The sequence below is a fragment of the Notechis scutatus genome, chromosome 3 (assembly GCF_049901735.1).
Source record: "Notechis scutatus isolate UNSWTSFEM ecotype Mainland chromosome 3, rNotScu1.2, whole genome shotgun sequence".
Taxonomy (NCBI): Eukaryota; Metazoa; Chordata; class Lepidosauria; order Squamata; family Elapidae; genus Notechis; species Notechis scutatus.
Genome location: NC_142011.1, coordinates 119,327,418 through 119,399,506, shown reverse-complemented (window position 1 = coordinate 119,399,506; position 72,089 = coordinate 119,327,418). Strand labels below are relative to the sequence as shown.

The following is a 72,089-nucleotide window of genomic DNA, read 5'->3' as shown; positions in this document are numbered from 1 at the left end:
CAAACTATTGCAGAAGATGAGATCGAGGCAGTTGTTTAGTCTAGTGTTGTTGGTTACTAGTTGTTCCAGTCCCAGATTTGTAACAGCATTGTAGAAGGTTGCGTGTATGGGTTCAGTTGTACATTCATTTAGGTTCCAGTCAATATGAGGTAGATTGACGTCACCAAGAAAGATAAAAGGGTATGGGCAGGATGCAGCCCATGTTAGTAATGTATTTAGCTTGTTTACATGTTCGATGTCATAATCAGGTGCTCTGTAACATAGTAAGAATAGAAATGTGATATTTAAGGATAGTTCACAGATGATGGTCTCAGGAAGAGCAAGCTCCTGGGTAACTTGGATATTTTTTAGATGTAAGGACTTTTTATAGAAGATAGCAACACCACCTCCTCTACGAATTTCACGATCTGATCGGTAAACATGATAGTCTCTTACTGTGGTAATGGAGTCAGGGAGAGATGCATTGAGCCATGTTTCACAGACAAATATGATGTCGAATTTAGCCATACTTAGTAAATTTTTGCTTCTTTGGAGAATCAATCTTGGCTTCTAACAAGTCCATACAGTTTTCAGGAGTGATTTGAATTGCTTTCTTCCACAGTCTGGAAGAATGACTGGCCCCAAATCCCCGTTTGGGTTTTGTGCTTAAGGTAGCACCACAACTCAGGTCTTTCTGTTTCTAATCCAGTCCTTAACCATTTGTTCAATGTAACAGCTTATAAGAAACTACATATCTGACCAAATTTCAAGTCTCAAGCCACATGTGAGCAAAAAGCATTGTATAGAGGCCAGCTGCTGTTTGTATGATTTATTGAGGGGTATGGGAGTGGCTACACTAGCCACACTTTCATGTCTGAAGCAGTTCCAATTGTTCTGCTTTTGTGAATTCTGATGAAGACAGATACTCCCATAAGAGCAGGTGTTTTTAATGCCATTAGAACCTGGATGGGCCAATAGCCTCATAGTGGCCCTATGCAATTCTCTAGGCATTTGCCCAAAGCCCAATCAGGAACTCAACGAGGCTTGAATTTCATCATCTGGGGTGAATTTATAGTTACCCTGGAAAAATTCCAGTGACTTCTCACCTCGGAGTGTCATTTCTCCATGAAATATAATTATGATTGATTCCTCTCCTACCATTACTGCCATTATTGTAAATAACACCATAGCATAGACAGGCAATCTGGCCCCCTCCAGAGGACTGGACTAGAATTCCCATCATCCACCCGGTGATCACAGGCTCCTTTTCAAAATTAAATGTACATTAAAAATTTAGAGCAAGTTGATCACTATTGGAAAGCCACAAAATGGTATATTTGCTCCTGGCATGTATAAAATATGCTTTAACCACATGAACAGTGTTTTGGAGTACACTTGGAATTTTACACCCATAATTTTGCAAGAAATGTTCATCAAATTTAGACAACTAGAGACTTGATTTCACTTGAAACATTACAGATACTTTTCAATATTCTATAATTTATATCTACAGTGTTTCTTTGCATCCTCGATTGATTGCAGATGCAAAATTTAAGGCCAAGATGAGGCCACTAGAAAATAGTTCACTGTTTCCATTTAATTTGTTTATATAAATCTGCATTCACTGTGATTTGTCTCTGCTGATATAATCATGCCTATTTTAAATGACTTTTTTCTATTTTTCATCGGCATTTTAAAGTGTATGTAAATAAATATCATCAAAGAGAAATTATCTATTCAGCAAAATCATCCGACTTTTCTTTGGGGAATGCTTGAAAATCTGCTTTCAAACTGCAACACTGAAAACGTGTCCTTTATGAACAAATGCTAATTTAGACACACAGGCAACTTAATAAAATAGGTTCTGTTAAAACTGTTCTGATTTTTCCAAGATATCAGCTTTTCAAACGGAAAAAAAAATGTTCCAAACAAACTATAAACTACTAAAGAAAGTTACACCTATAAATCCTATGATCCTGACCCACAAATCACCATGCACAGGAGACATTTGCGTGCCCAAAGATTTCTCCCCTCTTTCCGTCTTAAGATTCTACACTAGGCTCTCTGAGATGGTGATATTTTTTTTAGAAAGAAAAGATGCATTCATATCCTTACAGAGAGAGAGCAATATACTGCAATAATTAGAATGCTGGAGAGGGATTAGAAAGACCTAGATTTAGATAACCACTCGAACCACGGAGCTCACTAGGTGACATTGGGACAATCGCTTTCAACACACACCTCTCTCTGTTGTAGGGCTCTTGTTGAAAGAAAGATGAGATGGAGATCTAACATATAAAAAATTATTTAGGACGTGCTTATTCCACATTATTTTCACATACATTTGGTGTAACGGTTAAGGTATCAGAATAGAAATCAGGAGATTGTGAGTTGTAGTCCTGCATTAGGCACAAAGCCAGGTGGGTGACCTTGGGCCAGTCACTCTCTTGTTCCTAGGAAGGAAACAATGGCAAACCACTTCTAAAATCTTGCCAAGAAAATTTCATGAACTTCTCCAAGCAGTCTCCAGGAGTCAAAACACTCGTGCACTTATATGTCATATTGCTGATCCCTCCCTTCTTTTTTTCTTTAACTTGTTGGAACATCATACCCATATCAGGGAAACAAAAGTAACAGAAGTTCCAAAGGGTGGGAAAATGGAAGGAAAATAAGTGGTGTGGGGGAGAAAGTCCCAGATACCTTAAAGGAAGTTGAGGTCTGGCCATGATCACTCCAGATGAAAACTACCTTGAACCTGGATGTTCTAAAAAAACTCTTCTGTTTTTAGACAAGACACTTGGACTAGTGAATATGCCTGATTTGTCTTTAAAACTTTAAACCACCCATCACTAGATTCTACAGCAGCACATTTCAGTCTGATTATATAAAAGAGAAAATACTTTTATCTGTCCCAAATTCAATTTCATTGAGAAACTTATTTTAGATGTTTCAGCTAAAAGGGGGGAAAAAATCTCTGTATCTACTTTCTGCCCCCTTTCTCTTTGCAGAATCTGTTTAACTGTGCTGCAATTGAGCTGCATTCTGCACTGACCTGTGAGAGGTATTACAATATCAACAATTTTATTGTTGATGTCTTTTATAATAATCCTCATCATGAACATTCAAGTACAGTACCTGCAAACTAACTTTACCAAAGAATTCTTGTCCATCTCTGCTAGCTCAGACCCCGTTAGTATAAGTGAGAAGCTAAGATTCTTTTATGCATTTTATGCTGGTTTATGGTAAGCTCTGGTTACCATTTAAGGTCCATTCCCTCCATTGGGAGAGCCTTTGTCAGAACTCTTTATTTACCTATTTATTTAACTATCATCAATAATTTGTGGTTGTCAGAGAGTTTTACCATGATATAGTTATAGTTGTCTGTGATATATCTTGACCCTGAATTTGTCTGAATCTACAGGTGGTACTACCAAATGCTTCAACATTTCTAAAAACAGGCTTCAGTACTCCAAAAAGGTAAAAATATTGTGGTGGTAGTTGTCATATCCTTGGAAAGAACAACATTGAATTATTCAACATTCATTATTGGAATATTGAAATGTCCCAATAAATCAGAAGAACTACCTTTTCGGCCACTTGCTTTCCTGAAATAAAAAGGGCTTCCATTACATACAGTGGCAAGGAATATATTCAAACTAGCTTGGAAAGGCAACAAAATGTTCCGTGCATTTGAAGCTGTGGCAGAGGGCAGGAAGTCCAAGGGAATTCTTTGGAAACCTTTCCTTTCTGAACTTGCTCTGCATTGGATCCTTATCCTCTTTCACCTTTGAGACTCAATGATGATGATGATGATGGAGAACAGGAGGAGAATGGGAAATAGACTAATCACAAAAATAATAATAGCCACAAACGTCAGGTGAATTGTAGCCAGGACATCTGTTTGACGTATTATAGAAGGTTATTTAAAAAGTCACTCCACAAAAACAAATAAAGTCTTCCACATTCCCAAGGAGAGAAACCATTTAATCGAGTTGAACGGTTCTTTCAAAGAATATAACATTTTGGCAGGAGATGGATGTCAGGGCAAAGAGAGTTGGGGAGATTTATAAGGGCTAATTTATATCTCTAGCAGTTACGAGGTGTTTCTGAGTAGCCTTGCTCACCGTGGGTAGTATTTTCCTTCCTGCACATTTGTATTGTTTCAGTTTATTAGAGCAGCATGCCTTGCAAGTTCATTTATTGCCTAGCATGAAGGTACAGCTTCCCCATTTATTACAGGTTGATATCAACACCTAGCCTGAGGTGACTTGCTGCCCTCTGGATGTGCATATTATGGGTGATGAAATCATCTATTTATCTACACCTTATTAGATGTGTTTGATTGACCAGGGATCCATTTTTTTGTTCAACCAACTGTGCAGGTACCGGTGAGGAAGTTTCTGGGTTGTACCACTGCGATGTTTCAAAACAGCAGTTAAAATAATTATCATAATATAGGGCCACTGGGCAGGCCCATAACATATGTTTGCAACCCTCTGAAGATGATGGTAGGAACCAAAAATATAAAACATATGGAAAACTCATACAGCTCTGAAGAAAATCAAAACCCTGCTGTCGTTTCTTTATAAATTGGGAACTGTACAGTAAATGTTTGGGATAGCCCAGGCCACCAGTAGGTCTTTCCTGCCATCAGTGAACTTGTGACCTTATTTCCTCAGAGGGCTGTTAAAATGAAGTCAGAGGGCAGTGAAGTTATTTGCTAGCACCGGGTTCACTTGTGTGGTCTCAAAAGTTAACAGATTTTTTTTTTTTTTTTTGGGAAAAGACTACACAGGGAAAGGGAAAGAGGCAAGATATTAGTTCATCATTAGAAATATTGTTCAAATCCTATGTATAATATTTTTTTTATAATTGGTCTTTTGCAAGAAATGCTGGTAAAGAATTACTTGAGGATTAGAAGTGAATCTTTGTTTACTTCAAAATGAATTTATGGACTTCCAGACTGGCATCACTGGTCATGGTGCATGGATTCATTGTTGTATCTTCCCTGAGAAAAATAATTGTGTATGTTTTTACAGGTTTCCAAGGGAAAGAAATGGCATAGAGCAGATTTCCAAAAGGAAACACAGGGAGGGAAAGCAAGGATACAATGCAAAAATTGCTCTATTTTTCTGGAAGTCTTACTATTCTATTACTAATTATGGCAACAGCATACTTCGAAGAAAGGAAAGCAATCGTGTTATTTGCACAAATATTAGCATAATAACAAATGACAGGGACAGAGAAGCTGTTGGAATGCTGCACATATTTGACATGTTGAAAGCCAGGTGTGGACATTTGCACAAAATGAGTGGCAAGGTATAAAATATCCATTTACCAAAATGCAAACAGTTCAGATTACTCGTCATCCTCCAGGTTTCCCTAAATATTCGCTATCAGTCCTGCTCACCATTTTCTTCTAAGCCTAGACATGCTATGTTTATTACATTATAATTGGGAAGAAAATGTGAAGACACTCAGCCTGGCAGAGTTCTGTTAAACATGTGAGCTTAAACCCACACAATTTGGCTCGCCAGCAGCAGGTTTCTTTTGAATTCCCAGGGCAGCAGAACTGCTGCAGAAAACTTGGGATTTCCCTGAGTCCACCAGCCACTCTACCCATGGTGATCTCACTTCTTCCTATAATAGAAATCATGGATAGAGGAAGGTCTGAGCTCCCACTGTTTCCTGTGGTTAGAAAGTACCAGTTCACACCACCCAATTTTTCACTGTTTGAATTGTCATGCTAATTTCTACCTTCTGCTTTCTAAATTACATTTCACTAAAATGAGTAAATCAATATGTGCTGAGTATGTACTTAATTAACACCCTTTCTATCTACAATGTATTGTATGATTTCTTTAGAACTTGGTTTGCTCTGGCACATGGAAATACCATTTGTATATAGATGTAGCTACCAATGTCTTTTAGATAGCCTATAGATTTGTGGGATTTTCTTTGTAACTTCTTTCAGGATATTTGATATAGAAATCTACTAAAAAAATATAGCTCTTCTATAGACCATGACTTAAGGTCCAGATTCATGCCTAATAGATTACCTTATTTCACATTCAGCTAACTATGGTTATTTTAGGAAATATAAGGGAGAACTTTATATGACTGAACTATTAACTGTTGTAACAGCTTGGTTCCACTACATGTGCTTTATATAGATCAAATACATTCTTAAGTCTAGATGACTGGTCTATAAGTTAACCTTTATTGTACGTAGATCTGTATATCTTCTGATCAATCTGGATTTGTTGCTCAAATGAAATACTGTTGATTCAATTAACACTTCAAAATGCCACTTTCCTTGGTATTTTCTTTAAAGTATTTGGCCTAATGGAATGCGGTTATCTTAGAAATACTGTATATTGTATAAAACAGGAATCAAACATTACCTCATTTATGTAAATAGTTAGCTAGATTTTGCAAAACAAAAGGCTCAATATCAACATTTTTTAAAAAATAAAGGCACTAAAGGAGAATGCCTTTTCTTGTCTGTTCTGTTTGACCTTATTACTGATATTTTATTGCGTAAGACTGAGGAAAGCAAATATAAATACAAATATTTTAAAAAGGAGAGAAAAGAAGATCATTTAATAACATGCAGAGATGAGGTAGAGATGGTATATTTATTTTTCTTGAAAAAAAAAACTAGTAAAGGTAAAAGTAAAGTAAAGGTAAAAATGGAACTGAAACTTGAATTAAAAAGTTTTTTTAATTAATTCTGATAAATGTTCAAGTATGTTAATCAACATTGCTAAAGAAAAGTCAGATTAATCATTTCAAGAAGCTACTAGAGCACATTTATCCAACGGTTTAGAATAAATTATTAGAATTGGCAGCCACTGAAGAATTTGAATGATGACACTCTTCTATAACAATTGCAATTAATTGTTAATTCTTCTGAAATTCTTGTTTTAAATCCTTCTAGTCCTATTGCCAATTAGATAGATAAACTAACCAATGAAAAAAAAAACAAATATGTCAATGAGCATTTAAGGATCAATTGCAACCTCAAAATTCATAAGCATCATATTTTATTTAATACAATTGCCTTATCTTCTTGCAGCATCCACTGACCCATTTCTACTTCTCATCCTATGAAGAGGACAGAATGACACCTACTTGGCCCAATCAGATGAAAGGAAGGAAGGAAGAGACACTGAAGTGATCAGGTCCAATATTGCATCTGCCAGTTTTCAGCCTGGCAGAGAGGAGGGATGAAGCATAGGGCTAGTCTAGAATCACTCTGCAACTGTAAAAGAGCCAGAACTGACCTTTCCTGAATTCCTTAGAACCTTATCTAATTGTTCCCAGGGGAGAGCTGCCAGACTGGGGAGATTTCTGTATTATAGGCAGAATATAATAACGTAGTTAGCTCAAACTGTGCATGTGTGAGTTTGCTTCTTCACACCTGACAACTATGCATAAATCTAAGAACAATCTCTCTTGAGCACTTCACTACTGCAGATGAAAAATGGCAGATATCTTTGTGATAAAATTAATTTCTATTAAGTTTTTTTGTGATAAGGAGATCTGCCATTTCTCTTCCACAGTAATAAATTATTCTACAGTATATTAATATATATTATTCCATTAAGAAACAAAATCAGTAACAAAAATCAGCAATATAAGGCAGACTCACATCTGGATATAGCCTAAACCTTATCAAGAGTTTGCAACTGTGTTTAGTTAGACACAAGTGTTCTTTCACCACTCCACAGCTGCCTTTTCATTTCTGTTCCCCAGGCAAAAGGGGATATGTAAGAGCAGCCATGTCAATCATCTTGACAATAATTCATTTTAGAAGTTGTCCACTGGTTTGAGTAAGCCTCCTGTCATGGCAAAAAAAATGTTGTTGCAAGGAATCAAAAACTGCATCTTTTACACTCAGTAGGTGGGGCCATGTTATTATGTCCTACTGGAAAAAAAAATCATACTTGAGAGATAAAAGACAGAAGAGATAGTGTAAATAGTATTTTAAGGACTGCATGTTTTAGCTTTTGGACAATAGTCTGTTTTTTTGGAAAGGTGAATATTCATGCACTGTACATATTAAATAATCTTCATTCATTACTCAAGCATCCATCAGCAAAATTGCTCAGTGTCGTGCAAACCTACTATAAACTTTGCATTGAAAAACTATTAATGATTAGCCTTATTATAATATTCATACTGTAATTCCTGTTTCTGGTCCTCATTTGCAAAACAGAAATTAATCACAGATAGAAACAGTGGGCCAGTATATTTCTGAAACAAATTGACATTTAATCTACAATTGCCCAAAGTTGTTAGGAAGTGGTGGTTGCTCCTTCTCCTTCACCACCTCCCCTCCCCCCACACCTCCTGCTGCTGTTAGAACTATGGTGGGTTTGTAACTTATAATCCTTCCATCATTTTAGGCAATGTTAGTTTCTCCCAGTTGAGGTGGGGAAAAAAAGACTTCTTAAACGTTTGTTAATTGGGTCAAAAATTTTCAGTGACAAATATATGAACTTCTCTTTATTCATCTTATAGTGATCAGGGAAATGACTATGAATAGTGAAATTTAGGACAAAAAGGAATTCTGGCACCTGTTTCATATTCTCTGCCATAAAAGAGCCAGGATTGATCCTTTTCTAAAATAATGTTGGAATACTGATAAATGAAACTTTCTCCGAAAGACAGTGTTCAAAAACTTGTTCAGCCTTTCAAATGAACTTTTTGTTTGGGAATAGCAATAGTTAAAAATCCAGGGAATGTTTTAAAAATTGTACAGCTTCTATTTCTTAAAAGACCTTTTCGTTTTAACCAAATGAAGGCCAATCAAATACCCTATTGAGTGAGCTTTGATGACCTTTGAAATTTTTTAAATAAGCAGATTCCCCCCTTCTCCCCCAGAGTATATGAAAATATAAACTAACTTCAGATGGCAACTTTAACCTCTGGTGCACTCCAAAATGAAAAACATCAAATCTTTTTATCTAAACTCTAATAAAATCATGTCTTGCAGTTTCAGGGACTGCTCAGAGCTCTGTTTAAAAAATGAGATTCTGCAAATTCAGCTTACCTGGATGGCAAGGACAACTATACTTTTTTCATAGTGCAACTGGTATATTAACTTCATATTATATCCAACCTGGAGTTTGGCATGCTCACTCCATTGGTTTCAAGGCATTTAAGCATGTCTGTCTCCATGTGTTGAACTGCAGCCAGCAACTGTTGTTTTGTATTAAACAATCAAACTTCATGGTTTTGTTTTATATTCTCATAATTATGCACATGCACACAGACATTACACAGAGTACATTATATATCACACACCACTTTTTTAAATCTTACAAATACTTCCAAAGAAAAATATGTTATGAAACTAACTTTAAAAATCCTTGTTTTACATAAAATAAATAAGCTTTAATTTAATGAACCCCCAAATAATTTATAAGCAGCATCCAAAGTTTACTTCCCCAGTAAAAATAAATCAATCATAAAAACTGGGTTGACCATCATTAGTAACATCATTCTTGAAACATCATTAGTAACTTCATTCTTGGGCAATATTTATGAAGCCAGTTCTGTGATATTCTTAATATTCCACTGTTATTCAGTCAAATTGTGATTACCGTACATTGTGATCAAGAGGCTGAGCAATAACTGCTCTGTGCACTCAGGGCTGTCCTTGATGATTATGGGGACTTTTAGGACCAAGAACAAATTTAGACCAGAGCAAAGCATAGCAAAAGGTTTAAGTTCTGATTTTCAGCCGAAAAATGGTCCTCCTTTCAATTATTTTTGGGTAAATGCTTCAAAAGCCAGCAGCTACTCAGGAAGCATTGCTCACCCTCCACCAAATTGATTTCATTTGCTTTCTGCAGTGGCATTGGCACATTGCCAGATCTGATTCCTAAAAAAGCATAACAAGTCATCATATTCAATATACAGTTCTTGATTGGCTGGGATCACTAATTAGGGTAATGCAGGAAGGAAGGGGGAAAAAGTTAACCATGGAAACAAATAATATCCAAATATTAAATACAACATATGGGTACTGAAGCCTCACAGGAAAAAGTGAATGCTTCAACAGTTAAGTGGAATTTGCCACTGTCTGCTTCATTACTTCTTTTTCATAAATATCAACATATAGAGCCTGTTCACATCAAACACAGTTTACCAGTCAATGAAAGAAGTTTGAATTATTTACATCAAATATCTTAAAATGTAGAATAATCTTCTGCAAAACAATAATAAATTCTAACACAATCTTCATTTTATTATTTATTGAAAATAATTTAAACCAAAAGGAAATAAAAATCTCTCTACATAGATTGTGGAATAAATTATTAGGCAATTAGTAAACCCCAGAATAAAAACTATTAATTTAGTTGCCATCTCCATAAATTCATTTGAATATGAAGTACAATAGTTATTTTATTAATATTATTAGTGCTTCTCCAAATATTTCTTTTTTTCTGAATTATGAACAGGACAATGGAGGTAAAATAATAAGCTTTCTTCTATTTTCATAATTCCACATTTATGCAGATGTTACTCTCTTGTAAATCACCACTAAAAAAATAATATTTAAAAATCTAACAACATAGTGAACATTGTTCAAAGCTTTAAGGCAGGGGTGTCCAACCTTGGCAACTTTAAGACTTGTGGACTTCAACTCCCAGGAATTCCTCAGCCAGCAAAGCTGGCTGAGGAATTCTGGGAGTTGAAGTCCACAAGTCTTAAAGTTGCCAAGGTTGGACACCCCTGCTTTAAGGCATAATATAAAAATAGCAGCCAAGGACATTTGTTCACACACAAACTGCCCATGAAATGAGCTCACCCATGCCATCAGGGTCCCAGGCTCAATGGCAATGCCAGGTTTCTAGCGCCTTGCAAAAGGCAAACAAGGCCAGGGCAAGTTTAACAGGCCAAGAGGTTCCAGAGGCCAGGCACCGTGGCAGAAATGGCCTTCCTCCGGAGTCCCAATAGGTGACATCATTCTCTTACAAACGGGACTCAAAGCATACTTCCCTTGCCGGATCTAACTGGATGGGTAGAAACCACTGAGAAGAGAAGTTCCAAAATATCCCCCCTCCTTTTCCCCCTTACATAAGCAAGTTGATTGATTATGCGTCGTCAGATCACTGTCAACTTTTAGTGACGTCATTGAATTCCCCCCATTAACGTAAGAAAATGATACAATTAATTCCTATTAAGGCAAAACGTGTTTCACAAGAGGAAGACTAGAATTCTTCATCACCCAAGTTGAAGATCTATTAACACTTATTGCTATTTTCCTGTAAATTACGTTTCAATCTGTTGGCATAAATAATGGAAAAATATCCAGACTCAGCTGAGCTCCTTGAGGTTGATAGGAGAAGATTCTCAAGATTTCTTTATTGGCACCTTAGGGTTTCTTTGTTTTAATAGCTGTCTGTGTCAAAATTGCTAGCAATGAGATTTTTTTTCTTTTTTACATCAAGTTTTTAACTATGATTTTAACTATTATTTTACACCTTTAAGAATGTTCAGGATAGGGTGATTTTCACCCCACCCTCAAAATTTTTATTCTATGGCTTAGGAATTTATGGCAGAAACGAAGTTAACATTCCCACTTATTGAGGGCTTCTTATTGTCAGAATGTCATATATGATGCATTTCAACTTTACGGTAATTTCTTTCAGTTAAGTGGCATTTAATAAAACTTCTTACATTTCCTGAAAGAAGATTTAATAAATGAATTCTATTAATAACCTTGATTTTCATCACTGCATCAGCAGATTTCTAGAGATCCCAAACTAATATACAAGTGTTAGCAAGTATTAGTTATATAGTACAGATTGGGCATAGATTGTGCTGGAACAGCATGGACTCAACCTTAAGTTCAAAAAGCAAGAGAACAAGTAGGAGGGAATAGCTTGAGGGTTGCATCTAGCATTTAAAGATGCAATCCCAAGGATCCAGAAATTGTACCTGCCACAATTATCATGCAGAACTAATTGTCAGCACTCACAGGTTTTATATTTCCTGATTCCTTAATATGATATTAATGTAGGGTATTTGTAAGAATTATAATAACCATTGTACACTTCATGTAAAAAATAACATGGAGCAGTATTTCTTAAAGGGAGCTCCTAGAAGTAAGCGATCTGGAGTAGCCTTGTGGTCCCTATTTGAATTAGCATTGTGTCAGAATTTTACTCTACTTTGTATTATATCTTTATTCAATTGGCTGAAAAATAAAAATTTCCATTTTTTCTGTAGGAAAAATGAGTGAGCTATGTCAGAGTGTCATTTTTTTTTTACATAATCTAGATGTTGTCAATCACTTGTTTTCCATACTTAAAATTTAACTAAGTTAAGATTTACCTAATTTACTTAAATTAGAGTTATCCAATGCAAGCTGCAAAAATCCAGACAGCCATTAGTTGATAGCAGAAATAAATAGGGATTTAATATCCATCCATCCACCCACCCACCCATCCCTCATATTTTTGCTACCCAGTTATGAAATCTTAGTTAAATCCCCAAAGAAGATGCTACTGGAAACTAGGTTCTAGATCAGAAAGTAGAGGAAACGTAGGAGGCTCACAGAGTGATAAAAAAGATGAAGAGTAACTGGGCAAACATCCCAGCAATCCATCAAGCTGCAATCTTCATTGAGTCCCACTGATATTCCCATAATGTCAAGATTATTCATTCATTATTCATTCATTCATTCATTCATTCATTCATTCAATTTTTATAGCTGCCCAACTCAACCAAGTGACTCTAGACAGCTTATAATTCTAAATAATGATGCTAGAAGACAGCAATTTGTTTGGCAGTATGGTAGCTTTCCATTTAATGGTTTTAAGCAAAGAGCCTGGCAGTAGTAAGGATTGCTCAGAAACATCACAGTTACCCTCTCCTGCTTTAGGCAGTTGTGGCCAGGAATTAGCCCATATGAAAGAAACCAATAGATCATCCTACCATTAGGAAGCAATAAACTTGAGGTTTTGTTGACCAGGAACTGTTAACAATATTATCATGGTAACTCATAAATTGCACTTCTACAGCCCAGGAACATTGACCACTGAGGCTACAGAATAATAAGAACAATACAGGTGGTCCTTGATTGACTATCATAACTGACCCAGAAATTACAGTTGTAAGTTGTTGCAGTCATTAAGTAGCTCACCATGACCATTCCCAATTTTAGGGCTTTTTTGTTGTGGTTGTTAAGCAAATGTTGTAGTTGCTAAGTGATCACAGCAGTCATTAAACAAATCCATTATACCCAATAGGTGTTTTTTTTTTAAAAAAAATCAGAGACTGGATATAAATCTTGGAAAAAATGTCAAAAACTGTGGTCATATGACAAAGGGATGCTGCAAGTACCTGTAGATGCAAGCCAGTTGCAAAACACCCAAAATGTGATCACATGACTGGGGGGGGCGCAACTATTAGAACTTTGACAAAGAATTCTAAGTAGCTCTGGAGGGTCCTTCATAACTTCAAATAGTCACTAACCAACTGACTGTTAAGCAAGGACTACCTGTACAGAATTTAACTATTATAAACAGGGTCACCCTTCTGCAGTATCTAAGAGTACTGTGATGCTATTCACAAAAAATCCAATTTAATCACCTGCCCACCAAAATTTGGTGATGAATCTGAGATTGTAACAGTGTTGTACAATTTGAAGTGGATTAAAATACAGATCATTACTGTAGGAACCAAAAACTGCTCTACTTTGGTCAGCACTGTTTCAGATTATTTTCCTTTGACAAGTAAGTCTTTTTACTGTATATCCTACATCAGAAACTGATTTTGAAACTTAAAAGCTGTTTGTCATCCAGCCCAAGAAACTACATTTAGGGAGAAAAGGCTAAACTTCTCAGGGAAACTAGTTATTAATTTATTTTTAAATGGTTACTCTGTTTTGCTTCTTCCAGGAACTCCTACAACAATAAGAGTGCTCCTGAAGTTTGTCCTATCTTCTCAGGGGACTAGCAAGAACACACAAAGCTTACAGAATTTGTAACTTAAGTGCTCTCCAGATTCTCCCACCATTCTGCTTCTTCTTGTCAGCTTCTTTCTCTTCTCTAGAAGGAGATCTGGATGCAATTTTATTATCCTTATCAGAGACCTTTCCATTGTAACGGTTTCCATATGTGCCATTCTTTTTCAACCTGAATTCCTTACTTACACTGAGTTTTCTAATTTTATGAGCGATTTCCTAATAATAAGGCCAATTAGAATGCAGAGCAGCTCTTTTGGAGAAGTAATGAGTAGATTGTCAGAAAGATGATTCATATTTAGCCCAGATAAAACTAAGGGAACAATCGCTGCAGCACAATTCTGGCTGGGCAACTCAACATGGGTTGGAAGCTTTAATAGCATGCAGATCTTTTCCACTATTAGATTTCTTCGTTCTAGTGATATCAGCTGCAAATGTCTTGCCAGCAGTATTAGGGATAGGAATGTATGTATTTAGACCATAAAGTATAAATACGAGAACGGCCTTTTCTGCCTTCTGTGCAAAATTATGCCTAGTTGGAGGAATTGTGGAATGTATGAATTGAGTACTGCTTAGCATATTTTATATTCTATATCAACATGTTTCCTTTAAAATAGAAACAAAAGTAATCCTCTGTCCTGTAGTAAATGTATTCAACTCAGACAAAGCCCAACCTGCAATTGTTTGCTCACCCACTCGTAAGAAAGTTCCAGTCAATTCTTAAGAGTTGCTTCTGTGTAGACATGTATATAATTATACTAATAGATGACTGAAGGATTTTGAATATATTATACCCAGTCCTAAGTACATAGGATAAAAAAAAATAGCCTTACTGGCTTTAAGAAAAATATTTTCAAAGCATCTACATTAGGATAATATCTTTTTAAGGCCAACTCAAAGGTCACCAAAAATATATGAATTGATGAGATCTCCAGATAGCTTTAGAAAGCAAGGTATTACAAGCAGGAAGATGGATTTGCTACAGATGTCATGAAATCTATGCAAAGAAGGTCCTGAGTGGGGAGATCATATACCATCTCCTTAAGAGACTACCCCTAGGACTACAGGGATAATCTCTGGGTTGGCCTAAGAAAAGTACTGTTAAATCTTGGCATTGGGGTTTTTTTTTCCTGTGGGCTAGTATGATAATCTTTAATTTATGGGCAACTTGCAGTATATCCAATTAAGAGGACAAACAGCATTGCAGGAAAAAAAATTTCATTTATAGCTTTTAATTTATCTCTAAAATTCATTGTTTCTAACTTGAAACCTGTAATTCATCTAAGGCTAGAATATAGTTTTTAATTTATATAATCACTTGTTAAATTTATATTTTGCTTTTTCTCCAAATGCTCCAGGTGGTTTACATAGGAATCTCCTTTATTCTTATTTTTTAAATGTATACGCTGCCTGGCTCCCAGCAAATCTCTTGCCCCATAATCATATTGGGAAGTGGGGTATGAACTGGACCAAAGACATGTCATGGCTGAGAGTAGGCTAGAACCTAGATTAGTGCAGCCTTATTCTATCACCCTAACCACTACACAATTTTTTTAACCTGGAAAGTGGCAGAGCAACATTTAGTTACTTGCTTGTTTATTTATTCCAGCAATCTGAAATACTATACAAAATCAGTACAGCTTGATGTGGAATCTAAGTTAAATATGTACATATTTAGGTTTTATATTTTACATTAGAACTTTGATAGACAGACTTCATGACTTTAGTATGAAGTAGCTTTTTCTCTGGTAATATCACACTACTAACTAGAGCATACAAAACATTTGCTAGACCAATACTTGAATACAGCTCATCAGTCTGGAACCCGCATTACGTATCTGATATTAGCACAGTTGAGAAAGTCCAGAAATATTTCACAAGAAGAGTTCTCCACTCCTCTACTCATTGCAAAATACCTTATGCCACCAGACTTGAAATTCTAGACCTAGAAAACCTAGAACTATGCCGCCTTCGGTCTGATCTAAGTATAGTACATAAAATCATACATTGCAATGTCCTACCTGTCAATGAATACTTCAGCTTCAACCATAACAATACAAGAGCACACAATAGATACAAACTCAAGGTAAACCGCACCAAACTTGATTGCAGGAAATACGACTTCAGCAACAGAGTGGTCAATGTCTGGAATACTCTACCTGACTCTGTGGTTTCTTCCCCAAACCCCAAAAACTTTAACCTTAAACTGTCTACTATTGACCTCACCCCTTTCCTAAGAGGTCTGTAGGGGGCGTGCATAAGTGCACCAATTCCTACATAAAGATGAATTAAAGACTACCAATAGCTCAGAAAAGATAGGTGCTTTTGTATAACATAAGGTTTAGCAGTCTCGTGAGATATTAGCCATATGCAGTTCTTCCATGGATGCCATTTAAGGATGTGGAACATATGTGCATTGTCAATTCATGTTACAACAATTTTTCTGATCAAAAGACATTAAAATACTCACAACTTACACAAACTATGACCTTATATTGGCATTTACAGATTCTAAATGTTGATGGTCCTCAACACTAGGGATGTGCTTCAATGTTGTTTTTTCACAAATAATCCATTATATTTCCAGGACATATGCTACCAAGGTTTCAATATATTGGAGAATTTTTTGAGAAATATTGCAGGACCTATAATATAAAATAAAGTATCTCATCTGATCCCCTCTTTCCCAGCATAATTCATTCATTAACAGGCTCTGGTCATTTTTTTCTCTTCTATTTCGATAACACAGAGGAAAACAAAAATTTAAAATTTAAATAACTATCCTTCATTTGGAAACACCATTATCAATGTGATTAGGTCAGAAGTGGTATTCAGCAGGTTCTGACCAGTTCTGGAGAACCGGTAGCGGAAATTTTGAGTAGTTCGGAGAACCGGCAAATGTCACCTATGACTAGAGATTTTACAGTATCCTTCCCCTGCCATGCTCATCACTGGTTTATGTTATAGTTTAGATAAATGGAAAAGGCATCCAGCTATAAACATTTTCTCTGAAGATTTTTTGAATTGGAAATTTCAGTTCTTTTCACCTGCATTTGCAGGTGAAAATTAGTATGATCTTATCTAATCCATTTTTCTTCTTGGAAGATGTTTTATAGCAGGTCTATGCACTTTCTCCTGTGATCTTAGACTTTTAGCAGGTAGATTATATGGTGGGGTGAAATTTATGATATAGCCCAAGCAAGTAATCCTGCTTGTAGATAATGAGTTGTCCAAATGTGTCCATACCATTGTTAATAATATTAATTCATAGTGATGAAGTTTTTTCTCAGTGTAATGTAAATTGGTCAGAATGAAAAAGAAACCTTGGGGAACTACTGACTTATCAAAATACCTTTTGTTTGGACAGTTGAAATAATGTCCCAAAGCAACCATATAGAAAATGCCTATACAAATATATCCCACGTCCTGAATTTAAAAATTATAAATAGCAATGGATTTAGATTGACAGGCTTCATCTAAATTAAGTATCTGTATTGCTTTCAAAATAAATGTTTTGCCACCAACAATTTATACCACCGATGACATTCTTGTATCTATTCCTAAAAGTTATTTTCAGAAAAGTTATGTATCATTTTTCAGGTTTCACTTGGGAAATTTTCTTTGGTTTTTATTCAGGAAACGCCAATTGTCAGAACAGATTTTTATTTTTAAATCCATAATAACTCATATTTTATTTCTCAAGGTATCAGCAAGTTAAAAATGCAAGAACTGGAAATTTATCCTCATGATCATCACAAAATCTGCACAGCTTTGGGGAATACACCTCTAAGACATCATTTAGCTGAAAAAAGAAAAAGAAAAAACCCACTTTATTTTTTTTTAAAAAAACCTCTATACTTGGGTGTTGTTCTCCTTTCCTACAGATACAATACATATTTACACCACTATGTAAAGTTACCAGTGCAAATTTGGAAATAGCGAGGTGATCCTTGGATTAAAGTATCTGGGCAAAGCATTGATCGTTTCTCTTGGATTAGTAGAACCGGATGATGAGATTTTTTTAAAAATGTGATGAGTGGCAATATAAGTTTAATGTTCCAAAATGTGCAAAATGGCAACATTTCTGATTAAAGCAGCGATAAATAGATAGATAGATAGATAGATAGATAGATAGATAGATAGATAGATAGATAGATAGGGCTGGCAGCCCTAATTGCCTCAAGATCTCCTTTAGTGCTAGAAGATTTAGCATATTTTTTATCAAAGCAATAAACTCATAATACGTATTTATGAACTCTTCTTCTTCTTCTTCTTCTTCTTCTTCTTCTTCTTCTTCTTCTTCTTCTTCTTCTCCTCCTCCTCCTCCTCCTCCTCCTCCTCCTCCTTCTTCTTCTTCTTTTTCATTTTAGCCAGTGTCTATCACTGCAGAATGATGGCCTCTTCCTCATGTTTCTAACCAATACGATCCTGAACTTTCCTTTATCAATTGGGCCCACAATATTTGCTGATCAATGAACAGGCCTTATAATACATAGTTAGACACAGAAGGAGAAATGAAATAAGAAATTGGCTTATATAGTACATGAATTTCCACAACTATTTTGCTACCTACATACTGCCATTCTATTGATTTTAAATTATAATTGAAATATTGTTTTATGTGAATTGTATATGTATTTTAAATGGAAAACTGGTAGCTTTAATTAATGTTGAATGTGGAGTACTCATACTGAAACATTTGTTCTTGTATTATAATGATTCCTTATCTATGTGGTTGCTAGGAGTTGAAAACAACTTGATGGTACATAATCAATCAATCAATTTGAACAAATGCTATTTCATGTAATTATTTTGTTCTTAGAGATTAATTAATTTATTAATTGTAAATTCTCATGTTCTCTTGTATTGAATCATTTCCTGGGAAAGTAGCAGTAGAACAATCTAAATGATATGCTTTTATATGTTTTATGTGTTTATAGTCACAAAAAAAGAATGGTATTAAGTTAAAAAGGACATTTTTTTAATTATGAAATTGTATTTGAACAGTTTATCATCAGTAGTCCCATATGGAAGATTTTTTAGAAATCTGGACAACATATACTTAAAGTTTACATTTAATTTCTCATGTTTTCTTTTTCTTAAATTAATTGATTTAAATGTTAATTTAATTGAATAATATCATTAATGTATATATTGGGCTAGTTTTGCTTACTTACTAAGATTTTTTTACTTTTCCATTTCTTCTTTTCTATTTTTTGTTTTTGCATATATATGCAATATATAAAATTAATTTCATTAATGAATCAGCCTCATTTTTCAAATTTAGATAAAAGCAACAAAATCTGTTGTAAAGGATAATAGTGACCATAGAAATTGAGAGCAGTAGCAAATAAAGAGGGTTTTTTTTTCTTTTCTCGATAAAGAGAGCTTTTTAAAACCAATTAAGTGCACTTCTGACTAAATAAGTTTTAGGATTTTCTCCCCAGAGCCATGCAGATTTTCTTTCCAATCCAATAGCCAGTTTACTCTGTTTCCGCCCACTCACACTACCCCATGCCCTGCTCAGAAACATTTGTTGACTTTTTTACTGGCATGCCATGGCCTCCTGAGATGTCCTTGCAACTTTAAAATAGCAATAGCAATAGCACTTAGACTTACATACTGCTTCACATCTCTCTCGAAGTGAGTTATAGAGTCAGCCTCTTTCCCCCAACAATCTGGGTCCTCATTTTACCAACCTCAGAAGGATGGAAGGCTGAGTCAACCTTGAGCCCATCAGGATCAAACTCCAGACTGTAAGAGTTAGCCTGAAATACTTCATTCTAATCCCTGCACCACCAGAGCTCCTAAAAGGAAAATTGTATGGGCAACCAACAAAAAAAAGAAAAGGTATTGCTTGTTTCCTTCATGCAGAGGCCACTCTGACCTAACACATGGAAGCTAACAAGTGTTACTGCCTCCAAATCTCATCCCGCAAGACATTGGTCTACAAAAATCTAGATGAGAAGTATGGAAGCAAAGACCTACCAAACATTGTCCTGATGTCTGGTGAACATCAGCCCAGATGTAAAACTAATGGTGGCCCTACAAAGGAAGAAACTGAAGGAAAGCAAACAAAAAAATTGCACCAAAAGTACATTTGCCGGAGAGCAGAGGAAAATGAAGGGCAAATTTTAAAAAATCTGGACTATCTGGTGTAATTCACAATGTCTGCCTACTCTACCTATACTGTTCTTAACCTCACTTTAATTCACATCAGATTTTGCAAGATTTCATTTAAAAAAATCAGTAGAAATTAACCACTTTAGGATAACCTGACTGCTACAAAAAATATTTGAAAGCGACGTAATGTGCAAGTGATTATATATGGTCAAATCATACCCAGTACTATAGAGTTCTTTGCTCGAATTGGAAGTCTTCCAATTAAATCCAATTGCAATTTATTACACATTTATTAACAATATATCATTATAAGAATTAATTTTCTAACCAATGATTTTTAAAAATTCTTAGCCAGTTAATTAAAACCATTATGCTTGCAACCAGATAATATTTTAGAAGCTGGTTCATAAACAATGAACAATGCCTTCTTATTCAAATTCTTATAGGTTTTAATTTAATCAAAAATGTTTGGATTATCTGCAGCCAATCTGTTCATTCTCCTTTGTTTAATTCATCACACTTTCTTTCCCAAGTCAGTGTACATATATGGATCTAATATGATATATACAGTAAGGGCAATGCCTAATTGTCCCTATAAAGTAATCCAACCGAATAAATATAGTACATAAAATGAAATGAGATTGTTCAGATTTATCAAAAGCATTTTTATTTTGTGTACTGCATTGAAAACAGAGGGGATACTAATAGTGGGGACAAAGTGCACAATGGCTTTTTAAATCCTTTTTCAAAAGAATGCAAGACATATGGATCAAAAGACGAAAGATCTAGTCAACAAGTAGAAGAAAGTTTAACCAGAACTGAGTAACTGCAGAAGACATTTCCCAAAGGACTTCAGGTGGCAAACAGCAAACTACAGGAGGAGAGTTAGTAAAGATTGCATATCCTAAAGTTTCTAATTGTTGCAGTGTCTCTTTATAAGTATATCCTCTTTGCTGTGCCAACCAAATAGAGTTTTGGTGATGCATGTATTGAAGGCACTTTTTCTTTATAATATAAAAAATATCATTAACAGAAATATTTCTTCTATATTCTGTCTAGGGGTTTCAATCTTCTATGACTTTTTATTAATTTTTGTACTCTTTTCCAGTGTGTTATTTAAAAGATCTTATACTGTGAAAAGTATACCTTATTGAATGTAAAGAGAAAATAAGTATGCAAAAAAAGCATTACCTTAAATGCGCTAAGTAAAATTTTGGCAAAACCACCATTGTAGTGAATTAAATCCAGTAACAGTCCAAGTAGCCCTTGATTATTTTACAACCACTATTGGGACCAGAATTTCCTTTGTTAACAAGGTGGTTGTTATGAGAACCACTCTTAATTTTATGACTTTTTTGCCATGGTTGTTAAGTGATACACTGTTGTTATGTGAGTCCAGCTTTGGCTTTTTTTTTTTTTTGAAGCTGGCTGGAAAAGCTGCAAATGGCAGTCACATGACCCCAGGAACCATTGTAAATACATGCTAGTTGTCAAGCGCCCAAATTTTGATCATATGACTGTGAGGGTGCTGAGATGGTTGTAACTATGACTACTGGTTGTAAGCAGAGGTGGTATTTTTTATTTATTTATTTAGTCAAATGCTTACAGTATAAAATAAGAATAAACATAAGTTTAAATATAAGAAATAGGAACTAATAATTGGGGACAATAAGACAGGGACGGTAGGCATGATTGTGAGCTTATGTATGCCCCTTACAGACCTCTTAGGAATGGGGTTAGGTCAAGAGGTTAGTTTGAGGGTAAAGGAGCGGGGGTTTGAGCAGGTGACAACAGAATCAGGTAGTGAGTTCCAGACATTCAGTATTCAGCAGGTTCTGACCAGTTTTGGAGAACCGGTAGCGGAAATTTTGAGTAGTTTGGAGAACCGGCAAACACCACTTCTGACTGGAGATTTTACAGTATCCTTCCCCTGCCATGCCCACCAAGTTATGCTCACAGAACCGGGAGTAAAAAAATTTGAATCCCACCACTGATTGTAGGTCACTTTTTTCAGTGCCATTGTAACTTTGAACTGTCACTAAACAAATTGTAAATCAAGGATTCCTGTAATAATAAAAAACAGCAAGGACAATAATAGTGCGATCTCACTGCAGTTAGGAATCATTTACAAAACAGTTTTCACCAATTGAGCAATCAGACAACGATTGGATTTAAAAAAACTCAAAGCAAAAGACAATTATCTTCTCTAGATTAGGCCACCATGTTTAGCCATTTTAAGCAGTCCATTATGATTGAATCAGGACATTTACTGAATCCCCAGAGTTAGTGAAGGAGGTACCAACATCAAATTACTTTCGATATTTGCCTTTAGTACTTGTAAAAATAAGAATATTTGATCTTTTTCAAGTTACTATTGTAGAATAGTTTTAATTTCTGGGACTATTCTACATGATTGAACTGTAACAGACTACAATATCAGACTGATATTATTATTTTGACTTACTTGCAACATTTGTTCCAGCATCAAAATGATGTAAGCAGGGCCAGGTTTATATGCTAAACTTTGTAGAGAAATGTCAGCCAATCCAACCTTTTATTTTCTGGCCAACAGAGTAGAACAAAAAAACTTAGCCAATCATTATTTTTTGTTGTTAAACTTGCCCTCTCAGATTTCATGCCCTCTGTGACTGAACAAGCAGCCCTCCTCCCTTCAGAACAATAAAGTAAAATTAATTACTATTTTCCCTCCTTTTCTAGGATCCGCATATTTCTATATATGTATTTGTGAACATTTATCTTCCAAATTATCCCAAAGGCGGTTTGCAAAAAGTGTATGAGAGAAGCTCAGTTGTTCAACAATTTAAACAAATACATTGAAAAGCTCAAGAACCTCTCAGTCACCATGGCAGCAAAATTCTGTTGCGTTCCAAATCCTATGACATATAATGCTAACATGCCAATAATTCTCCATTTGGGTATTTTTCCCAGCTGTATCAGCATGTTCCTTTGATTGATGAATCAAAAATAGAAGCATGAAGGAAGAAGCTGCTGTGTAGGAGCTAGAAAGTAGGGAACAATTTCCTTCAATGGTGACTCTTGAAGCACAAGGCAATACTTCAAGCAACATTAGCACACAGGTTTGTTGCAAAGCAAATCTCCAGTGATCTTCTCATGAAACCAATGAGGCCATTGTGTCATCCTATTACTAGGACTGAACCTTCCTTATCATGCAGCAGAAAACAATTCTTGTTAGACTGATGGATCCTTCAAAGAAAGGGAAAATAAAAATAGTTTCTATTGCATCCCAATACTTTACTATTGAGGATAATTTAGTTAAATACTATTGCTGACAAATAGGTATGATAGCACATACATCACAAGCTTCCTGGGGAATTCAGAATTTACTTCAGTGTCAGATTTCAGTGTGGGCAACACAAATATCAACTTTGGGATCCTTCATTCTGTAATCTGCTAAAATAGAATCCTTTTCTCCTGATGGGAAATTGCCAGACATAGAAGATGTATCGTATTGACAAACCGATGTAGATTAGCTTTCAGTAGACAATGAAATCTGAGACCTCAACCTTAGTATACTGCCTCTTGGAAGTATATACTGTTGCTTAGTAAAGCTAATTAATACCTTAGTACACAGCCTTCTGGTGGTTGGTAATATATAAGACTGAGGAATATACTCTATACTGGAACAGCCCTCCTTCTGAAGTGGTAGAGATATGGGACATGAGGGCATGACATAAAATAATACCTCTATCTCTCTACTCTCAGAGTTCAGATAAGGAAGTTTGTATTCCAACACAGATTATCCTTAGTCCTGAATGTACATGATTTTTTTCCCTTAGAATTTGTACAGAAATTAGAACATTTGATTTTCTGGTTGTGAAATGGAGAGGTACTTATTCTGTACCATGTCTCTGTTAGATTGTTATCTCTCCACCTTGCCATCACTGGAGTGGTTCTGAAGTGGATCGCCATCAAGCCTTAATTTATCAATAGCAGCTGCTTTCAGAAAGAGCTGAGGATACGCATGAAACTATATGTCAAGCGCACACAGCTCATCACACACAGGATGTTGTGGAACTGTTTCTGCTGCTTGTTTTTGAGGCAACAATAAAATTGTTAGAAATTATTTAATTCTGAATTAAAGATTATAAATTATACATTTATACTGACCCATATTCCAGGGGGAAATTTTATAAATCAATTGAAATAATTTGTTCATTTATTTATCCAATTTATATGGCAACATATTTCAATAAGTGACTCTGGGCAATGAACATAATTAAAATAAACTAAAATAAAAACAATTGCAAACATCACAGAGATTAAAATGCAAAGCAGTCAAGGAATAACAAACCCAAATCACTAACACAGCCTTGAAATGTGTTCTGTGATGAAGCCAAATCACACAATCCAATAACAAAACAAATGAAAATGCATTCTGAAGATACTTCACAAATATATAAATTTAAATAGTCTCTTCTTCAGAAGTTATAATCCTAAATTTTTGGGACATTTCTAAAGGACATGATTGTACTCCGTGAGAGTGAGTTATATTTTTGAAGGTAAATTGGTTATTGGTAAATTGACCGTTACTATTTCCTTAGTTCAGACATGAAGAATGATATTACAACCTCAATTCTGTGAATAAGTTACAGGGGAATATGAATCTAAAATATGATAATAATTCTCAGGGCACTTTTTGACAAATTAAAAATAACTAAAGATAACTAAAGATAACTAAAATAAGTTAAGATAACTAAATAACTAAAATAACTAAACTCAAATTCTTATTAAATAGAACAATATGCCTTTCACAATATAATTTCTGGGTTTTTGTTATTCTGAATATAGCTGCATCAGCCTGATATGTTGAATTCGTATTTCCTCAAACGAAAAACAAACAAGCAGTTAGAGATCTGAAGGACTAAGAAAATTTCTTGTAAATATGAAATTAGATCTCTTCTGTGCTGATTTTAAATTACTTACAAGCCTCTTCCCATTCCTGAAAGAGATAACAGAAATACTAATGAAAAAGAAGATAAAATATATTAATTTTTGCTGCCATTTAAATAGTTAAAGATTTGTTTGATATTTAGGACAACTTGTACTTTGAGGAAACAAAAACCATGCAGTGTGATCATCATAAAAATTCTTTAATTTCCACAAAAGAGTAGGCACTAAAACTAAAATTGCAAAATTACACACCTTTAAAATTATTTCCCCTATTTATTCTGCATAATGATTGTAGTAAATTATTAGTTATCTTTCTTGATTTTTTAAAATTTTCGTTGAGATAAGGAAAAATGTATGGAGAGTCCAGAGTTTAAATTAGGCAAAATAAAATATTATAAACAATTAGAGAAAGAATAAAAGCAAATGAGACAATAAATACACTGCATATGTGTTGTTAGGTGTGAAAATTGTTTTTTTTTTTTAAGGGAACATGGTAGCAACTTCAAATATTAGAACAATGGGATGAAGTGAAGCCAGACAACACAAAAATGATATCCAGTAGGTCCCAGTATTATAAACTCTTAAAGCTCTCATATTCTTCCCAGCCCTCACAATGAAGTGAAGGACAACTAGGGTGAGAATCACATTTTCCTGGCAGTTAATTATTTGGAGATGATGCAATATGACTGCAACACAAACCCTTTTCCAATTAACCAGTGGAATTTTGCAAATCAAATTAGTAACAACTGTGCATTTATTGCACACACAACAAGTTAATCAGCAAAGATCCTGAGAATGGAAGATGTCTTTTTTATTTCCATAGAACAAATCCTGTAGCTGGATTTTAAAAGCTGAAGTGTATTAATTTAATGAAATGCACACTGACACTGCTGAATTAATTTGTTTCGCATTTCTAATATTCTTAATAGCTGCCTTTCTTCTCTTAACAATCAAGGTGGCCACAGTTATATTAATTTCCCTTGCACTTTATTAATAGTGGTAAGGCAAAGGATCACCATTGTTAGCCTCTTGTTTTGGGTTATATATATTGTGGTCATAAGCAATTGTATTGCCTCGAAAGGAATATACAACAGCTGCTGTGTCTAAAACTATGCTCTTCCTGACTTCGTGATGATGTGTGCAATTCTGCAGTTCTGGATGTGCTTACCTGAGTTAGAGGTAACTCAACTGGTGGGCATTTCCAGCCCAGTGTGGACAGAACTGTGTTATCAATTGTGTAATACTTCTAAAATTGATTTGGGCTCCATGGAACATTCAGATCTGAGTGGCCAGGAGACAGCTACTATATCAAATGCTCCTACTTTTAGGAATTGCATTTAGGCTATTGTGAACCACTTTTGTGCCTATGGAAGTAGGTGTTCTATAAATCTATGGGAAGCCACCTGATCAAAGCATGTTTACAAACTGAAGTGAAAACCTGGTTCAAAGCTGTCAGGTAGTTTTGAATTTCTCTGGTGGCTTTTCTGCTATTTTTGGGACCTCACGTGCACATGGTACAATATTGCAGCTCCATTCCATCTCTTGAGAAACAGTGGTGGGGAGTAGGAAGTTTGAAATTGGTATGAGCAACCAACCTGTTAGATTTATCAAGTTATTAAACTCCCTACTTAAATTTTTTTTTTGGGGGGGGGGTGTAGCAAGGCATTGAATTTGAACCACACTAACTTCTCAGCTCAGCTTTTTCTTACACTCTAGCCAGTCATGAGCTTTAATTTTGCTGTGCTAGTGAAATGTTACACTTCCATGCTGGTTCTGTCAACACAATCAGGAGCTTAGCTCAGCCATGAGTGGTCTAAAAATAGACTCGAGGCTTTTAAATTCTGTATGATTGGGGAAGGTTTAAGTCTCTTGACAATAAACACATGGGTGTCAAGTTAACTCAGCCACTGGACCATGCTTTCATCAGTCTGAATTAAACTATAGTCAAGCCACTTTCTCTGTAGTGGTTTTTTTCCTCCCGTGCCATGACCATATTTCTCTTTGTGCAAACTTGTTCTGCTGCTTCTCCAATTGTCAGCAATCCACAACCCCATTACAACTATGATGAAGTGGGGTTTCCCCAGAAAGGGTAAAACTTGCTAACCAGTTATGGCAGCTCCCCTGGTGTAAAAACCAAGCGACCAGGGGCAACTTGTCTCCCCACCACCTCCACCGCAATCTTAGCTGTGTCACTTCAGGAAAAAGTGCAAAGGTGAGAGCTTATTTCTTTTCCATAGATTTTTGAAGCATTTTGAATTGAACTTTCTGCGTTAATTCAGCTAGTATCTCTATAGGCTTTTGGTTACAGGTAGTCCTTAACTTATGACTATAATTGAGCCTGGAATTACAGCTGTAAGTTGTGACTGTTAAGTGGGTCACCATGTGACCATAACTGGTTTGTTGTAGCAGTTATTAAGTGAATGCCACAGTTGTTAAATTAATAGGGTAACCATTAAGTGAACCCATTTTTCACAATGGGGTTGTTTTTTTGTTTTGTTTTTTGTTTTGCTGGAACTGGAAATAAATGCTGGAAACTGGCATAAAAAAATCCTCCCAAAGTCAGGGTAGCGTGATATAGGAAATGGGCAGTCGATGAGCTCTGTATTTGCTTCCTCCTAAAAAAGCTTTCAGAATCCGGCTATATTCCCGAGCCTTGGATGCTACATGCGCCAAGGGCCTCACTTCCTTGCTATATTGTTTATAGGCCAGATGTCCTGCTTTGTGTGTACTTGAATTAGACCTTTTAATGGTTTTTATTGTTTTAATGGATTTTATTGTTGTCTTGTTTTAAAATCTTTTTTAAGATTTTAATTGTAATATACGTTTTTGAACTGTAAACTGTCCAGAGTCATTTACTGAGATGGGCACCTAGAGAAATTTAATTTAATAAATAAACAAAACTGCTGACTTAGCCAGAGGTTGGCTCATCATAAGTGGTGGATAACTAAGCATCCTTGCTAACCTGCATTGCTTGGTGATTACCTAATGGATCTTTTCTCTATCTAAGTGTCCAGGATGAAAGTGATCGGGTGACTTGTGCAGTGGATACCCCTGAAACAAAAATAGATAAGCTATCTCCATGTAGCCTTCAAAAACCCCATTGCAATAGAACCGGTTGGTCTACTTGCAGCAGCTGCATTGCTACCATCATCCTGAAGAAAGGATATATCTGGGCATGTGCTTTGTTCTCTATATTATCAGACCCCTAAAAAAACTCTTAATCATAATCCTGATTAAGATGGTAATAGCTGTTAAACAATTACGACTGACAGTAGCAAAACAACAAGCCATTTCTTACTATTGAAAGCAATAGAAAAGCAGCACTCTGCTGGTATTAGTGGTTGAGAACCAACAACATTAATCAGGATCATTGAAGGAACAGGGACAGACTTTAACTCCATTTCTACCCTGCCGTCAATGATCTTGATTAAAAGCGATGTTTCCCCACCACAAATAATAGCAGATGGCTGCTTTTCTACCATTATTAGTGGCGATACTTTGAATATGGTCTCTGTGATGGTAGTGGTGGTAAGTAAAACAATTTGATGTGCATGGTTGTGGGCATTGTGAAAGGGCCGCATAAGCAGCACCTAGCATCATATCTGACCCTTGCAACTGAAACATTTTCCCCTACAAAATCTATCTTTCAGCCAGGGCTGCTTTGCAAAAGTAAAGGTACAGATCACAGCTTGTAACATTATATCATCCTAAAAAGACAGACGTACTAAGAAGCTAACTGAAGTTTCCCATGGCTGGATTAAAGCAATCCTTTTTTTTAAAAACCATGAAACCACCATTCCCCTTGATTAGGCCAACAAAAGCATAGATAGACCAAGATGAAGAATTTGGGGATTACAAGCGTGTGTATGTTGCACAGAAGCAGGAAAAGTGGCTTACGGTTAAGCTCCCAGCCGGTTAGGAGTAATAAAATGTACAAAACCCAGGAATTAAGATTTCATGGTACAGCCCTAGGAAACAATCCGGAATGATAATTTGAGGGGGGAAATTCTACAGCTGAACTCAAGGTATATAAGCAAGACGCCACATATTCAGAATCTGTTACACTAAAGGTGGTATATAAATGCATAATAGTGATGTTTTGCTTCCCCACCCACCCATCCACCACAGTATTTGTTTCATACAGCCTTAAGTAAGTTGATACAGATGGAAAAGATGCTAATAAAGCTGGCTTTCATAGTTATTTATAAATAAAACATTCAATGGACTCATCAATTGTTGACCTGAAGCAGCAGGTTAGGGACAGATTGTCACAAAGAAAACCTGTCTATGTGATTGTTAGGGGTTAAAAACAACTTGATGGGATATAACCCACCAATTCTTGAATGCCTACAGGTGTGCAGAGGATTCCTTCTCTAGTTAGTATCATGGATCTTTCAGGAGCCTTTGAGGCAGGCATTATGGAGAGTCTTCAAAGAAGTTGATCAAGGCATAAGATAAGCTTGGTTCCACCTTGGACTGGTCTGTGTTTGTCAGTGGTGGGACTACCGGTTCTGTGGGCGTGGCTTGGTGGGCGTGGCAGGGGAAGGATACTGTAAAATCTCCAGTCAGAGGTAGTATTTGCCGGTTCTCCAAACTACTCAAAATTTCCGCTAGCGGTTCTCCAGAACGGGTCAGAACCTGCTGAATACCCACCTCCGGTGTTTGTACTACCTCTACATTACAGATGTGGGAGAGACCCTGCCTGACTTGCATTCCCTGAATTCATTAGAAAAATGTGACATGCAGCTCATTCATTTAATTTTTTTCTAACTTCAATGGCACACTCCTTTTTTAAAAAAGAAAGATGAAGACAACATTTAGAAGCAAAAGTGAACATATTCTTCCGAAAGGATAGTAATAATTCAGAATTCAACATGTCAGAATTCAACATGGAATGCAAAAATATTGAAATTTATCAATTTTTCTCTTTAAACTTTGTTTCTTTTTTAAAAAGAAACATGTGTTAGCAATTGAGAATGAAACAATAGTTCATTTATTAGTAAAATAAATTATAACAAACATAAAACAAGCAAAAGTCCATTTGGAAGAAATAGTTTCTTTAAAATTTAGAATAAATATTAAATAAACACATCAAACAACAGTTTTTTTTTAATTTCCTTAACTTTCTTGATAAAATAAGCATAGCTTTTTTTTTTTTTCTAAGATGGGGAATGCTATTACTTGATATAGTAGCCATGGAACCTATATAACTCTAAAAGCAATGCACTGCATGGTTTGTCCAACTTGTAGTATGAAAATATTCATGCTTTTTATACCATAAATTCCATAAAATGTATTTTCCATTTGTTTTATATTTTTATGGGATACATATTTTATATAAATATATAAAGTATATTAAGCTAATAGCTGTAAATTGTACACACGTTATGCAGAGTTATAGCAAACTGGCTAATATTTTCCTTTCCTTTTTTCTCCAAAATTACAATTTCTAATACAAGAAAAACTAGCAATACATAATGCAAACCAGAGGAAAATATTTGTGCTATCCTCCATGACGTTCACTTTAAATGAATATAAATGTCTGGATGTATCATAAGTGTAAACTATATTTAAAATGCTGCCACTGTTTAAAGTACGGTTCATAGGGCCCGATTTCAGGCTTGGAACAAAATCAAAACCAGTCTACAAAAAAGAGAGGAAAATAGAAGTAGGTAGGTATTTGGATATGTTCGTCCCCTTGAGTTATCTGTAAAAATAATAAAGATGGGAATAAATAAATAAATAAACTAACAAATAAATAAATAAATAAATAAATTCATGTAATTTTAAATACGCTGATAAGAATATAAACCTTTTGGCTCCAGTCCCCTTGACTGAATGCTAATTTAGAAGCTAGATTGGAATTCAACAGCAGCTGGTTATTAGTTAGAGCCCCCAAGCAAGTACTTTATTTGTGTTAGCTGTGCCTATAAACTGGTGTTCTCAAGAGATACAATTTTAAACATGGATGTGCCGGTCACCTTGTGACTCATACCTGTTGACATATGTATCTACTATGAATCTCTCTAACGTATTTTAAAAGTTCCATAAGCAAGCCGTTACAGAAGTGTCTCCTGGAGTCCAGGCTATGTTATGCAATGCAGTCTTGCAATAACTTGAATCATTTGCCTCTCCTTGACCTTCCCTGAGGACATCTCTGCTGCTATGTCATCTTGACCTTAATTTTATTTATTGACCGCATAGCACATTGGTGGGCAACTTATAACAACCTTCAGCAATGAAAAATACCGTTCCTGAAATTACAAGGATCCTAGTTCTCAGCATGATCAGCTAACAAAGCGTTAACTGGGAGCAGGAACTTAATGATCTGGAGCAACATCTCCAGGAGCAAACATCTGTCTTGCCCTTGCCCAGGGATCTTGGATTATTCATGTGACTTCAGGTGTTTATTGAGCAGATTCAATATAGCATCAAAATTACAGCATAGTAATTTGGGTTCTAGTTGTAGCAGCACGTAATTTAGATCACTAAATGATCTTGCGTTATAAATATGAGTATGGGAATGAAAGTAGGTTTTTCCTCCTTGAACCTGTACAATTCCGTTTCAAGGTGACTGAGATCCCTGACTTTCTTTGCAACACATGATCTTGGAAGTCAGGGTGGATGACCTGTTATGGATCTGCTCAGAGATGTCCCTGGGGCATAATGTGAGACCCAGAAATGCCTTGTGCTTGATTTCCACCTACTTTCTCAGGTACTGTGAGGTCTGGTTCCTGGTTTTGGTTTGTTTTTTTCATGCCTGTCACCTTCTCTTACCCCATTTAGGAAGCTTGAAAAATCTCCCAAATAGAAATATGTCTGCCTTGGCAGCAAGTCTACCTTTCCCTTTAAAGCAGAAAGCACTGAGACACAATTGAGAAGTCATGGTCACTATTAATTCCCGGCCCATTGTATTCCATGAGATGTAGTTTAGTACATTTGCTAGACTGTACCTAAACTGCTTCAGTATTACAATCATCTACTTTGGGTCCCTACATTTTTTTATTGTAACCTTATGGCATTTATTTAATAAATTTGAGAACCACTGGTATTTTCTGATTTTTTCTTTCATCTCTCCATATGTGCTCATTTATCTAGCTTTGGACAGGAAATGACAACACGTTTGCCCTTTTTCCACATGTAATATGAAACTTATAGTTGCTTTCTGATAAAAGGAAGGTTGATGAAATCAATGTAGCTAAATTGGTAAACAAAACCAGGCTCTCCTAGCATGTGATCCCCCAAACTCTTTAAAATCTAACAGGCATGGGGGGGGGGGGAGCCTTCAAGGATAAAATAAATTCCTTGTTATGTTATACATGGCATGTAGATACTGTCTGGCTACCTATCTAAGTGTGTTATGTTGAAATGTTCTAATGGGAAATGTACAAACCATATTCTTTAAAAGAGCGTTTCCAATCAATACAGGTGCTATTTATATAAACCTGCAAGTAGTACATCTGCCAAATGTGGGCTGTAAAAATCTGGATGAGTTAGTTCTAAATGGCAGCCACATGACAGAATTTTCTCCATCTCTTTGCAGTCCAGGTCTGGTAACTTTACAACTTGCTCTTTTGTGAACATCTTCAGGAAAAGCATAAACCAAATTCTCATCTCGGTAATTAAACTTACCACCTTTTTCATACTTACCTTAAAATGTTTGAACAAAGGATAGGAACAGTAAACACAATCACACCTCCCTCTCTTTCTCTCTCTCTCCTCCCAACCTTCCTCCCTCTCCCCCGCCCTGCCTCTCTCTCTCCTGTTCCTAATGACACATGATATGTTAAATCAAACAATAGCTGCAGAACCAAGGAAGTTAGAGATGTTATTAGTTGAAGCTTCTGGCCCTCTAGAAATAAGTGTTTCACTACTTTATCGGAAAGAGTGTGCTTCTCCTGCTGTTGTGCTTTGCCATACAACTTACATAAAGTAGTCAAAAGTTGTCTTTTATGTTTGTCTAGCAAGATAAAGAAACCTTTATGTAAGAAAACAAGACAAAGAAGCCTTTATTTAGGAAAACAGTCAGGCTTGACTTTATGGATCAGAAGATCCAAAGCAAAGAATTCTTTAAAGATTGGCTGTCTGTGAAAAAAATGAGTATAGATTTAAAAGAAAAGGGCTATACATCATGTGGAGGCTTTGTAAACCACGATCATCATACGAGCATCAAATAAATATGCACAGCTATCAGCTTGGACTATTTAATAATCTCAATCCTTCCTTTAAAAATAATTAGTACCATATAAACTGAGAGATCCATTGCCTAGTTTGGCAAGAAAGTTTTACATATACTACTAGGTGTCCAGCCTCTTTCTTCATACAAGAATATGTGGGTCAGAACCAACAATTCTTTAAGGATAGAAAAGCAGACAGAAAATTGAAACCTTACTAAATTATTATTTTATTCTAATATACTAAATCATAACATAACATTCTTTCAATTAGATATCCTTTTTGCTCCCCTCTTCATCTGAAGGAGACTGTGATACTGGTAGACAAACAAACTCACTGTCAAAAAATTTGCTTACCTGCACAGTAGTTGTTTCATCTCTTTACAACATGACAAGCAGGCCTGCTTTGCTTTGTTCCCCAAAAGGAGAAGAAGGTAAAATTACTAAGCTGCAAATGTGTGTGCCTGTTTGTAGATTCCTACTTTGGAAACTGATATCTCTCTAAAATGTTCTCCTTCATTCCAGTGTCACTTCAGAGAAGGCAGGCTAAAGAGATTATTTACCTGTTCCTGACCTACCCTCATTGTCTGAACAAGCAAAAACGATTGAGTGAGTGGTGTAATTTAACTCCCAAGGAGATAACGGAATGCAATGTACTCACCAACATTTGTTAGCAGCATTTCCCATGAAGACTTTGGATAGGTTTCAGGGGCCTAGTGCACTGATGTCTCATAAGCTGTGGCATGAGCTTGCTGTCAGCATGTGGTGACAGAATTATTGCAAATAACTGCTTAACATATGTGACATGAATAATAGGTGACTATCAGGTATGATCATGTAAATTCTTGGCAGTCAAAGCACATTAATGCAATAAAACCAGAGAGATGTAAAGGTTAGAGCAGTGTCCCAGCTAAAGAATACTTAGAATCATATGTCTTGTGTAGCATAAAACACTTTATCAATACACAACCAAGCTGATATGTACAGGACTACCACCCAAATATATTCACTTATTTTTTTTTTTTTTTTTTTTGGTTTTTCAATTTTTTAAAAAAAAATAAATATAAGAGTATATAAATAATTAAAAAAATAAAAGGGGAACAAATAAAAAAAAAAAAAAAAAAAGACATCAAGTGTGTAAACCAGCCCTTTGGTTTATACCACTTAGGAACGGCGTGAGACGCTCTGGTAGCGCGGTTGTTTTTGGGGTTTGGAAAAAAAAAAAAAGTAAATAAATTATTAAATATATAATTCCCTTTTTTTATTAATTTTTTTTTTTCTTATAAATTTTTGTTTTTTTTTTTTTTTTTTTTTTTTTTTTTTTTTTTTTTTTTTTTTTTTTTTTTGTAAAATTTTTTTTTTTTTTAATTAATTATTTTAATTTTTTTTTTTTTTTTTTTTTTTTTTAATCAAAAATTAAATCATTTTTAATTTTTTTTTTTTTTATTTTTTTATTTTCTCTTATTTTAATAAAAATAATAAAAAATTAAAAAAAAAATATTTTCCAATTTTTTTTTCTTTTTCTTTCACCCCCCCCCCCCCCCCCCCCCCTTTTTACATAACCATCTCTGGGAGTTGGTTTGCAATGGAAGTTTGAAAAAGAAACAAAAAAGGAGTAAAATATTGATATTTCATGTTACACAAGCCCCAATTGCAACTTTTAATCCTGATTTCAGTACAGAAAATATTTCAGTGAGCCCCTCGACAAACTTTCCCTGTTTCTTTACCTTTATCATTTGCACATTCTATATAACATATGTATATATTTCAATTGATTTGGCTTTCCATCTAAGCATCATGACTCTGAGTGGTACCAACAGATAAAAACACAGAATAAATACTAAGCAGCAGCCAAAAACCCACCACAATCATCAGCACCACCATCTGCCAGGCTTTGCCATGAGTCCCAGCATCCACACCTGATTATACAACCAAGCTTTCTATGCGTTAGGAATGGCCAACAAGTTTGAGGCTAATCAGATCGTCCAGTGTGATGAGGTTCCAAGCAAGCAGCGAGCATGACTGAAACTGCTCTCTTACTGCCAGGTGGACTCTTTGATAGATGGGACCTGCATGCACGATCTGATGGAATGGGTAGACACAGTCGGGGAGAGGCAGTCCCCTCTGTTCGATAACAGTCTTTTGCTTAGGGCAGGAGACACAAAATGTATTTCCTGAAGTTATTCCCTGATAGCAGTAACCGTGAGAGGGATCTTGGAGTCTTAGTGGACAACCAGCTAAATAGGAGCCAGCAGTGTGCAGCAGCAGCCAAAAAAGCTAATGCAATCCTAAGTTGCATTAACAGGGGGATACAATCAAGATCAAGCGAGGTACTAATACCACTCTATAAAGCCTTAGTAAGACCATACCTAGAGTACTGCATCCTGTTTTGTTCACCACATTACAAAAAAGATGTTGAGACCCTAGAAAAAGTACAGAGAAGAGCAACCAGGATGATTAGGGGACTGGAGGCTAAAACATACAATGAACGGTTGCAGAAACTGGGCTCGGCTAGTCTAGTAAAGAGAAGAACCCAGGGGAGACATGATAGCGGTCTTCCAATATTTGAGGGGCTGCCAGAGGGAGGAAGGGGTCAAGCTATTTTCTAAAGCTCCTCTAGGCCAGACAAGGAATAATGGATGGAAACTGAACAAGGAGAGATTTAACCTGGAAGTAAGGAGAAACTTTCTGACAGTGAGAACAATCAACCAATGGAACAACTTGCCCTCGGAAGTTGTGGGAGCGCCATCACTTGAGACTTTCAAGAAGAGATTGGACTGCCATTTGTCAGAAATGTTGTAAGGTCTCCCGCTTGGGCGGAGGGTTGGACTAGATGACCTACAAGGTCCCTTCCAACTCTGATTATCTGTTATCTGAAAGTGAACACTCTTTTCTCCCTTTCCCTTTTCGAATCAACATGGTAATTGAGCTTTCTTTTTAATTTCTTCTATGTATAGTGAAAAGAGCCAGGTAATTTTTGGAAACTATACCTGAGCTTATGCAAACAGACAAAAGGATTTGTTTATTTTACTCCTCTAAATCTTTGCAAAAACTAGTCTCATACACTGTAGAAGAAATCCCATTGGTCTGCTGCAGCAATGGAGTGTCAAAGTGAAAAAAACAAATACATTTCTTAATAGAATGTATATGGCTGCCCAACTCACTCTCAGTGACTCCATGCAGGTTATTTCTGGACAATAGTACAAAAAAGACAATTGCCAGATGCTAGCAAAGATTAGTGCCAGTTAGTGGTGGGCAACTCAGATTTGGTTACCCATTAATTGCTGCAATTAAAAATAAACCAGAATAATTATAACTACCTCCTTTTCCCCCTTTCATAATTTATTTACTCCATTAACTTCATGGAAAAAATGTTCAAATCCCCAATTTTAGGAGAGCGCAATGTTCTTGCTGCAGGTATGTGTATGTGTGTACAGTATTCTCCTCAGGCAGAAGAAGAAGCAAACGTCACTTTAATCATATTCTTGGAGGACTGATTTTGAACAACTGAAATGTGACATTCCATATTGTCAGAATCTTCTGTCTGATTGTTTGCTTGCAGACATTTCATTACAGTTTTGGTTGGGATGTGGTTTCTTTGAGTAGGGTATTGTTTTCTGCATGATTGTTTGTCTGGATTTAAGTCCTGCTTGTCTGGATTTGACTGTTGGAGAGGATGTATTCTAGTCTTTTTGTTTCCTTCTTAGTTTTTTTTGTTGTCTTTTGAATGGCATGTAAATATGGTTTATCTCTATAAAACCTCTTCTTTCTTTATCGAAGTTGCCATACATCTGTTCTTTGCACTGACTCTGCAGACTTAGAAAACATATTGAATAAGAGTTTGCATTATCATGATTCTCACATTTCTTCAATTTTTTTTTTTATCGAGGTTACACTTCTTGACTGCTTAATTTTTACAAATATTCATACAGAATAAATTCCACTGAACCAATAGGATGTATTGGAGGGGGGAGAGGAACACATATTTTCCCACATTTTTCCCTGTAAGGGATTGTGTTCATTATAGTTTAAAATAAATGAAGTATTACACATTACCATGGTGGAGGCGGGGCTCAGAATATTAGCTAGATCAGTGGCCCCCAACCTTTTTTGTGCCACAGCCCGGTATCACAAAATGATCCGCGGCCTGGTACCAGCATCAGCACGCATGGCAAGGCGAGCCAAGCGACCGGCCAGCCAGCCGTCCCCCACTTCTCCCCGCCACCTTCAACTCCTCCTTTGTACCTTTGTTGATGGGCTTCGGGACGGCTTCGGGACAGCTTCGGGACGGTCGCTCGGCTCGCCTTGCCTTGGGTGCTGAAAGAATCCTCGCGCCTTAGTTTTGTTCAAAGCCGCACCCCGCTTCGATGAAACTAAGGCACGAGGATTCCTTCAGGACCCAAACGCCACTTTCCAACTGGAAAAGCTCACCAGAAGCACTTTCTCATCAAAACAAGATAGCAGCACCCAGCAAACCAACGGCCCAGTAGAAAATGTTCCACGGACTGGTACCGGTCCGGGGCCCGGTGGTTGGGGACCCCTGAGCTAGATTATTGGACATGTACCTTAGCAATCTAAAAATATGAAGAGAACCTAAAGTCTATAATTGCTCAATAGTGAAGGAAAAGTCAATGTTCTATATTCAGTATGTTTACATTTGAGAAATATAAGTAATGTCTAATAATTTTGTGTAACTATAATATGACAAGTGCAGATGCTACACAGTGAGAGCCGGCTTGGAGTGGTTGTTAAGCTCTAGGCTGGAAACCTCCTGGTTTTAGTCCCACTTTAGGCATGAAGCCAGCTGGGTTACGTCGGCCTAATCATTTTCCCTCAGCCCTAGGAAGAAGGCAAGGGCAACCTACTTCCAAAAATCTTGCCAAGTAGGAACTCATCCAGGCAGTTGCCAAGAGTAAACAATGACTCGAAGGCACAATCTATCTATATATATCTTCTATAAATGCTATACAATCATGGAACATATGACCATGACTCAAAATTTTTAACTACTTAGCAACATCTTGGCTTTAATATACTTTGAAGAAGTAACTGTTTGGCCACAGAGTTTTGGTTGCTTGGAAACAGAACATTTTGCTTACATAAATAATTGTATATTAATGTTCAATGCAACTGTTTACCAGCATAGTAAATATTTCCTCCGTTTAGAATAGAATAGAATACTTTTATTGGCCAAGTGTGATTGGACAACACAAGGAATTTGTCTTGGTGTAAATACTCTCAGCATACATAAAGAAAAGGTATATTCGTTAAGAATCAAGAATCATAACGTACAACACTTAATGACAGTCCTAGGGTACAATCAACAATCAAATCATACTAGGAAACAGTCAATATAAATCGTAAGGATACAAGCAACAAAGTTACAGTCCTACAATCACAAGTGGGAGGGGATGGGTGATAAGGAGTGGTGAGAAGATTAACAGTAATAGTAGTGCAGACTTTAAGGGGGAGAGGGGCTGTCAAAAAGAAACTCCAAAATAGTAATCCTCTTAAGGTTCATTTTGTAAACCTTTATTTAACTGTTGCTAATTGTAATGCTTTTAATACTTTTAATGCTTTTCTATCCTTTTACGCCATTGTAAGCTGCCCAGAGTCACTTTGGATATTTAGACACACAGACAGAGAAAGAAAGAAAGAAAGAAAGAAAGAAAGAAAGAAAGAAAGAAAGAAAGAAAGAAAGAAAGAAAGAAAGAAAGAAAGAAAGAAAGAAAGAAAGAAAGAAAGAAAGAAAGAAAGAAGCTATTTGAAGAGAAAAAAACTTTAATAACACAATGGGAAAAATGAATTAACAAAGGAAAAAACTATTAAGAAAGAGGTACAAAGATAAAACTTTTTTTTTCTCAATACATCATTCCCTAAGAACTATTTTTAAATGTCTTTGGGGACATTTAGATGAAAATTGCCCATAAGACTCAAGGGAGATAAAATATTTTAGTGCTGTAACTGAATGCGAATTGATCCTTTCTGATCCAAACTGAAGGAGAAAAAACCCAGCCCAAGCGGGAATGAACATCAGTGGGCATGGCTCTTAGACCACGAGAGAGAAATCAATAGGGAAACGGTAGCGAGAGGTGCCATGGAATCCTGAGCAAACATGTTCCATACTTCATCCCTATTGCACTAAATTATACATTATGGAAAATTATGGGGCAATCCCTGTCATTTGAAGGTAGAACAGGAACTGACTTGAAAAAAAACATTGTGAGCTTCTATCCATGCAAATGGAGATTTGTTTAGTTTTAATAGTACTGTCAGAAAATGTCTTTTAATAATAGGAGAACTTCTCTGCCTTTTTAGCACTAGAAATAGAAGATGGAAAGGCTTCATCACTACTTGGAATGTAGCTTAAATTTTTAGGACTGAAGTATTGTAGCTACATATCAGAAACAGTGCTTCTAGATAATTAGTGTTGAGAACCAGTTTGCAAAGCTAAAGCGGGTCCAGATTATAATAAGCTATATAAGAAAGATTGTGTGTGTGTGTGTGTGTGTGTGTGTGTGTGTGTGTTCTCCTGCATGTGCAAATGCTGAGTTAACATCTGCGAATCATACACATTCTACAAAGAGCAATGTATATTTTAAGTGTCATATTAATAAGGATAAAATGTTTTCTTGGAGAGATGTTTTACATTAATAGAGGACCTGAGCCAAGACTTTTTTCTCAGCTTTCCATATCTAGTAATATGGCTGGTCTCAATTTTTTTTTCAAAACAAATACAACAGCTTAACTGCTATTCAAAATGAAAGTGCCACATTTGATTATTTTAACACTCAATGATGTCCCAAAACATTTTCTGAAGTGTATGTTATTAAAAAATTGAGAATAAATTCATACAAATCTACATATTTTTTCTAACAGAAATGTAACAATTGTATAATCAAGTTATTAAAAATAATTTCACATTAGGATTCATTTATCACATTCAGAAGCATCATTGGTTACTTATAAATCTATGAACTATGGCAGAAAAGTATACTATAAAATCTAGTTTGAGCAAAACAGTTTAATTTCAAACGCAGTTCAGTTCTTTAAAAAATAATTGCATTGTTTCTGCGTCATCTATCAGAAGCAAAAGCTTTTTAAAATGAGATTTTAAGTAATTAGCACATGGGGATTCAGTGCCCTCTAGAGTTCCTTTCCCCTTCCCATAGTTAACATGTTCAGGATAAATCATACTATAACCAGAGGTGGTATTCAGCAGGTTCTGACCAGTTCTGGAGAACCGATAGCAGAAATTTTGAGTAGTTCGGAGAACCAGCAAATGTCACCTCTGACTGGAGATTTTACAGTATCCTTCCCCTGCCATGCCCACCAAGCCACACCCACAGAACCGGTAGTAAAAAAAACTGAATCCCACCACTGACACACACATATACAACTATAACTATAAGATGGCTAGGTTAAGGGAAACACGTGCATAAATCATGCCTGTCTACATAACCATTTAAGTGGCTCATTGTTTATCAATATTTATTTCTTACATCTATGTGTGTTTTATAAGTATTTTATTTTATAAAATTAGCCAGGTAAATTATAGGAATTTCTGTGGGAAATACCTCTGAATATTTGGCACTAAGAAAAAAAATCCCAGAAACAGTCCTCATCCTAAAAAATGAGGGGGGAGGGGGTGTAGGACCAGGTAAACTTTACTGACTTTATTTCCAGATTTAGAATCTATACTATAGTCATACAGATGCGGTAGGGTTTTCCTTAAGTCCCCCTTTCTGTTAAAGGAAGGAAAATACAGTATATTTCATATGGGAGCTATTTCATTTGAGTGCACTCCTTATATAAAATGAAGCCAAAGATAGCCATTGGTTTCCTTTCATTTTCTTAGATGAGCCTCCTCTATAGGGGTAGTTTTTCTAGGAAACAAAAGAAAAAAATATATGACAAAACTGATGGCATTTTAAGAATTTGTGAAAACCTATGATATAATTATTGTTGCAGGAAAGAAAAGGTGCTTTTGTAAATATTAGGACTTAACAAAGATACAGTTAATATTTTTAATAAAATTATTTGGAAGGCAGTTCATTCTAACATATGGAAACAGCAAATATGTATGTGATGAATCTTCCAGAGGAGTCAAGCAGAGAAGCAGGAGAATTGCTTAACCTTTTTCCTCCCCATTGCTTTCCCAATCCTCTGTCATGCTCTTCCTCACCTCCCTTAGGAGGTGAAACATGCATTTAAAACATATTTTAAAATATTCAGAATTCTAGGAATTGAAGTCTATACACCTTAAAGTTACAGAGTTTAATAAACCAATTTAAGATGTGGGAAATGGGAAAGTGTTTTAAGTGCTTCCTCCCCAATTACACCACTGCTCTCCATCACTGCTTTTTCAGTTTATTATAATCTTGTTTAGGATTTTCTTTCTAGCATACCTAATTATTTTGACTGTTTGTTATTGCAGTGGTTTACTACTGCTTAATTTATTCGGCAATACTTTATCATTTAGAAATAGTTGATATCTGGTTAAATATAACATATGCTAAAAAAAAACCAAAAGATTCCATGATCAAAATGATCTTCATTACAGAGTAATTGACAAGCTGTGCTCTGCCTGCTGCCATCATCTACACACGCACACATATACATCATTTATTTATTAGTTTTATTTATATCCCAACTTTCTGCTCTGGCACTTAAAGTAACTAACAAAATTTAAAAGCAAAAACACCAAAACTACAAATTAAAATTAGCAATAAAATAAAGGCTACCATCCTGTAACAATGAAGACCATGGCAAAGGAGCTGTGTCTTTACAAGGTTCCTATAGACTCAGATGGAACTCCCAAGGGAGGGTGTTCCACAGCCTGGAAACAAGGAAGGAGAAAGGCCTCCTCCCACATGCCAGAAAGATGAACCCCTGACAGTGGGGGCATCTTCATGAGGGTGTCTCCTGCCAGCCTTAAGTACCAGACAGTTTTGTAAGGGGAGAGGGAGTCCCTTAAATAGTCAAGCCCTAAGCCATTAAGGGGATTTACAGGTCAATACTGATACATTAAACTGTGTCTCGTAAGGAATTGACAACAAGTGGAGTCTTTCAGTCATGGCATCATAAGTTCCCACGCCTTGTGCCGGTTGACAGCTTAGTTATACCCACAGCAATCTCCAGATAGAGAAACATGTAACAACTTAACAACTGCACCATTTAGTGATGGAGCTGCCGGTCCCTGTTGTGGTCAATAAGTAAGGACTACCTCTACATGCGTGACATCTAAAGTGCAACATTAGGCATCTAATCAATGAAACAAGAGAACTTATAAGAGACCCCAGCCATCAATCACCTCCTCATCCTTCAGTCCAAGCATCTTGTATCACAGAGTAACCATGTGAGCTAAGGATGAATTTCCTCCCTCTTCTGCCAGCCAGATCTCTGTTGCACTTTTATTCAGGTTTATTCCTGAATAAGAAAATGTTTTGCCCACAATGGATATGGCATTAAAAAAAACAAAAAAAACAGGATTTTCAGGATGTAGTCCACTATCTCAGTCACCTTGGCTTTCTTAGTTAGTTCTGCTATCTAAAAAAGAGTGAGGGCAACCACTGAATCGAATTCCTTTGAATTCCTTTAAATTCCATTCTTCTACCATATCTCCTATTCCCAGTGGTTGCTTCAGTGTTCACTCCCAGACCATTTTCTACGCCCCCTGTTTTCTTGAAATATCGCTTAACAAAGCAATTGTCCAGATTTTTCTTACCTTCGTTCTCTCCAACAGGCACTTCTATAGACAAAAAATAAAAGTGGAAGGATCTCAGAACTCCAGAAATGATTGTTCTTTGGGTGGTGCCAACTTTGCAGATACTGATCTTATTGGATCAGAGGAGCAATTCTTTTAAGGCCCAGTAAATGAATGTAATCCAGGAAGGCTTCACAACTGAAGTGACAAATTAATTAATAATCTTGGCCAAATAGTTTCTCCCACTCCAAATGAAAGCTATTCTCCACAAATAACAAGGTTAGTCAGAGGATAGGCAGGTAATCAGATGGTATAATGCATTTTCCTTCTCTTCTCTCTTGCCATCCATCTGGATCAAGTGATAATCTTTTCAGCCTCTTTTTACAGATAAGATCTCCAAAGACAAGCTGTATTCTTCTTCACCTACCAGCACCATTTCAAACTAAACTTTTAAATATCAATGTGAGAAACGTGAAGCATGGCATTCTCTTGTAAATGAAACGTTTTAATAAGGCTTCCCAGGAAACAAAACTTGTGACATACATGAGAACACTCCGAAACAAGTCTTTTTTTTTAAAGTGGAGCTGTTAGATACTCAGTCAACATTTAAAAATCTATGAAAAGATTGCACTTTTTCAGGATGATAGGCATTCCTATATTTTATTTTCTGCCTTACCTGTTGTATTTGTTTTGCTTTTCCCCAACATTCAAACCTCCTTACTTCATGGATTTTCATTATCATGGTAAATAATAAGATTGCTCAAAGCACTTGTATTTTGAGCAATCTTCTATTGTGCTTTAACTTAACAGTATGCATTATTCCAGATAGGGATAGTCGTGGTTTTCTCAATAAATTATCACTTCTCTTTTGGTGTGTGTGTGTGTAAAATATCACTCTGGTAATCCATCTCTGAAAGAAAACTGTGAGAAATGTGTACACTGCAGAAAAAGAAATATACTGTGAATCCAAATACATCAGTTGCTTGCTGCTGAACATACCTGAGAAGCATTACTAGAAATCCCCAGAGGGAGGCCAAGAATATAGCAACCCAAATAGGCAATTTTCTTATCCTGCCACTCAGATAATCTCTTTTTAGCTGTAAATCAGTTACATCTGAAAGTGTTTAAGAAATGAGACTTGTGAGAATATTATGTCCATATAGGCTGCATTATGGCTATGGGCAACCTCACAATTTCTCCTTTTTTCAGAGAAACTATACCAGCTTGAATTCACCGTCTGAATGCCAATCTCTGCTGCAATGCCATCCCCACTTATTCAGGGATGTCTAGTAGAATCCTTACCAGAAGCCATGAAGGTTAAAATTATGCTCATTAAGATAGGCTAAAATAACAGAAATTTGTGAGTGTAATTCTGCTGTACTTCCTTCTGCTTCTTAGCTGCCTCTGAATGTTATCTAGTTTTTCTGTCTTAAAAAATCCTTCTACTTCCTTCTACTTTGATAGCAAGGTCATCTTCTTTGCTTTCTACAGTTATATTGCAATAATGAACTTCAGAGCTGTCACTTGACCCATACTTGAGTTGTTAAGCACGCTGTAGCAGGAAATTTCAGGATTTCGTTCAGCTGGACATGTGTTCTCAATCCATTCTGCCTCCCAGGTCCTCTCTCAGCTTCTGTTGAGACACTGCAAGGCACCTATTCCAGACTGGCTGATATTACAAAAAATAAAAGATACGTGTTCGTTTTGAAGATACAAAACTGCAGTACTCACAGTTCCTTCAAATTACTCTGTATCCATTGCTACAGTGATTGTCAGCTTCCAATAATCATTATAACTCATATTTAGATACTTGTCATTATAACAGCCCAATGATAAAATGCAATGACAGCTACAAGATACACACACACACACACACACAGAGAGAGAGAGAGAGAGAGAGAGTCCATATATATGAATGTGTGTGTATGTGTGTGTGTCATCGTTTTACAAAAAGTGTTTTATGGTGTATCTTAGCTTTAAAAGGGGATAGCACTAACAATACCACTTAGACTTCTATACCACTCCATAGGGCTTTACAGCACTCTCTTTTACAACATTTACAAGTGTTTGTAATTAATAAAACATAAAGTTTACAGAGTCAGAATATTGCCCCCAACAATCTGAGTCAATCATTTTACCAACCTCAGAAGGATGTAAGGCTGAGTCAACCTTGAGTTGATGAGGGTTGAACTCCAGATAATGGGCAGAGTTTGCCTGCAATACTGTATTCTAACCACTGTGCCACCAGGGCTCTTAAATTCTTCAAGTGGCAATTATGTGTTGTCTACAGGCCATGAAATAATATAACTACATTTTCCCCATGGATAGTGAAGATGGATTATGACTAATATGGTAGGTATGTTATTGTTTACAGTATTTTTATTTAATAATGTTTTTTTTTTAATTATATTTCTTGTGGGGTCCTTGATGCTCTCTAAACTTGGTTGTTTTCTTGAAAATGTTTCTTTACCAAACTGGGCAACTTCATCAGCGCCAATAAGGAGGTGGAGTTCATTCACAATTTATACACTTGTCAGTGTTGGTGGGTGTGATCTTGGTGGTTCCTTGATTGGTCTATTTACTGTCAGTTTTTTGTTTTTTGGTCTGGTAGCTCTTCTGTTACCTAGCTTCTTTAATTATGTCCCAGCAAGTATCACTTTGCATATACACCAGGCTTTCAGACAGGAGATTTTTCTCTCCCCCTCCCCCGTCATATTCACCTAGCAAGTGGCAGAGACAAGCAGTTCTTGGCACCTCTTGAAAGCTAAACAGGATTGCCCTGATTAGTATTGAGAGGGGACACAGTCTGGGAATCCCAGGGATGTTAACTGAAGTAGAAAATTAAAGAAATATCCCAGAAAAAGGCACTGCAAACCACTGCAGTAATCTTATCAAGAAAACTATATTGCTACAGCCACCGGAAGTCAAGCTCAACTTGAGGATGTCTTTACTTTACTTCAGATAAACTGTCAATAACTGATGGATTTTCTCCTAGGTGTGTAGAATCCTGCCTATTAGCCAGAAGATGATTTATAAGGAAAGAAATGGATCAGGGACATGCATAATTGGAAGCCCTGTGACATCTAGGTTAGGCCTGTAAGTCATTATTTATGTATCTAACCGCTAACATTTATACAAAGCATAGTCAATCTTAATGTTAGCATTTTAAGTTAAGGTTGTTTAAATGTGGATCTGCACTAACATAACTTTCAAAAATGAGGCATGTGAGTTCAATTCCCATTTGGGGAAGGCACAAAAATAAAGCAGGATGACTTACCAGTTTCTGCCAATCCAATGATTTCTTTATTGCTAACACATTCCTCAAACAAAATGACGCCTATGCATATGGACATTCACAGATGGAGCACACCAAAATCAAACTGACTATATTATTGATACAAGGAGGTGGAGAGTTCAGTTAACTGAGCAAAGAAATGGCCAATGGCTGATTCAGGGACGCATCACAAACTGCTCACATGCACGTTCCATGTCAAGCTACAGCAGAAGAGGCAGCTAGTTCCCATAGTAGGATCTTCAGCATATACTCACCATTTTCAAAGACAAAATCAGGAATCATTTTGAAGCCATAGGAAAAAAAATGAATTCACAATTGTTATTCAAAACCTAAATGACTAAACTCATATTATCTTATTTTAGGCACATTTTGCAAAAATCCAGCTCTTGAGAAATCTGTAATGCTTGGAAGGTAGAAGGAAAGAGAAGAACATACCCAGCGGCAACATGGATGGTCTCAATTCCAGCCATGGTGAGTACATCATTGGAAGACCTGAAGGAGCAGGATAGGAACAGATTATCCTGAAGAAGTTCTGGCTATACGATCACTGGCTTGATGGCACATCAGCATTCAAATCAAACACAATCGAGAAAGTTGTGTATAAATAGCTCATGTGTTATCAAGCTGTGACAACACACATCACTCTTAGTGTCTGTGTTCCATCCACATCCTGTGCATGGTAGTCAAATTACTTTTTTTTTGAGTTTTGAGAATTTTCCTTTAGATCTAGAGAAGTTCTCCAAAGTTGTTCTCTGTCCAGATATCCAGAGAAACTCACTACAGGCATTTAAAAAAAAAAATTAAAAAGTTTGTGGTTCAAGCTGCCTTCAAATTCTTCTGCCCCAATTACTGTTTTTAAAGGCAGCTTTTCCCTCAGTTAGAATTATCATCTTCTTTTCTTACAATATTTTCCTGCATTTGATCTTGTTTTAATGCTCTGTACTGCTATTGCTTTCTAAGGAGACATAATGTAGTGTGTTACTCCTGCAGTCTTTCAAACTACCATTTTATGTAATGCTTACTACAGTTACACTTTATGATCTTTTACAAGAAACATAAATGCAGTATATATTTTAGACACACCAAGATTGCCTGAGTCCTCTGATAGGTTGTTGTTGACAAAATCCAAATGTTGTAGTAGACATTATGGAATAGGAAAAAGTTCAGCCTTTATTAACTTGTAATAACTTCCAGCAATTTCAGCTGAACTTGCGAAGAAGATATGCAGACTTGCTGCTACTTCACCATGTTTCTGTTCTTTTGGTCCAGTTAAATAGAACAAACACTCTTACCTTCATGTAAGACTTATTCTGCCTCAAGCTGGTGCCTTCCAGTGCCTTGAGACTTCCATTTCAAAGGAATGTTAGTTGAGAATTATGGAGATAAAAATCAAACACACCTAGCAACTGCTAAATTAGGGAAAGCTAGGATATACTTGTGATTATTGTTTCTCAACTACTGCAGAGCAACCATTACTAGGTTCTTACATCAACCATCATTTTCGCGGGTACTTACATGTATGGTATTCAGCTTTGTTTGGGTATTTTCCCACGTCATTATAGTTGTGCTTTTAAAGTTGTAGCTACAACTTTAAAAGCACAACTATAATGATGTGGGAAAATACCCAAACAAATCTATCTATCTATCTATCTATCTATCTATCTATATATATATCTATATATCATATATATCTATATATATATATTCTATATATATCTATATCACACACACACACACACACACACACACACAGATATATATATATAGGAAGAAATATAGACATATATGTATATATATAGATATATATATAGAATATAGATATATAGATATATAGATATATAGAAAAGAATATATATATATGCTAACAGTTCATATCAGAAAGAATCATAGCACAGATTGTTAAATCAGCTGCCTTCCAAAAAGGTAAAGAGAAATATATCCAATATTATGAAATTAATATGACTGTGGAAATTATATTGCCTCTAGGTTGGCTCACACATAGAGCACTTATCTAGTAAAATTTTCTTCAAATTCATATGGTATCCATTAGCATTGCACTTGACTACTGGAAAAATCTAGCTCAAGTAAGATATTTTACCTCACATTTTTAGCACTGCATTTCTTTCCTGTCTTGTATCCATTTTGTTTGTTCATTTTCTCAGCCCAATTGACTTTAGGTAGAAGATGGTGTCGCTAGCAGGAAATCACACAACATCCACCATAACCAATAGCCAAACAAGATGCTACATACACCCTAAACACACACAGAATGAGGGTAATTCAATGAACAAGTCAGATATTGGAAAATGTGCCAGTGTTTTTTCTCTATATTTATTATTTGTATTGTGTTGCTGTTACTCCTTGCATACATTTACTGTTAAAAATATTAAAATATTAAAAACATTTGTTTATATCATTTATATGGATTAATCTGGAATCCCCATGGACCTTCTAGCCACAAGGGAACAAGAAAGTTTCATATAAGCTTGGCAATCTATAGAAAGGCAGCCAATTTAACTGCCTTTTTACTGATAAAATTTCACACTGATGAAAGAATTTCACAACACTATTGGGAATGGAAAAAATAGTATGTTTCTCTTAACTAATACTTTAAATATTCAGTTATTTTTGTGTCTGAACTATCTTGTCATTACCAATGGATGATAAAATGGAATAAAATAATTTTAGTTAATACACTGTAGTCTATGATTAACTATCATAAATACACAAAAATGAATCAAATCTATGAACCCCATGTATTTCCACTCCTTTTCCTTTTCCTTCAGGGACCAAGAATTAATAAAATTATATAGAGTTTGTATGGAAAGCTATAGTAACATTACAACACTAAAAGAAATTCTCATAATTTTAAAAATAAACTCAGTATCTACTAATAAATTGGTCTACTACATACATTCAGATACTAAACTTAGGAACTGAGTTATGAAGACAGTGTACACAGAACAACTGAGTAGCCAGGGGAGGTATCAGCATGTTCAGGAAAACTCTAAAATCTGAAAAAGTTTAAAAATAGAAAAACAAATTCTAAATCAAAACTGTCCCCATGTGCCAGAAATATCTCTCACGGAAAGAATTGGGTGGAGGTGCTCACATCATTCTAGGTCTTGGCTTACTGGTTACAGGGATTAAGGGAAGAGAATGCCTTAAAAGAAGGCATGGTGCATTCAGCACTCAGCAGGAATATTCTGCCTTTCATTGTTTGATTGAAAATCTCAAGCCTTTTTTTTGTAAAATTCAATAATTAAATGTATAATAGTAGCTAAGAAAAGTAGTTGGAATTCATGCATGCATACATACAATTGTTTCTACAGGTCTCAAATTGCATCTTCATGAAACCATTACATGGAAGTTAATTTTAATTAACAGACTGATTCCTTGGTTGCAAATCCAGATGTAGTCATAAGAAAATATGTCACAAAACATTTACTGGTCCTGAATATGAAAAATATCTCCAAACATATCAAATCATCGAGCCACCAAGAATTGTCAGAAGAATATTTACTGAACCAAAGCATTCTGCTCTGCAAATTTTGAGGTTATTATGTTATTAGGTTGTTATTCTTTCAGAATTTCTATGGGCTCACTCACTTGGTGATAGTCATTTCTTACTCAATAAATAAAATCTCTATTTACTACAGGGTTATTCCATTGCTCCCCTGAGGAATTTTAGATTACACACATTTTCTTATTTACAGAGGCCTGACTCAAATTTACAACTTCCTTCTAAAATAAGTTTGGTGAAAAGATGACAGTGACTAACTCTGATTCAGTGAAATTCAGGAATATGTAAAAAACTGAAACCAAGGTGTCTGGCTCTTCTATCATATCAGTATAAAATGGGGAAAAAATAAGTTTGACTTTACAGTTTTATCTGTGAAGGCCATTTCTTAGCATATGCTTAACATCTGATTTTTAAGCAGATTTTAAAAATGGTTAGATTTCATTTGAATATATATTTAATTATATACCTATATTTAACATCTAAGTGTTAGTTAATTAACACAGTTGTTTTTGGTACTGTAAAACAAGTTATGGAATGTTACAATTGATGGCTATCCATGTAAATCAAGTTTGTCAATAAGCTGTTTTTGAAATAAAACTGTACATTTCATATTCAAATGCTGTGCTTCAAATTCTGAGTCATAAAATTTGAAGTTCTGGCAGATTTAAAATATTTGATTATGTTCCAGCTATTTGAAAATTCTACTGAAGTCATCCGAGTTTACTGTGGTGCTGAGTAAACATGGTTAAGATTTGGCTGTAGAAAGACATTTAGTGACAACATTCAAGGAGGCATCATCCCCCCCCAATACACACACAACACAAGGAAGATTGTTATTCATATTTTATCGGTTTGTTACAAAAATACAGTATAAAATCAGGAAAGACTGTTATCGAGTTGCCATTTTGCATTAGGAGTTAGCAGCATGTCTATGCCAGCAAAACAGGACTTTAGCAGAGTGGAACATCAGGCAGAAGACTTGTGAAACCTGTTCAAGGAAAACATTTTGGAAATATGAAGGGAAGGGAAAGGCTATGCTAATAGTTTGAGCAATGTCCTTCTTTTCATTTGCCAGCTCAGGTTAATTTGTTTGTTTAACATGATATACAGCCAATTACTGAAACTTCTCATAGGTCGGTTCTAAAACTCTTCACAATTAAATCAGAAGACATTTGAATAATTGTTCAAAAACTATATTGACCAGCTGTCAAACCTTCATTCAGTTTTGCAGAATTTAACCTTGGAAGGCCTTTTTTAAAAGATGAAGAGTGCAATGAGATGGGATAGTAGCTCTTTTCACTTAAGAGAAAGACTCCTAGAATGAAAATATCTAGTTGGCTCTTTTTTTAAAAAAAAATGTTTATTTTTTTTGTAGCTAAGACAAGGAAGTGTTTCAGTGGTAATGTGTCCTTGAAACGCAAAATGCACTTTGCTGTCAGTGAAGTCAAAAACGCAGCAATAACTATACCCCCCAACCACCCACTTTCTAGACCCAAAGTACATTACAGGCCCAAAGAACCGCTCAATGGGAAGGCTGTGGTTTAAAAAGCTGTCTTTTGACTTGTTCTAGTTTTTGCTTGGACAAAAATACCGTCCGCCATCTAAACGAGTTCACTCCACCATCAAAACCTCTTGAACCGCGCGTGGTTTCCTTGGGTCACTCTCGGCTGCGTTTTTTGTTTTTTTTTTAAGGGTCTTTCCTCAATTTCTCGCCAGCAAGAGGAAAACCGACGCGTAGGTTTTTGCCCTTCCCCCGCCTCCGCAAGAGAGGACAACTGGCAGGGCCCATTCCTCCGCGTTTGTTTGGGCGAGAGAAGGCTCCGTGAGAAAACGCGGGCAGGCAATGGAAGCCCGCCCTATCGGCGCGCCTCTGGCTAGGCTGCAGATCCTCCTTTCCCAGGCCCCTGGGAGAAAGGAGAATCTCCTCCGACGCTGTTTCCCGCCTTTCTCTTCCTAGGACGAGGAGGCAGGAACAGAGAGTCCGTGGATGCTGGAGAGGACGTCTGTTGGACCTTTGCTCCCGGAAACGCTGGCCTGTTTTCGGTCTCCAGCTGCAAGAAGGAGCAAAAGAAAGAAATGAAGGCACGCGGGTTGATCCAGCGCTTCCCTGCCAGGCGCCAACCAACGCAGGGGTCCCCAAACTTGGCAACTTTAAGACTTGTGGACTTCAACTCCCAGAATTCTCCAGCCAGCTGCTGGCTGGAGAATTCTGGGAGTTGAAGTCCACAAGTCTTAAAGTTGCCAAGTTTGGAAACCTCTGCGCAGCACCCGGACACTCGCCGGGGTTTCTCATGGGGAAAAAAAAAATCAAGGTCCCAAAGCCTGTTGGGGTTACTCGTGGCATTAAGTCTAGTTCTCACGGAGGGGAAGAAGCGGTGCCTGTGCCATCTCACGCTACAGATTGCTCCCTTTCATACGAGACAAGTCCCTGCACGTGGAAACGAAAGGTCCCCTCCTAGCTTTTCCCCTGCAGTGCTAGTTTTTCTATCGACGCCGGCTGTTTTTCTTTGTTGCTGTTGTTTTTCTTTTTGTTAAAAACGCTTTCTTTGGAAAAGTGCTAGCTAGCCTGAAATGGCAAAGCAGGCTCAGGCTTATCAAGTCAGTGAGAAGATATGCCCGGTTAAAAAAAAAAGTTATTCCGTTGGTTTCAGTGGGATTTAATAAAATATATTTTTAATTAAATACATTACAAGTTAGAATGTCTGTACTTGAAACCATTATATACATACAGTGGTCCACTGAGGAAATAATATTGAACTTTTTTATTTCTACTCCCACCTTTACATAAACCAGCATTTACAGTAAAAAAATAATCAAAGAAATCACTGTGCTAAAAACATACTATTCTTCATTATGTCTGACCAGTCTGCTTTTTTTGAAAATCTCAGGGAAAATAAAACTCTCGGGCAGTTCAAGGGACACTAGCACAATTTTAAAAGCTGTGCTTCACCTGGCATCCTTTACTCAGCCCTTGATAATTGATGGGCCTGGAAGGAGTAATCCTTTGTGTAAACTGATACAGTATCTCTTTTAGAGTATTTGCTCAGATAGTTTATTCACACATGCAATCAACTACTTGGAAGCAGTTGACCAAGACTGAGTATGCATGTTCAAAGAAAATAAGGACATTAAGGAAATTTGGGGCTGGGATCCAAACTCCCATGGAAGAAGGCTCTTCCCTCATTTGGAAAAAAAAACCCTAATCTTTGTCCTTTGTGTCCCACAGAGTATTTTAAAATACATATTAACTTCACTTTCAGAGCTGTTCCATCAAAATATTCCTACAATTTTATATCTTTGTGTTTTTACTTTCCTAACTCACCTGAAATAATTCTAGTTCCATTTACCTGCAATGAGTCCTTGGTCTGAATTTATTCTTATCCATACTAAAGTGGGTTTATTAAGATGTTATTACCCCTGGCATGAACCTCTGAAGCTTTTGTTACGTTGCAAATTTTTTATTAATATATATTTATTAAATTATGCAGATTATGCCTTGTAGGTTAGAAATAATAATGTCAGAAAAAGGCAGGTGGAAGAAGACAAGACTTGTGAAGAACAAAAAACCTCTTTGAGGTACCCTCTAGCTGTTCCTCACATGGCTTTAATATCTGTTATCGGAGGAATATTTCTCCCTCCTAGATATTTGTAAAACTGAGAAGCACTAAAGATGCATTATACTTCTGTGTTTGATTTTTAAAACCTCCAGCATTCATCCTAAAATTATTTACTTTGAAATGAGATCTGCTAATTCTGTGAACTTGTTTCAAGTGAGTCATTACTATGACTTCTTTTACTCATTTCCTACATTAAAAGCAGGCATGTAATGAAGGCACACTTAGTGTTCAAATACTGTTTTTTCCAATAGCTCACTAAAGTTTCAGCCTGGCCCCATATATCTGTCAGAAAAGACCAAGGTCAGGGAACTTGTTTCACAGTTCTCTCCCAGAATGAGTATTCTGCTTCTCATTTCGTATTGCCATAAGACTTTAGAACTGAAGCATGGCTTGGCTTATACTGACTTCATCTATTGGAAGATTGAGGGGGGTGTTCTCTATTATGGAAAGACAACCCAGCCCCATGCATTCAAGCTTACTTCCCACTTTTCTGACAGAACTTTGCAATTAAGAAATTAACTGAAATATTTTTTTTTTCATATCGTTGTAAAATTATTTTATCCTAGCTAGATGGCAGCATCTAAGTCAAACTTTGCTGATCTCAAACAACTACTCTTGGTGGGATTTGATTAATATTTGGACAGGAAACTACCAAGAAACACCATGGCTACAGAACAGGCTGGGAGTTACTTTTTTTTTTAAGTTATTTTTTTAAAAACCAGATCTGAACTGTTATCATAAAAAGCTATGAAAACTACAGTTAGGTCTATGAGTCCAATGACTTTTTACTTTAGATTATAAAGTTTTGTCATTGATTCTTTGCTGGAAGACACATGAAAAGCAAGGGAAAATGCTTCAAATAATGAGTTTTACTTTCATCCAAATCTATTAAATGAGATCATATACATTCGTCAGTATGGCTTTATTATCTTCTCAAATGCTATAATGACATACAATGATCAGCTGATTTAAAGCTGACATATTCTCATTACTCTATTAAATAATTAAAGGGCTTGTTAGAAATCACATTTTCCTGCTTGGTCTTTTGAGATTTTGTTTTCTTATATGGCAGACAAAACAAAAGGGAAGAAGATGAGCTGGAAAAAGAAAAACTGTACAGAATTAAGCCTGAATAAAAAGTGCCCTTTTTGCTCAGGCGCCTGAATACTCATTCTTATCTCTGACTGAATAATATCTAAAGAAGCAGTTTTACCGATGTCATTTGTGTATTTAAGACTTCCTTCATGAATAAACTGGATATTTAATTCTCAGCTAAGTCACACCTTTAAAAGCTACTTGTATATGGATTAGAGCCAATGTAAATACAATGTAAATAGAAAGGAAGAAAAACAAAACAAGGCAAGAGCTGTCAACACAATTGTCAACATAAGAAAAGTCAGACCAACTCTACTTTTGAATTGATTTAGAATCCCAACTCTAATCTTCCAAGGAAGAAATGATTTGGTTTGAGTGGCAGCAGTGCACAGGGATGTACAGCAGGGGACAGTTCCTCCGGAGCATTTTGTTCTACCAGGGTAAAAGGGGAACGTAACCATGAGGGATATTTAAAGCAGGACATAGAATATAAAGTAATAGACCTATAATGGGACCTGGTCTTCTAATCCAACCACCTGTTCAAGCAGGAAACCCTATACTACACTAGTTCAGGCAAATCTTGAAAACCTCCACAACTTCTGGAGATAAGCCATTCCACTGATCAATTGTTCTCACTATCAAGAAATTTCTCCTTAGTTCTAGGTTGAATCACCCTTTGATAATCTTCCATCTGTTACTTCTAGTCCTGCCCTCAGGAACTTTGGAAAATAGGTCAATCCCCTGTTCTCTGTCAGAGCCCCCCCACCCAGGACTAAAGCACTGCTATCATATCACCCTACTCTGCCTCTTCATTAGACTAACCATACCTACTTCCCTCAATCGCTTGTTTAAGCTTCAGTGCCCTAATCATGTTGGACCCTCATATAGCTATGAATGAGTGCAAATATCTGGGAAGATAAAAGTGGACAGATACTCCTATAAGCTAAGAATTGTTTACTGACAGTGGCATTTACACTGGGATATACCTTCATTAGTCGGAAAACTGTACAAAGGTCTCTGCTGCATTGGGGACAAGATGTTTAGATTAATTTGTTTAATTGTATACATTAATGGGGCTAGAGTTTTATCAGGAGAAAGCAGTGTTCTTGGATAATTATTGTTTTATTTATCATTTTAAGCTACAGTTTTATAAGCCTACAGTTTTAGGTGCATCAGGAAAATGCTGGAATAGTTCCTTTGCAAGACACTAAGTCCCAATGCCAAATATTACTTGGATATTTTCCTCTTATGGAAGCCAATTGCACAGTGCTTTCAATGGTTTGCTGCATTCAGTTGGTTGGTGGCTGAATTTGACTTTTAATTAGAAAGGAAAAAGAGCCTATAGATAGATTTATAGACACACTTTGAGGCAGTTTGTTAGTTCCTGAAACACAAGAGTTGGGTCTTACTTTGATGCTACCAAATGGACAATAGAGAGGTTTGGTTTACACTTTCCTTAAATAGTTTCCAATTTTGATAGTGACAGTGGACTGATTTGCCTACCAATATATCAAACTGATGTGATAACCAGATGATATTTCAGATTATAACTGTAGTTGGAACATGTCTGGATAGGACATTGTAAGCAGATAGGACATATAAGGAGATTAGATGAGCCAAAGGAAGTTCTGGTAGCACTATGGGAATTTGGAAGACTGAGACTGAAAGAGCTGTCCTTTGCCCCCAACATTAGAAGGAGATGTCACCAAGTATAACAGAAATGCAAGGGATGAAAATAGAGGAAGAAGCTTCAAGTTTTTGCAGATGGCAATATATATCGTTAAATTGTACAAGGGTCACCATTTACTCAATCAGTATGGGGTGGATAGCCTTGGTTTTTCTGACAAAAATCCAGGAATGGATAGGCAACACCAAGCATGTTAGGTTTCAAAAGACACTAGAAGGATGGTTCTGTGAATGAATCATAAAGTCAGATTGTAAACTCCCAGTTTCCCCTAATATAAAGAAATGTTTATCTACACAGTGGTTGAAGCTTTCCTCCATAAAGTACGTTACTTTGATAGCAAGTATTGTGCTTTGGGGTGGTGCATTTCTAACTCGGGAGTTATCAACCCAATCTGAAATGGTCAAATCTTAGCAAAGCTTTAGGAAGCAGCTTACTTCCTAAGAAAACCCACCAGAAAAGCAAAATGACCTCTCTGCTATTACTATTGGCAACTGAGGATACAGATTTTTGCCATGCAAAAGCTTTCTAAGCTTTTCTAGAATTGGGTATCTCCTTTCTGTATTATTTATTGTATATGAATGAACCGTCTGTGATCAAACATCACTTTTGATCAGTAACTGAGTTTTGATTGCCTTCGGAGTTTATATGTCACATTTGTTTTGAATTGGGACTACAGCCATGGCAACTGCATTTTGTTTCAAGAAGATTCATTCTGTGAGATGATGTTATTTTGTCCTTTCAAAATATATCCATGGTCCCTGCTGCCATTGACGATTCATGGGGCCAAAGTGGATAGTTTAGGAAAAGTTCTGATTGCTCTTTTGACAGGATGGTTTGCCTTTCTAGGAACAGGTACAAGTCCGCAGCTTGGTCCTACTGTGAAGTTCCAGGTGAAATGGAGGCTGCAGGTATTGCAGTTGGACCTGATCGAACTAGCACTCATAGGTAGGTAAGCAGGCAAGCAGTGGTGACATCTCATGACCCTGCTGTTCAAAAGAAGCGGGACAGCATCATTGCCAAGACCAAGGCCCTGAGAATACAAGCAGAGGAGGATTTGGCAGGTGGCTGGAGATATATAGTTTAGTAGGAGATGCCACCCAGAATAAGATGAAAAGTAGTGGGTGGGGTGGATATCCCAATTGTTTAAACAGATCTCAACATATGTAAAAGGGTTTTTTAGAAACGTTTAGAATGTTTAAAGGATTGGGCACATTTTGCAACTTCCAAGAGTTGCAAAAAACTTTTATGAGAAGCATGACATTAATTTGTGGAATGAAGGAGATCTGCATACATCTAGACATTTGCCATTCTGCAAGCCTTGGGTAAACTAAATTAGTTAGCATTAAATGCTCTTTTATGATGTATGGGGGTTCTTCGGATCTGTAATCTAAGATTATAGGTCAGTGGTCCCCAAACTTGGCAACTTTAAGACTTGTGAACTTCAACTCCCAGAAAGCAGAGCTGGCTGAGGAATTCTGGGAGTTGAAGTACACAAGTCTTACAGTTGCCAAGTTTGGAAACCTCTGCATAGATAATAGGGTGGAGAGAAGCCCTTTGGGCTTGAATATCTAATCTATTTAAATTAGGCAACTTAACAGGTAGCAGTATAGGAGAGCGCTCCTCAAATCAAGAAGGGATGGCCAAAGTGTAGGAACAGATTTAATTCTGTCTTGATTCACCCTTGGGCTAATTGTGGGACAAAAATTGGGCAGGGGGTAGGACTGGAAAACTTCCAAGGTCCCTTCCAACTCTGTTATTCTGTATTCACACCAGCACAGACCTCAGTAGCAGCTCTCCTTGGCATTAATGGAAGTAAGTGCAGTTCCTGTATTAGTTGGAATTTACTTTCATTTTAAGTTTTATAGGACAAAGAGAGGAGTGGGTGATTTTGATGTAAATGTATTGTTAGCTTTACAGTTGGTCAGTACAGGTAGTCCTCAACTTATGACCACAACTGAGCCCAAAATTCCTGTTGTTATGCAAGACATTTTTAAAGTGAATTTTGTCCCATTTTGTGACCTTTCTTACCACAGTTGTTAAGTAAACCCACTGCAGTTGTTGAGTTAATAAAACACTGCTGTTCAGTGAATCTAGCTTTCCCATTGATTTTGCTTGCTAGAATGTCACAAAAGGTGATCACATGACCCCAGGACACTGCAATCGTCATAAATATGAGTCAGTTGCCAAGAGTGTGAATTTTGATCACAAGACCATGGGGATGCTGCCGTAAGCGTGAAAAATAGTCATAAGTCACTTTTTTGGTGCTATTGTAACTTCAAACGGTCACTAAATGAACTGTTGTAAACTGAGGACTACCTGTACTTGAAAGGTGTATTCAATAGAGGTAATCTGGAAAATTATAATGAAGCACAAAAAATTGCATAAGAATCTTCAGTGTTATATGTATAGATTTGTCTATATTGTTTTAGAATTTCCAGGATCTATAGGGTAAGTTCCTAGAGTTACTGTTCAGAGAGTGGTAGAGATGTAAGGCTAAGAAAATTTTAGCCCCAAAACTCATGACTGAAGTGAGGTAATAAGTGGCAGGCCCCTTTGTCATATTTTTGCTGTCTTCCTCATGCGTGAGGGCATAATTGATATTAGGCCTGAGTTATTAAATTGTTTCTGCTGGCTCCGTTTACAAACAAATGGCACTTCATTAATTTTGTACACATTGCCTGAGTCGTGGAAGGCTTTCAAATAAAACAGCAGCCTGGCATAGCAGTATCCTCCAAGCCTGGCATCAGAGCTTCCCCCAAAGCAGTTTTGTCCTCTTGCCAAGTTTTGTGGATTGTGCAAATTGCAAAGCCCAGCAAAATAAATATGTTTTTCACTGAGTTTTATCTAGAACAGATGATACCAATTGGAAGCTTAAAAAGAAACATACTTTGAATTTATGGAAGTTCATCTTCCTATCTAATCCCCAAACAACTAGGAGACGTTTAGGGAAAATCAAAGAGCCTTCACTGCTTGTGAAAACCTTTGCTTACTGAAGTCAGTGTGCATAAGTAAACTCAAGTCAACATAGTGCAACCTCATTTAACTTGGCACTTCCCTCAATTCAATGTTCCACCCCTAAGCCTACCCTGCTTCAACATTTACCAGCAGTAAAGAAGCAAGGCTTACTGGAAATAGCAAACTGTTTGTGGCACCTACTAGATTTCAACAGGTGAGGGACATTTTAAAATGTAAAAGATATCTTTGTAGCAGGGAAAATGCACAAAAGCTATCCACCAAGATACCATGGACTGATAAGGCTGATTTTTTTAAGAAAAATTATATTACAGAAGAACAAGAAAGGGAAAATGGACCACATTTTCTTTAAAATAGTCTCTATTAATTTTCATAATCACATGGACCATACTGTTAGGGGGTGGGGAGGCTCAATTTGATATGCTCATTTCAAAGAAACTAACATTTCAGTATTAACATTTTAGGTAAAATTGTTGGTTTTAATAAATTATGCCTTTACCTCCTCCAAACTAAACAAATAGAGAAACTGAAAATTCACAAATATGCGAAATACCCAAGTAAATGTTACTCGCACAACCTTCCTTCCAAATGAAGATTATCTCCCTGTGAATAGGGTGAAACCTCCACTCAAATCAAAAGCACTTTTATAATTCAGTGAATGCTCAAACTGGGTTAGTGAGGTAGAAATGCTAGTCAGGAAAAGCTAACATAGAATTCAAAGCAGAACTATTTGAAAATACGTCCTTCAGTGAGATTTAGTTCCTCACAAGTATGCAGAAAAAGGTCATCTGAACCAATGAACATGGAAAAGAAGGAAAAGATACGTACAGGAAGGAAAGATGCATAAAACAACATAATATCTAACATGCTCAGATTTTAAAAATAAATGTACTGTTTATTTTAATTGAAGTATTTTAAAAAGGTAGCACTTCTCTTAGTTTATTGGCAATGGAGACTTTAATAGGACTGACTAAAATCTTGATATTTTTATTGCTCTAGAAAATGTCTTTCTCTTTTGTTAAGATTAATGGTGGATTTCTTCCATGAAAACAATAAACTTCTGTATATTGAAATTATTATTTAAATAACTTAATTATTGTATTTATGAAGAGATGTGGTGTAGTCTGCAGCTATTTATTTTTCTTTCATGATCTGCATAAATAAACATGAAATAAATGTTCCAATGCTACTTCGCTCAATACATTTTAAGGGGCATTTAGGAATGACTAGAAGACTGAAGTTTTTGCTAGACTGTTTTTCTTTTGTATAAGCAACTGACAATGATAGTCAGTTATATAATCTTTTGAGTTAAAAGGTCTTTCTATTTGACTGCCTTTCTTTATAAAATATCTAAAAAAAAGTCCAAAATAAATTTGAAATTGTACATGTAAGAGGAAGGATTTTATTGTGTTTTGTTTCCAAATATGCTCATACTGTATTAATGTGTCAGAATACAGTTGCCTTATTCTTTAGGTCAAGAGTATTAGCCATAGAAAATGTAAGAAATAATATACAGACTTTGTTCTGTAGAAACGTGCTTAGATTTGCACCATACAGTCCAAATTATTGTCATAGAAACATTAAGAGATGAGATGTATGAGAATCGACCTGCTGCCTTTGATTGGAAAAAGCCTCCACTTATAAATGCTTTATGTACTATCTGAAAGGCAAGAGCCATAGAACACAACCTAATCTTTGCTCAGGCAACAATGTTTTTTATATGGGCACCTTCCTTTTTATGTTCCTGTTTCCAACGTCTTAGAGACTACTTTCACATGTGCAGGACACCTTATTTCAGTGTCATCCATCATTGTCAATTATCTTGCAGCCTAAATGACACTTCAATCTATTACCCTAAAAGGGACCACACGCAGCTAGTGACTATTGCATAATAATTGTAAGGAAAATAAAAGGTGTAGCTGTTTTTTTTAGAAAAAGAAGAAAAAAAGAGAAGTAGCTCTGTGGAAGGGATAAGAAACTATTTAGGTAGGATGGGTTTTCTTTTCCCAGCCAGAAAGCACCTCCAATTATTTAACTTCTGATAACTGAATAGCAACAGCACTTTCAACTAAAAGAAGTTCTTTCTGGTGAGGATAACAATAATTAACAAGAAATCACAGTGGCTGGTTTGTTTGTTGAAAGCAGACCAAGTTTCAATGAAATTAAAAGTATGGAACATTTTCAAAATACACTAATTTTTATTTTTATTTAAAGAAGACAGGCACCCTTTTCCTGCCATCCTTTACTCAGTGCTTGCTAACTGATTATCTGATTGGCCTCCAATGAATAATACTTTGTGTAGACCAATGCAGTGTCTCTTTTAGAATGTTGCTCAAAGATACTTTATGCATATATAAAAGCCACACCTTGGAAGTAGTTGACAAAGACTGACCAATGCACTGTTCTGAGAAAGGAATAGCTCAACTAAAAAAATCAGAACTACCAAAATGAATGATAAGAAATACAGGGGACATGAATGTAAAGTAGAAGCCCCCCCCTTTTTTTTTGTCACTGCCCAAGAAAGCTGTGCCTCCCTTTCATCTGTGCTTACCTTCTCTGGAGAGATGTTTGAAAGCCACAGTGGAAGCCAGCTCTGTACCATGAACAGCTACTCCAGGCCCGTGGTGATGAGCCAAGGGGTTACCTTGGGTCTGCCAGTGGTGATGAGATGGACTTAGGTAGCTTCCTCCTGGCCCTCCATAAACGCCAGGTTGGTTTGATGATGGGTAAGCACAAGGGGACAGGAAAGGACTCACAGCCGAGAGCCCAGGAGGGGCCTGCAAAAAGAAAAGAAAAAATGCACGTGGAAAAACGGGGAGCTTTAGGAAGAAAGGTCACACTCCAGCATGGATTTGCCATTCCTGCTCTGATTCTAATTACACAAAAGGGGAAGTAAATTAAATTATGTTTTCAAGTTCACTTCGCTTCCAAATAAGGATCTAGAGAATGAAATTAAATTGAAGAGGAATGCAAAAAAACCTGCACAGCAAAACCTGCACTAGTAATTCTTGATCTCAGTTCATGCAGTTCCTGATCTCAGTTTGAATAATCACAGAAGCTGATGCAAGGAAATATATAGATTATCAAAAAAAGGGGGTAAGTTTTATGAAATTACCGAGATGAATATATAAATAACAATCATCAGAAGCTGCTCTAGGAGTGTGCACGTGTCATTTCCCCCTCTGGCTTACAAAGCAGAGGCCTCAGTGGTTGCCAGACTATAATTTACAATATTTTAAATCTGATATTAGGAGTAATCATTGCTATAACCACATTAAGTACGTATAATTCCAATTCAAAGTAGGTGACATTCATCTTTGCTGGGGTCCCCACCCACTGCTTTTTGAAAGCAGCCAGCAGCCTTTGAGGGACAACTCTGTGTGTGTTCTTGGTGTAAAGACAGAAATCAAGCAGGATTCGATTCCCTCCACTTCAGCACCTGGTGCCATCAGCCTGCCAGTCCCTAATATGAGTTTGCTTTAAAAAAGAGAACTAGATTAGAATAATCATGTGGGAAATTTTTTTTTTTACTGCAATTTGTTTTGTTTTCAGGGATCTTGGCCAATACTTGTTTACTGCTATTTCGGAAGCATAGTTTTCCTTATACAATACATATCTTACAGGATAATCCCTGCTTTGCTTCTCCTTTCCCCCTTGCCCTGCTCCTCCCCCTCCCCCCCCCCACTTCCTGGCCACAGACACAGCCCTGTGCAGCCCCTCCCTCCTATTGAATTCCCAAGGGGCTGGACTGTTGTTACCTGGGGGTATTTAATGTCTGCTTCTGCCGCTGCTTTGTCAAGTGCATTGACACCGTGCCCGGCAGCAGGGAAGGTGGTTCTATTCACACTTGGCCAGTCTTCGAGTTTGGGAGGATAGGCAGAACCATCTGTCCCAGCTAAAACACCTAGGATGGGAGAGATTGGGGAATATATTAGCAGCCAGAAAAGTGGTGGCCTGTCCCAAGGCCCACTGGGTCCCTTATGTACCTACTTCCTGGATGATAACTCACCTTTTCAGAGATCTCTGTTAAGCTCTATGAAGACTCTAGAGGTCAATAAAAATAACCCATTAGGCTCCGGGGACATTGTCTGAGCCTCACATCAAATCAGAGTGATGGGGGCTTTTTAAGGATGCAGGCAAAGAGGAACCTCATGCCAAATTGCAGAGGAAAAGATAATATCAAACATTTGCTTTATTCGAGAACTGGAAGGAGATTCAGTGGTGATCTCTTCCTTCCACCCCACCCCAGTGTTTGCTTCCCTTCTCAATTTTCCCTGAGGCTAAAGGGTTTAATGTTCCCTAAGACTAAAGGACTTGTATAAGATGGATTTTTTTATTTTGCCCACACTGCAATGCCCTAGCCTTGTATAAAAATCTAGCCATAAATTCAATCCAGATTTATTTATGAAAGACTAATTCCAACATCACTGCAGATTCTGTTTGGGTGGGAAGCGTTTCAACAAAACATATCAGTGGATGGAAAGGAAGCTGAGCTTTCAGAAGACACCTGGGGTCACAAATGTCTTATGACCAACCTACATATTGAATTGGATCTGCACAGAAGGTAAAATTAAAGTCTGGAAATGAGAGAGGAGATAGTTCAAACTGCAAGCAGCTTTGGCTGGCATTTTATTTAAAACATACTTATCCACCTTCATGCCTATTTCATTACATGAACCAGGTTTCTTGGCTCTCGTATCATTTAGGAGACTCTCAAGAGAGTGTTATTATAAATGGAAAACAGGATTACAGTGAATTAAATGCAACGATCAGAAATGTCCAACTGCTTGTGGAGTGAAAATGGGAAGGAGCCTGTGTTTGGCATCTTTTTAATAGAGTTTCAGCACAGTTAGAATTAATTTACAGGAGAAGCTGGTACTGTCTGACCATTATTAGTTTTTTTCTTTAGCAAACTAAGCCTAAGCCATATAAATAGATCCATTAAATTGATTTTCTTTGACTGTTCTGGTTGAAGGTGATGGAACTAATTGAAACACATCCAGATACCACTGGGAATATCAGAATCAAAGAGCTGATGGTTATGAATAAGGATACCTGAAAATATGTCATCTAAAACACGGATGGCACTTTTGAAAACGTGACACGTTATCTGTTAAAAGGTATCTATTATTGAGTTGTAAAGAAGAACTTTCAAGCGTCTCTCACTGGTTTCATTTTGAACCCGCAGAGTGGAACATTCTCTCCTTCACAAACTGAACAATTAAATGAAATGAAATGGCAACTTAAGATTTCCTAGTAACAAAACAATGTAGATAACTACAGTCTAAAAATAGAAGACTCCCTAACATAGTAGCCTCCTCTCTCTAAGAAAGAGTTTGTGGATAATTGGGATCTCAGCAATTGTAGAATCCACGAGAAGACAGAAATATAGAATGTAAAACAACTGAAAGACAAGTAATAATATAAGAAGTGGAAAAGCTCTGTCAGATATTTGATCTTTCAGAAAATAATTGTGATATGAATTTGTTTCTTGAGACCACTTTTCCTTTTCCTTCTGTTTTTCTAAAGGGAGAGGGGAGTATAAGGGCTCAGAGTTTGTGGTTGGCAATCTCTCATCGCTACGAAAATATTTTCCACATTTTTTCATAAGAAGTTCAAGATGTCCAGGCCTTTTTTGAATTTTGTCCTTCCAGGTTGTTATAGCAGCAGCAAAAGCTCCCAGGAAGCCATGAGACATTAAGCAATGAGCAACTATGAAGATGGGGTGAGAGAGCCACTTATTAAGCCCTGCTTGGTTCTGAAGCTCAAACAGAGGAGGGCTGAGTTCAAAAACCTGAAGAGGTCATCTTCCACACCAGGCCTGCGTGGCCCAGGGATCATGTCCTCTTCCCTTTATCTTGTAAGAGCGATTGACAAATCAAATAAATACTAAATACTAAATAAAGGGCTGCCTTTTAGAATGGCCTGGAGAAGCAGGTCATTGCAAGCTGCACAATTATTCCTACTTGTCAGGAGATCGACAAACTAAGTAAAATATGTTCTTGAACTTGATGTGCATATCAAAGGCATTCATAATTTTGTTTAGAGCAGAAATGAGCGACAAAACTACTAAGAAATGTATAAAATATAATTGTGACTAAAGCTGGCTTGTTTTAGAATGAATATATTCAAAACCGGTTTGTTAAGACTTTCTGGGAATTCCAAAACACGTGAAGTCAGATACACTTGAAATGTCTCTAGTTATAAGCCAGATCTTTTCTTCTGCCTTCGGTGGTGATTGAGGTCTTATATTAAAACCTATAACCTTAGAATAAAAGCTTCGCATTATGCATGGCCTGTGGACATGCTCTAGAAAAAAAAAATATTAACCAGAGATATTTCTCAAATTTCTTGAGTAAGCTTCATTTGCCTTATAAAGTGACACTGAGTTTCTATGAGTGATAAATATACAGTCTTAATGGGATTTCCAGGAGTTAAATTAAATAATTAGCCACCACATGCCTAAACTCATGGTCGGGAATCGTGCACATGCATAAGACAAATAAAAAACACACATGGTGTGTAGTAATAAACAGTATTTTCAGAGCCACAGCATTTAAATATAAAATTAAAGCAAGAAAACCCAGTAAGGATACCCTCAATTTCTACACAATCTGCCCTCTTTCTTAACTGAAAAGAAAGGCACAAGATAGATCTACGGCAGAAAGTAGTCGTTTTACCCACCCACCCCGTAGGTCATAACTCTTTCTGCAAACCAGGGACTGCTTTTCTTGTTGTATTCTATCAATCGCCAGGCAAACTGAGGGTGGGTTATTAACCAGCCCGATTAGAGACAGCAACTCTGTCCTTTCGGTTGCTAGAAGGGGCGCTTCTACCTGGCGTCCCAGAACGCGCCCCGTTTCCTCCCTAGGCCCCGGAGGGTCGGCTCGGGTCGGCTCGGATCCACTCACCGCTTGGCTCCATGAAGGTGCGGATGCCTAGGATGTTGCTGACCGAGTGCGCGGAAGGCCAAGAGCGGGGGAGGCTGACGTGGGCCGCGGAGACGGGAGCTGCTCCGGCGTGGCTGCCCATCTTCGTGCCGGAGGCTGAGACGGCGCTGGGGTAAGGGTACTGGTAGATGTGGTTGTAGGGCAGGGCCGGCTGCGGGGCAGGTTGCTTGTTGCCGCCGCCGCCACTCGCGTCGTAAGGCGCGCCGGGCTGGGAAAGGCTGCCGATCTTGTTCCTCAGGATCCGGCTAATGGAGCTGACCGAAGGCACGTTGTACTTGTCGCAGACGCCGTCGGCCAGCAAGCGGTCCCGAATCTCCCAGGCGAAGATCCCCGGGTCGCCCTGCTTGTAGTCTCGGATGTGCTTGACCACGTTGGGGGTGGTGACGCGGGGTTTGCTCCCGCCGATGGCGCCGGGCAGGATGGAGCCGGTCTCGTTGTACCGGGCTAAAATCTTGCTCACGCAGCCGTGGGACACTCTCAGCTGCCGGCTGATGTCGCAGGGTCGGATGCCGAGCTGAGCCAGCTCCACGATCCGCAGGCGGATGGCGTTGGGCAGCGGCCTCCCGTTGACGAAGACGCCGCCGAGTTGGTTCACTTCGCCGTAGCTTTGCTCTGGAAAGAGCCGGAAGAGAAGGGGGAGCGAGAGCTGACTGAGGGCTTTGGCGACCCAGGCGAGGGAAGGAGGCAGCGCTGACCGGGGGACGGTGGGTCCAGAGAGATTGGGAGGAGGGCGCCGGTGGCTCGCGGCGCACGGCAATCTAACAGTTGGCTAGATAGAATCAGCTTCTCCTATTCCGAAAGTTTTTAAAGAGTTACTTCTTTGTTTTAAATTTGACCTTATGGCTTGAATTCTGGCAACCTCTCGACAAAATTGGTTTTACATGGAATGCCAATTCCTGGGCTTTCCTATACATTTCCCCCCATAATTTCCCTGCCATTCAGGTGCATCTGCTGCCTTCACACCTCTAAGTTCTCCTGCACTTTAGCCCAGAGGTCTCCAACCTTGGCAACTTTAAGACTTGTGGACTTAAACTCCCAGAATTCTCCAGCCAGCTGGCTGGAGAATTCTGGGAGTTGAAGTCCACAAGTCTTAAAGTTGCCAAGGTTGGAGACCTCTGCTTTAGCCCATTCATCGGAGGGCTTTACTAAGCGGGTGTCAACAATGAATCCTCATGAGTTTTAAGAAATTTCAAATCTGTGATGTTAACCAAAGCCAATGATCTTCATGGGTTAGGATTAGGGTTCATTGATATTAACCTATGGTCTCCAACGGAAAATGATTACATCTGAAATATAGAAACGAATACCTATCATTGAAAGATAACCGGGAATATATATGGTTCCTTAATAGGTGGAAATAAAAGGGCAGAGCTCCTTTGAGACAACAAAATGGGAAATATCTGAATAGCCAAATAAATGAGCGAACTTTTAGGGTGCTTTTGACTCCAAATTAAAAAAAACACACGATTTATGGAAAACAATTTACCTCCAATATCCAGCAGCATATGAATTGAATATATTTAGAATATATTTAATAGTCTTGTACTGTAAGATGGCAAGCACATTATATTCTTATTCTGAAATATGTCTACATCTTAAATAATTCTGAAACGATGTCTTATGTAACATGATGATAATTATAACGATGGCATCTATCTATAGATTTATATTATTTTTACTAAGTGAAGAAAAGGGCCCAACTTAGATGAGATGAGTAAAGCTAGGACAGCAAATGGAATCACAATGGCTATTTGAAATCTCTAGGCCCAGAGAAGGTTTTCCACGGAATGGGGGTTGCTGGAAGAAGCGGCGGAAGTTCTCCAAGAGAACTCTCTACTTGATCCGGAGAGAAGCAAGGCGGGACGAAACGGATTCCCCATCCAAACCACCTCTGTTCAGCCGCCACAAGGCTAATGCCGCCCGTGGGCACTCTATCCCTCATGCCCTCCCCCCCTCCCCCCCGCTTCTGGGGACCGGAGCGCCTCCCCACTTCCTACCGCGGCTGAAAGTGCGTCTTTGCAAGTCGGGAGCAGCCGGCATTCCTTTCTAGCGGCTCCCTAGAAGCGAGGAGGCCGAGGATCCCCCCTCCGCCTGCAGCTGCCTCCCTGCCAAGAACAGCAAGAGAGCCCGGACCGCTTCCTCCTCCTCCTCCTCCTCCTCCTCCTTCCAACCCGCCGCCCGAGCGCCTGCCAGCCCTTACCCATGGCCGGCGAGAAGGGGCGCCCGCCGATGTCCGTCCGCCCGGCGCATAGAGAGGTGAGCCGCGCTCCCGGGCCAGTTGGGAGTCGAGGCCGGACTAGACTAGCCGCGCGTGGAGCTCCACGTCTGCTGCCGGGAGGGAAGCGCCGCGGCCCGTTTCAGTTCGGCTCAACTTGACGCGTCTCCCACGTCAAGCCGGAGGTGCCGCCGATGCAGCCCCGGCCCTTCATTGGCTCCTGCCGGCAGTTCCTGGTCCAGCCGGCCTGCAAGGGAGGCCCCGGGAGGTGGCTGCGGGGCAGGGCTTGGCTGGGTTCCGCCCCGGCGGGGCTCGGAGCTCAGCCCCCTCCAGCTGACTCCAATTCAGAGACCCCGGGCGCCGCAGCCGACGCCCCCGCCCCAACTTCCCAACACCCAGAGGCTCCTCCGTGGGAGGGAGGGAGGGAGGGAGGAGTGCTCCCCCCGACGCTTTTTCAACGGGGACGGGGAGGGCTTGAGCAAACTATTGTCCCTTGCGCTTTTCTTCAGGGAGAGAAGCAAACCTCTATTTGGCGGAGCCCCGACTTTGACAGTTTTGCAATGGCCAAGGTGAGCAGTAGCCACCTGCAGGACGAAAGTCTGCGGCGCTCCCTTGCACCCGTGGCTGCGTCTCAGCAACCGTCGGGTGAATACAGTCAGCGCTTGCGGTCCGAGTGGGAGGGTGCACCTTCCTATTCATTTCAAAGGGCCTTTGGAAATATCCGGGAGGGCGACCTTTCCTGCAAGGGCGCCCCACTTGTTTCTAGGGTTCCCGAGTTTAAGGTGCGTTGAAAAAAAGAAAGGAGGACGCTTCGCATTAGTTCCTTCCTCCACCCACGGAGGACAAAAGCAAACAGCCCCCTTGCCTGGTTCTCATTCTCCCCACACCACCACCCTGCTCCGCTTCAGGCACATCCACTCACACCCTGCAGAGATTAGTGTCCGGCAAAGCTACGGAGAGCCGGAAAAGATACTATCTCTCCACGAGAACCGTTCTGATTTCCTGCCAGGTAATGATCGCCAGGTCTTTCTTCCCTGCCTCACGCCTTGCAGTGGACTGCGAGGCCGCAATTTAAAAACTGCATCCCAGCTCAATTCCTCAGAGTAACGGCGGCTTTAATAGGTCTCCAACTTCTTGCCCGTTTTAATCATTTCTCAGAAGCACAATTTAAAAGCCGCCTTTCTCCCGGGAAATTAAACTTTCGAACTCTTCAGGAAATGTGGATGGAAGGTTATAATCGCCACTAGTACCACCAACGTTTGAAATCTCGAAAAATGCGTGTGAGTCAAAGTATATAAAGGATTTGGGACTAACGAGGCACCCTTTCGAGCAAAATCCCTGCCCTGGAAATAATAAGGGTACTTACTGAGAAAAACCATGTATCTTATACGGCCCCTTTTTTTCCTAAAGAATCTAAGGTATAATAAAACGCAGGTTTTTGGAGCCTCTTGTGGGTATTAAGTTTGCTTTATTCGCGTTACTCTGGTGTAGGAGCGGGATGGAACGGAGTCCTGCAGATTCGCCCTCCTGCGTGAATTTATCTCCCGCGTTTTCTTGCGGTAGTCTCCTCATTTGCACGCTTTCCCATGTGCAATTGCTTGATTAGCTCGGGACCGCCTAACCATCCTGCACTGACCGCTGGCCATCAGAGACAGCCTTGTAAGGCTGTGGTGGCCTTCGGCAGAAGCAGCGAAGGCTTCGCACGGAAACCTGGTGGAAGGCGCTTCATGAATTGTGGCATCCATGGGTCGCCGTCGAACCCGTTGCCTGGGACACTAGCGCGGGTTATTTGGAAATCGGGATGGGGGACAAGGGGATGGGGCAGAAACGGTCTGGACTGTTCTATTCGGGTAGACAGGTAAGAGAGAGAAAAGGAGAAAGGCTCGCTTAAGCAATTGTGCAACACTGAACTTGTTGGGAAGGCGAATGGATCAGGGTTAGGGCCACGGATTTCACGCGTAACCTTTTTATTTGAAAAGACGCGTGAGGACTGGTCTGGTCACCTGTCTGCCTCTAGAAAAGTCTTGGGGCTTGATTCGGTCCCTAGATCTGCGGCGTCTCTTTCTTCTTTGGTGTAAACTTTATTTACGTGCATAACTTATACAGACTGAAAGTGGCAAAATGTTCCAGTCAAGGTTATCAATTCTTTATTTTTGCAAAGCACACACGTATACAGAGAGAGAAAAGGGGCTTCTTTTTAAAAGGAGCCAGAATGAGGATGGCGAAGCAGAAATCAATGCATCAAAATAAAATTAGTCAGGCCCGAAATCCATCCTTAGCCAATTTCTTTCCTGGTGACCTTTTTCACGCCAGCAGCAGTCTTGGCAGTTTTTTTTCCCCCTTAACAATTGTTCCTATTGCTTTCCATTGAACAGTTAGTTATTCCTATTGCTTTCCAATGCATAGCATTGTAGCCTTCGAGGTTTCCTTTTCCTTCCCAGGGAGGATAATTCAGGGCCGCGCCTTCAGTGGAATCTAGTCCTTTCTCAATTTAAATGTGCACAAGATTTGCTCAGAATAGTCCTTGGCCTAGATTCTTTCCGTGGTGTAGTACAGCCTCTTCTTCCCCTGTTCGTTTTTATTTCGCAGGGTAATTTTTTTTCCCCTCTTCCATTCTCGGTTTATTACATGGCGAGTTTGGTCACCTAAGGCTTGCGGTGTCAAATCGGCCCTTTCTTGCCTTGAAAACCCGTCCGTGACTTTGATGACTTCGGACTAAACCAGCACCGGATTGAGCTTCCTTTGGGCTGTTGTGGCTTGCGGCCAGTTGGGCGGAAGGTCTTTCCGACAAGGTACGTCTTCGGCTGCGAACGCAGTTTCTCGGGCCAGTTTCCCTCGAGCCCTTTTGGCATGAATAAAAGCTCAGCCAGGTCGCGTGAGAAACTCTGGGCGGCTCGTATTCTTCGCCTTTGCTTCTGTCCTCCGGAGGCTTCCCTGGGAACAACAGCGGCCCTGATGCGCAAAGCAGGCCCTCTCGCCCTGGGTGGTTGGGCACTTCCTCCCCGCCTTCTTCCTACCGCTTGCAGAAAGCTCCTCTTGCCGATCGGGACCCGATCAGCGCCACGGTCTCGCCAAGTAGCCCCACAACGGAGAGGAGGGCTGGGCCGGGGGAGTTTTCCGCGGCGGTTGCTTCCCTCCCGCCTCTCCGCTTGCCTAGCGGGCAGCAGCAGCCCGAGAAGGCCACGGGGCTCCCCTTCCTCCCCGCCGCCTCCCAACCGCCTCCTCCTTACCCATGGCCGGCGAGGAAAGGCGCCCGCCGAAGCTCGCCGGCCGGGCGCATCGAGAAGTGAAGCCGAGCTCCCCGAGCCAGCTCAGAGTCGCGGCCCCGCGGCCTCCCTTTCAGCCTGGCTCGACTTCACGCAACTCGCCAAGCCAAGCCGGAGGTGCAGTCGATGCGGCCCCGGCCCTTCATTGGCCCCTGCCGGCAGTTCCTGGTCCGGCCGACCTGCAAGCGACGTCCCGGGAGGCGCAGCGGGGCAGGGCTTGCCTGGGTTCCGCCCCGGCGGAGCTCGGAATTCAGCCCCCTCTCCAGCTAATTCCGTCCCAGAGACCCTGGGCGCCGCAGCGGACGCCCCCGCCCCACCTCCCGGGCCCCAAGAGACTCCTCCGAGGGACTCTAGAGGAGGACTTGAACTCCTCCCCCGCTGTAGCAGCCGCATCTTTTTCAGGGGGGGCTCGGGCGTCATTTTCTCTAATCTCCTGGGGAAGAAGCCGTTTTCCTTGGGGAGACCCCCCTCCCCCCCCAATGCTGACATCCTGCAAGGTGGTTGGGATTGTTAGCTGTCACCTGCGGGACAGGTGCAGGAATCTGTCCCACGCAGAAGCACCCAGGAACG

The 72,089-nt window shown here is 38.0% G+C and overlaps 1 protein-coding gene and 1 long non-coding RNA gene across 4 annotated transcripts; one reads left to right on the top strand and one right to left on the bottom strand.

The window, feature by feature from the left end:
- Nucleotides 1-26,962: 26,962 nt before the first annotated feature.
- On the top strand, nucleotides 26,963-47,689 carry LOC148131381 (uncharacterized). Of its 2 annotated transcripts, XR_015748760.1 has the most exons (4): nucleotides 38,994-39,028; nucleotides 45,189-45,250; nucleotides 45,894-45,994; nucleotides 46,556-47,689. It is a non-coding gene; the product is annotated as an uncharacterized LOC148131381 (long non-coding RNA). The 2 variants fall into 2 exon arrangements; XR_015748761.1 differs by lacking the exons at nucleotides 38,994-39,028; nucleotides 45,189-45,250 and adding an exon at nucleotides 26,963-27,230.
- Nucleotides 47,690-51,067: 3,378 nt separating this feature from the next.
- PAX1 (paired box 1) lies at nucleotides 51,068-71,714 on the bottom strand. 2 transcript variants are annotated; one of them, XM_087961098.1, is made up of 5 exons: nucleotides 71,484-71,714; nucleotides 66,000-66,650; nucleotides 62,847-62,992; nucleotides 61,640-61,865; nucleotides 51,068-51,767 (listed from the first exon to the last, which is right to left on the bottom strand). In XM_087961098.1, the coding sequence occupies exons 1-5, from the start codon at nucleotides 71,485-71,487 to the stop codon at nucleotides 51,670-51,672; spliced, it is 1,125 nt and encodes a 374-aa protein (XP_087817224.1). In that variant the 5' UTR covers nucleotides 71,488-71,714; the 3' UTR covers nucleotides 51,068-51,669. The 2 variants fall into 2 exon arrangements, with proteins under 2 accessions (XP_087817224.1, XP_087817223.1); XM_087961097.1 differs by lacking the exon at nucleotides 71,484-71,714 and adding an exon at nucleotides 68,239-68,553.
- Between the last annotated feature and the right edge of the window lie 375 nt (nucleotides 71,715-72,089).

Coding starts and splice junctions, on each gene's coding strand:
- PAX1 (XM_087961098.1), bottom strand. Junction 62,993..65,999: donor CACCTTCATGGAGCCAAGCG/GTGAGTGGATCC, acceptor CTCCCATCCTAG/GTGTTTTAGCTGGGACAGAT. Junction 61,866..62,846: donor CAGACATTAAATACCCCCAG/GTAACAACAGTC, acceptor TTCTTTTTGCAG/GCCCCTCCTGGGCTCTCGGC.